We start from the raw sequence: 55,135 nt of genomic DNA on the forward strand, positions 1-55,135 counted from the left end.
GTAACAAAAAAGAGATCTGCCTTGAACTCTGAAAAATGTGAACAGGCTAGTTTGTTTAAGCAACTGACTGAAAGAGAAGGAGAAACAATAGAAATGGAGATATTGTGTGGCAAATGTGTTCGCTGTGCACTGTTGTTATGCACTGTTTGTTGTGCACTGTTGCACTGTTAACTTTTAGCCACATGTACGCAAGGGTATGTTCTTTTTTTTTTTTTTACCATTTGCACAACATCAAGAAGTCAATGTTCAGGAGTTAACAAGTAAAATGTTAAATGTTAATCTTAAAGTAAAATGGCACTTTAACTTTAGACTCTTCAGTTTTGGACACAGACCTTATCTTTGTCTACTGTTTTGAAATGAAATGCAATTTATTTTTTCTAGCCATTTTTCTAGACATTAAAAGAGCTATGTGTATTATTTGATGAAGTCGTCCACTAAAATTCATTTACATAAAATAAATGTTGCTTTTGTGGCAAATATTCTTTTGCAATTAATTAAAATTAATTAATTACAAAGCCTTAATTAATTAGATTAATTTTATTAATCCAGTCCCACCCCTATTATCTACATATCTGTTTTTATAAAGAAGCATTTTATGGAGCTACATGATTCTCTGATAAAGGGAAATTGGATTGTGCTTTAGTTTTTTGCTTTTCCTTGAGTGATGCAGAAAAGAGGGAGAATGTGTGAATGTTCTTATATGTTGGTTAGGGACATTTGTCCTCGGCCTCCTGGACACACACAGACACAGTTCTATCCCAGGAGTGCGGGTGACGATATGCCCGTACTCCTGATTGACTGTTGTTAAGGTGTTTGTTGGTCTTTTTTTATTTTTTATTATTAAAGACAGCAGAACATAACATTCAAAAAAACAAAACAAACATCAACGTTTAACAATTGCAATATTCAACATAAAAACAAAAACATAAAGCAACAACCACAACACCACAACAAATACAAAAAAGCCCCCCCATTTCCCCCCAACCACCCACACCAACACAAAATCAAAACAATATAAATGTGATTAAATGTGATAGTGCAACATAAATACACCGCTAGGCTCCCGAACATTGATACACTGCGGCCAATTTATAATTGAAGTTCCTTTTGTCTCTCTTCCTTCCCTTTTTTTTTTTTTTTTTTTTTCTTTTTAAATTATAATTTTTTAAATGTATTAGTCCCTATACTCAAACTAATATTTATTTTCACCATCATCAGTTCCCCTCATCATCTTTCACCATATGTCACAATCTCAAAAAACATAACCCTAAAGGCATTTCTTTTTATTAATTATTATTACTGTTATTATTATCACTATTATTCCTATTATTTCCACTACCTTTCATCACTATTACTATTTTTATTATTATTAATTATTATTACATCCATAATACCTATTATTATCTCTACTATTAATTACAATACTTACAACAATAATATTTCATTATTATTATTATCATTATCATTGGTAGTAGTAGCAGTAGTAGTGTCAGTAGTCCCAATAGTAGATATATGAATATTATATAGATCCCTACTTTAAATCTTTATGACCGACATCAGTTTTATAAGATATATTAGCATATATATCACATACTAATTTTCTCCCAGGTATTTAAGAACTTCCCATCTCTTTTTATACTTTTTTTTTTCTTTGTCTGTTTCAATTGTATAACCTTCCCAGGTTAAGTACTGATAAATATATTTTTTTTAAATAATTAATATTAAGTGAGAATTGGTTTTTTGCTTTAAAAATAAAACGTTTTCCTCGGGTTATAATTAAATTGACAGGATCACTTCTATTTTCAAAATCTCCTAGTAAGGTAGAGGCTAAGTCCAACTTGAAAACCAAACCCAACTCCAAACACATCTTCTCTGCCTCACTCCAAAAAGAAGATACAATGTGGCAGTACCAAAACAGATGTTCAGTCGACTCTACTTCCAAACAGCAAAAACGGCATTCATCAGTATCTATCATATTCCAAATTTTTACATTTTCCTTGTAGGCAGAAAATTGTATATTATTTTGATTTGAAAAAATCTATTTTGTACATCAATATTGGTATTGTAAATTAATTTAAAAATCCACTCCCATGGTAAAGGAGAGTCAATTATGTCCTCCCACTTTCTAAATGTATTGTAAGGGGTTGTCTTTAATGAGTTATATGATAAATAAAATTTATTTATTTGTTGGTTTATTTTTATTCCTTTCATCCAAATAGATTTTTTTGTTGATGGTTTACACACTGAAAGTTTATAAAACCCTTGATTTATTTGTTGCTTCCATTTCCTTCCCAGAGCTGTAATTATTTGATTATACGAGTAACGCGAACAAACATTACCATATACATTTGTAAATTGTATATGGTATCAGAATGTAGAAAAGAGTTAACACTCCAACAGGGTCAAGTTAAACCTGTGATATTCTTTCAAGTTGTTGACAAAAATTTTTAAAAACTCATGTCAGTAACAGAGGTAATGAAATATGCAGCACTTTTTGGGCAATAAATCCAAACAGTGATAACTCTTGGTTCTCACTTACATATCCTTAACAAACTGGTTTGAATATTTGCTTCATATAGTTTTCTACCATATGGTACAAGATTAGGTTTAAAAACCTCTGACTTTTTGAGTCATGAGATTTTTTATTAAGAAAGGTCATGGTAACGGAGGGAAAAGTAACGGAGGGAAAATTGTACAAACAAGTTTAAGGTGCATGATTTTACATCATTTGTCGCTTTTTTCTTCTGAATACTTTAATATTACTTCAAAATGAAAGGAAACTATTTCTATAAAATATGTCAGTCCTTCCAAGCAAATTTATATCATTTTAAATACATTTTTTTGAAAAATCATGTACCTTCATCAACAGTTCAAAGATGGAATAACACAAGATATGATGAAATACATCCATTTATTGACATGATTTGCAGGTCTTTGAAATTTGGGAAATAATTTTTGTTCCATGTTTCATACATGGTCTGTTTAAAATGTATGGAACTTTAGAACCAAAAATGGTACAGAAAAAAGGTCAACAGTTTCATAAACTAGAGTACATATGTATCTGTTGAATACATTTTGATATCAGATGCATTAACTTGAATTTTTGGCCTTGCTGTTTACTTCTGCTTGACCGGGCCCACATGTTGTACAGACAACAGTGCAAAAAGGTTAAGGTGGCTTCTACACCTCTGATACTTCATACCAGCCTTCATTATTCCTTGGCTTTATTCACACATTCCGTGCATATTCTGGTAAATTACCTGAGAAATGACCAGATCAAAAATGCTGGAAAAGCAGTTGTGACTTTGTTCATACATGACTTTGTTCTGGCAGAATGCAGGTCAAGTCCCAGATCAGGCTGTATGAATGAATGCAGTCCATGTGGCCAGCACATACTGTACCCACCCACACTCCCACTCCACTGCACCTCAGATTCGTGGTGTCATTCTGGACAGGGTGGACCAGATTTCTTCAAGTCTGTCCAGAACTGGAGCAGCTGCTGTGAGGAGTGCAGGATGTAGGTGATGACCCTGGAGAATTGGCAACGGTTATATTTTGAGTTATATGCCTGAAACTGCCAAGGCTGTGGGGGAGATGTTGGACTCAGACCCAGCTTTGTCATACACATTCCAATGTAAGCATCCTCAATGTTAAAAGGTTTGATTGTCTTGGAGACCTCCACAAATTTACTTGGGAGGTCACTGGAGAAGATGTAGCCCATGCCCAGGCAGTAGGTCGGATAGGTGTGCTCAGGGTACATCTCTTCTGACACATACCATTTTGAGTTTTTGGATCGTACCACTGGACGGTTCACCATCAGCATCCCAGTTAAATAGTTCACTCTGGGTATTTCAGGCTTTTTTAGCATGTCCACAAGATTGTCTATATTCAAAAACATGTCTGAGTCAATCTTCATGGCAAAGACGGCGTTGGTGCAGTGCATGGAGAGCCAGTGCATGATCACCATGGTCTTGATGGTGAGGTTGACATATGAGTCTACAAAATCGCTCTGGATGAGGTCATGGTGCTGGTCATTCTCCTGCTGGAGGCTCTGCTGGTCGGCCTGAGGACCCTTGGCCAGTCCCAGCATGAACAGAGTCAGCACCTGCTCCCCCTGCACCCTGGACTCCTTACCCCACGTCTGACGAATGGCATCTCGTGCATCTACATTTGTGGGTGCCACTGGAACCATTAGAACCAGGAAGGGATGGTTCTTGCACGCATCAGCGTTGTCCATGATGAAGTGATAGTTTGGGGCATAGGCAATGTGAAAGTGGAGAAGTGGGGGTTTTGTAGCTGGAGCAGATGCTTCTCCTTTGGGTTTGATGGCCAGAGCAGGTTCTTCTGGTTGGGGTTGGGAGGCTGAAGTGGGTGTCTCTGGTTTAGGTTTGGGTTGGGGTTTTGTTGCTGGAGCAGGTACTTCTGGTTTGGTTGCTGGAGAGGGTGCTTCTGGTTTGGGTTTGGTTGCCAGAGCGGGTGCTTCTGGTTTGGTGGTCAGCTCGTTGGGGGAAGCAGAGGTCTGTACCAGGAGCTGCACAGGTTGATGAGCATCACGGAAAGCAGGGGGCCTGAATCCTTTCCTGTTGTACCCATGCTGTTTGAGAAGTCGTTGGTAGTACTGATCCAGGGGGACCGTGTTCCACCATGACATGCTGCCCGACATGCCCAACAAAATGAAGCTGAAGAACAGGAGGCCCAGGCACAGCAGGAGGAGCTGGAAACAGGAGGCAAAACGGTGCAGCGACAGTCTAAAAAAAAAAAGAAAAAAAGAAAGAAATTAGTACAAAAACATTATTTACGAAAGAAATCCAGTGGGATCCAGGATACATTTGTCTTTGAGAGATCCATGAGATCTTATACTGGTTCTGATGAATCTCAAACAGACAATAAAACTTCAGGGAAGCTCAAAATTTGTCCTGTCAATGTGTTTTTTGCCTATCTAGTGTTGTTCAAATGTTCAAATGCCTATCTAATAACTGTTACCTGATTCAAGCATTTATTAGATTATTGACTGTGTCCGAGTATCCACATTGTTACTTACTGAGGGCACTATTTAGGAGACATGCCATTTTTAGGGGTTTCTGAGTGTCCAGTAAGTAAAAAAGTAGTGCACTCTTGACTTTGTGTTTTTAACTGATCAAAACACGGGTAATGCAGTGCGATTGGAATCAGCCCCTCCCAACTTCAAATTTAAATCTGAAACACGAGCAAGGTGGAGGTGTTTATGTATTTTTTACTTCTGGTTATGCATAGAATGACAATTTGAGTTGTTTTCATCATTTGAGTATGTTTCCTTCAAAATGGAGCTAAAACAATCACCCTGCAGACTCTACATAGTCATATACAAACTTCCTCAGCACTGTCAAGTTTTATTGGTGATTTTACAGAAATGCTTTCAGTTGTCTGCACAGACTTTGATGGTTTTATCATTACTGGTGATTTGAATGTACATGTGAATAATGTGTGTAACAAAAATACTGAAGAGTTCAGTGCTGTCAGTGAAACTTCTTGTCTGATATCAGTGAGCCCAAACACAATAGAGGGCACACTCTGGACCTGCTCATTACGAAGGGTGTAAATATTTCAATGTGGCTGATGTTGCCCTGATAACACAGATGCACTGTTCACAGAAATGATAAACTTTGAAATCGCCCTCATCTTCTAATGTTGATGATTTGTTTAACTCTGTGACTTAGATAAGCAAAAAGCTCCATGGAGGATTGATAGCTCAGTCAGGGCAGAAAAAAGGAATTGCTGGAGGGCTGAACGGAAATGGCTTAAATCAAACCTCCAGGTTCACTATGAAATTTACAGAGAAAAGATGCACATGTACAACCACAGTTTAGGTAGAACAAGAGAGAGGTACTTTTCTGACATTATTGGAAATTGCAGTAACAACTCTCGTGTCCACACTGCTCCTCCTGGATCTGGATGTGGATCTGGAGAAGGCATTCGACCATGTCTTTCGTGGTCTCCTGCAGGGGGGGTTCCGGGAGTATGGGGTTCGGGGCACTTTGCTAAGGGCTGTCCAGTCCCTGTATGACCGTAACAGGAGCTGTGTTCATTACCGACACTAAGTCAAACCTGTTCCCAGTGCATGGGCACCGCCAGGGCTGCCCTTTGTCACCAGTTCTGCTCATTGTATTTATGGACAGAATCTGGTTTGGGGACCACAGGATCTCATCTCTCCATCTCATGCTGTCCATGGATGATGTTGTCCTGATGGGTTCATCAAACCAGGACCTGCAAGGTGCACTGGGGCGGATTGCAGCCAAGTGTGAAGTGGTTGGGATAAGCATCAACTCCTCCAAATCTGAGGCCATGGTTCTCAACTGGAAAAAAGATGTCTTGCCCTCTCCAGGTGGGTGAGAGTTTTTGCCTCAAGTGGAGGAGTTCCAGTATTTCGGGGTCTTGTTCATGAGTGAAGGGAGGATGGAGCGTGAGATTGACAGGTGGATCGGTGCAGTGTCAGCAGTGATGCAGTCGCTGCATTGGACCGTTGTGGTGAAGAGGGAGCTGAGCCGAAAGCCGAATTTACTGCTGAATCTATGTTCCTCTCTTCACCTATGGTCATGAGCTTTGAGAAATGCTGAAAGAACTTGATCGCAGATACAAGCGGTCGAAATGAGTTTCTTCCGCAGGGTGGCTGGGTGCTCCCTTAGACATAGAGTGAGGATCTCAGTCACACCTAAAGAGCTCGGAGTAGAGCCGCTGCTCCTCCAAGTCGAGAGGAGCCAGTTGAGGTGGCATGGGTATCTGCTCTGGATGCCTCCTGGGCGCCTCCCTTGGGAGGTGTTCAGCGCATGTCCCGCTGGGAGGAGGCCCCGGGGAAGACCCAGGACACACTGGAGGGACTATGTCTCTGGACTGGCCTGGGAACACCGCGGGGTACACCCAGAGGAGCTGGAGGACGTGTCCAGGGTGAAGGAAGTCTGGGAGTCCCTGCTTAGACTGCTGTCCCCACAACCCGGCCCCGGATAAATGGAAAAAAAATGGATGGAACTCTCGTGTCCTGTTTGCAACAGTAAACAGATTAACAGACCCTCCAGCTCCACCAGTGGAGCTGTTAAGGACCAAAATAATTAGCTTTTATGGTACAAGCATGAAAGTAATGTAACACTGGAGCTGAGAACTGCACATGTCACTAAATGGACAACATGAATATGAGGCTGGCATAAAAAATACTGCACAAGCCATTTCTTATAATCTAATTTGTTTAGTTATCCACTTTGTAATGTTAAACAACCATTTATTTCTAAACTCCAAAGCATTAAAGAGGTCATGTGACCGTTTTCCTCGAGAATGTAAGGGTTGTGTGGGTTAATCAAATATGTTTTGATTAATATGTTATATTTATTGTTTTTTTGAGAACAAAAACAATTTAACCATCTCTAAAGATCTGTAAGTGCCATATCATATTTCACAATGGTAATTAAATGCTGCATGCAAGCGAGGCTTAACCCCAAACACAGAACACAGATCTACTGTAAATCATTAACCTTATTCAAAGTATTTCTCAGCGCAGCTGCCATCACATTTGCATGAACCTGTACATGCCAAATTTGCCTTTGCCCATTTGTATCTCCCAGCACAGGCTTCTGCATCCACACGTGATCCCGATCATAACCGGGATACTGATGTGCAAGTATACACACTCATTGTGCACCTTTAAAGAGGTTAAATTGCATTGTCCTTTTACATAATCTGTATATCTCACATTATAGGAAGAAAAAAACATTATTTCAGCAGTTTAAGCAAATATTTATTTAATTAGACTTTCATTTTAACATTTGACACTAAAACATAGTAAATTTGTGGTCTTAATAATAGGTTTATATCTTTATTACAATCCATATCTTACTGCAGTACTGGTGTGAACAGAGCCTCCTCTTTAGATGAGATTATAGTCTGAATATCTACAGCTCGTTCCAGACTGAGAGGTCACAATGAAAATATGACAAAACCTGTCACAAAACCTGGTCAAATCTTGTCTTAATTTGGTCATAATCTCAAATCACCATCTCCACAGTTTCACTGGTGTTCTCAGTCTGGTGTGGGATTACTGGAATGAACCATCCACCTCTGCTTAATTAATTTGGTGATGGTTGTGGTTTATTTGTGGCACATGCCAAATTTAAATCTGTCGCTGTGACAATAAAAGAAAACAGTGACAATGTAAGAGCAGATCCAAGGTCATTTACACACTGGCAATTTACATATTAATGCATAGAGATTTTTAGGCATAAAATTCTTAGTAGTATTAAAGATGTACTATGTAACTTTTCAGCTGGGAGCGAAAATGGCAGTGTTATATTGTTCCTCAGTATGGCATTAAACTTGTCTATATATATACTGTATATATATATATACATAGGTTTAATGCCTGCTGAATATTTCAGGCAATCTCCATGGTAACAAGCAGGCGTAATGTCCATATCATATCAAGACTGCATTAAAGAAACTTAAGTCAGCTTCAGGTTTTATTTGTGTAGTTAGTAGTTTTTATGTGTGTATTTTATACTTTTACTCATGCACAAGTTTCGCAGTAGTACTTGTAACTGAGTAAATGTTTTGCTGTGTAACTGTACTTTTACTCTCAGATTTTCAGTCGTCTTTTCACCATTTGAAGCAGGAAACTAAAAGGAAGACCGAAGAGCATTGAACCTACAGGCTAAAGAAAGACGAGGAGGAGAGAGAAATGAAGGTAGAAAATTTTAATTTTCATGAAGTTTTACTTTTGCCTTAAAATAGGACTAAACACCTAAACTCCGCCCACAAACACATTTCAAATCAAGCTGATAAACTCAGTGGTAGCCAGTCCCCCAGGTTCCAAAATGGCCGCCCATTCAAGTCAATGGTCCGAGCTCAATGGTGCATGATCCCAGATTAGCCTTTAGCCTGGCTAGGTACTTCTGGTGGCTGTGGACTGACTGAGCATGTGCAGTAGTGTCTTTTCTCCCTCTGGCACACGCGAATGCATGCGAACGCACACATGGAGCGCGGGCTCGTGTATCACGTATTCGCTTTGACCAATCAGAGCGAGAGGAGCTAGAGCGGAGCCAAAGCTAACGATTATAAAGCATTTTTTAAAACAACTGAAGGATTTTGAGCTGAAAAAAAGTTTATGATCTAAAAATAGGTAAAAATTGCCAACAATCTGATATTTTTGAAAGCTGTAGGTGATCTGTCAGACAAATCTGACAGACTCTATGAGAAAAATCTTGTCTCGGCCCATGGGATTTTTTCTGCTGAAGTTCCAGTGAGTGACATTACGTCAACTGGAGGCAGCTACAAGCAACAACACTGTATCCAGTTATTTTAATTAGGGGTGTCACATTATCGCGTTAATTGCGATTAATTAATTACAGTCATATTTAGCGCGTTATGTTTTTTAATCGCGTTAATCTCATTTTTAATCTCTAACTTTACTGTTTCTGTATGCGAGTTGCTTTATTATAAAATCTGTTTTTATGTGTTGTTGGGACAACAACACACACACAAAAAAACACATTTATAATTTTTTTTATTTCAGTAATTCCACTCATTGCCGAAAACCCACACGCGCGCAGTAAGAGCGATGTAAACATCATGTTCATGTTGGCGGCGTCAGTCACAATGGACGAGGTCAAAGAGCCAGTAGAACAGAGCCAGCAGTGCACAGGTAAAAACGCATTAGTGTCTTGGAAATTATTCTCCCGACGTGAAATATAAAAGAAAATAACAAACATAAAATCGCCTACAATTTAAATGTCACTGGTGAAAACAACCTGCATAGGCTCATGATGTCTGCACTACTGTCCTAGTGACCTGCCACATGAGGGGACACGCACACAAACACACACAAATACAAACACACACAAACAAACACACACCTTCATCATCGTCATTAACCTGAGAACGCGCGGACCACGTTTCTTTCCGTAGTTACTGCGCGGACACCGACGTGCTCCCGTGCGCCGCGTACGTTTTCTCGCATACGCTGCGTAAACCGCGCTTCCTCCTGTGCGCCTCTAAACCAGAACTAACACCAAGACTAAAACCAGGACTAACCCAGTCCAGGACTAAACCAGGTCTAAACCAGGTCTAAACCAGGACTAAACCAGAACTAAAACCAGAACTAAAACCAGGTCTAAACCAGGTCTAAACCAGAACTAACACCAGGACTAAACCAGGACTAATCCAGGACTAAACCAGAACTAACACCAGGACTAAACCAGGACTAAACCAGAACTAACACCAGGACTAAAACCAGGACAAACCCATTCCAGGACTAAACTAGGACTAAAGTAGGACTAAAGCAGGTCTAAACCAGGACTAAAACAAGGACTAAGACCAGTGATCTCATATATAAAGCATTTCTCTATCAATAATATTTTTAATATGGTTAAGGAAAGACTGGACTTTTTATTGTCTTTAAGTAGACAAAAGTTATTATGTTCAGATTTCCTCATCTTTGCTGCTTTACAGCAAACAGTTTCTTATTCATGGAGACTTGGGCTCAACAGCCAGAGATTTGTTAAACAATAAATGACTTTATAAAGTCACTTTTTTTGTTCTATATCAGTCTTTTGATCTGCCACAATAATATAATTATGAATTTAAATGAAAATACCTCAAATTGAAGGCTTTTCTCAGCATTTTTTAGGTGAGATTAAAAAGAGATTAATTAGATTAATTAATTACAGATCATAATTAATTAATCTCTCAATTTTTTTAATCGCATGACAGCACTAATTTTAATAGATCCATGGTGGTACCTGGAGGAGTAAAGAAGAGAGTGAAAGGAGAGAGGGGCGGGGCTAGGGGGTATAAGGAACAGTGTGATTGCTCTAACAGGTATCCACAAAACAAATTCTCCTACAGCCAGGGATTTGTAAACAGAAACAACTGGCTGTAATTAGGGCAGTCCTACGTGATGTCACATAGTACTTGATACCACAGAGGCCACTAGAGTTCACACACTCTCTTTTTACACATTTTTCTTCAGATTCTATTGCAGATTTACCTATTTTGCTCTAAAATGATCAAAACAGCACTAGAAACAGTAAATGACACTATTAAAGATGCACTGTGTGACTTTTTGATTCGGGGTTTGTCACCTGCTTGTTTCTATGGAGATGTCATGGCTCTGCCTGGAATGTTCCACAGTGTGACATTAAACAACTCTACTTTACATTTATTCAATTACAGGTGGTTTTATATCTCAAAAATACCTAGAAATACAGACATTCTGACTGTGAGCGAGGTCACCTCTCCACAGATCTGACCTGTAATTTGGTCTAGTTTAGTCTCCATGAAGATAGAAAGGTTTAAAACCATACTGTGAAACATTCCAGACAAAGCAATAACACTCTCCATGGAGACCAGAAAAGTTACAGAATGCACCTTTAAAAAAAACACCATTAGTTTAGTAGCAATTTTTTTTTAGTGATTTAATTTTTACTTTCACTTTTTGACTTCACCTTTTCAAAAAACAGCATTGAAAACCGCTTTGCAGTAGCTAGTACCTTCAGAATACATATTCTTCTTTATAATCTATGTGATATTTTAACATTATTTTCCAAAAAAGTCAGTTTAAGCAGTAATTGAGCTCCCAGCCTCGTTTCCATGACAGCCATTTTGTGAGATGCGCAGTACTCGGCTCCAGGGTTGACTTGGGCTTGGTTCCATATCCAGTTGATCCTAGGGATGTTAATAATCTGGCAAAGTTTCATGCTTGTATCATAAAAGTGAACAATTGGGCACTTTTTTGGTCCGTAACAGCTCCACTACACTGCCGTTAGAAATAATTTCACATCTAAGTGCAATAAGTTTGCAGAATTCTTTAATGACGAGGTTCAGTGGAGCAAAAATGCCATAAATTCTACAAGACAAATAACAACCATGCAGCCACACAGACACTTTAGAGTTGAGTTACTTTGCACCTGTAACTGATAAAACTGTATTAGAGATGTTTTATATGGTGTCTATTTTTAGAAACTCAAGCACTCCCAGTCTTTGTTTTAATGCAAGAAAAATTTGTTTGTGTCTGCCTTTGTTCTGTGTTCTTTTTGGATAAATTATGAACAGATGACATTGCTATTCGATAGTAAAATATGCTATTCCATACTAAAACTAGTAATCAAAACTAGATTCTCCTTTGAGCAGGCATCAGTACTAAAACAAAACAAGTATAAGACCACATGGACTAGTACGCCACTGTGACATACTTTCTTCCTTTTCCTATTTCATTTTCTTAATCAGTGATAGGAATCAGCAGTGTCTCGTAGTCATTTGGCACAAAACACAAGCTCAAGTTTTGTCCTGTTAATGTGATTTTTTCCAGTACTGATATTAGTTTTAGTATTGATTAGTATTAGATGTGCGATACATTTGACTTCTCTATTTTGTTGTGGTGATTTTTACTCCGATATACTGGAGCAGGTGGGAATCGACTCCTAAAACTTCATTGCTCTTTTGAAAAAAATAGTTTTTGGGCCGATTTGGTCTTTCAGCACACAAGCTTTCATGTGGAAACAACACAACTGTCCACTCTACACTGACGTTTTAATATTTAATTTAATCAACTGGCATCCATAGATTTATATGAGACAATAACTGACAACAAAAGCTGATAACTACAACAGCCTTTTTCTCAGAATCAGGTAAGGCTGAGACAAAGGGATGGTGATACTTAAGTATGTAAGTGATCACCGGACCAACCTGTTCTCCGGCTGTTTCCTTATTTTCTGCTCACAGCTGGAGAAAAACACTGCTCAGCCTAGTTCTTTGCATAATCATTTCAAAATGTAAATGTGCATATGACCAGCAGGGCTGGAAAGTAACTAATTACTAAATACTTATTTTACTGTAATCAAGTAGATTTTGGGGGTAACTGTTGTTTTAATAGTAGATTTTTAAACCTGCACTTGTAATTGTGTATAATTCTTGCCTTCTTTTTGTAAGTAGTTACATTTTAAATCATAGAAACTGCTGAGTACTGTACAAGTCCCAATTGTGCAATCCACTGCTGTCTCTGGTCCTTTCAAAACTGACAAACACTCATAAAAGCATCTCCTGGACCTGAGCTCAAAGAAGATGTGGATAGTTAAAACAACTAGATATCAATCAATCAATCAATCAATCAATCAATCAATCAAGCAAACCAATACTATTTACTATTCTGAGGCAGTTAAAGTGCATTGAGCAGTAATATATAATAATAATAATAATAATAATAATAATAATAATAATAATAATAATAATGAATATAGCCGCAAGTGGAGATAATCGGCCCTGGCATGCGCCTACGCCGCGCCCTGCAAAAGCCGCGTCCCGCAAACACCGCGCCCTGCAAGCACAGCACCCCGCAAACACAGCACCCCGCAAACACCACACCCCACACTAACCCTAATAACCCTAAGCTTAAACCTAAACCTGAGTTTTTTAATCGAGACCATGTCACAAATGTGGGTACCAAATTTTGTATATCTATGACAATTAAAATATTTTTCCAGACAAATTTTGTAGGGGGCGCTATTGCACCCATTTTTCTTAGATCAGTGTGTTCATAGTCAGGGTGTGGATCCACGATTAAAATTTGAGTAAAATCGGCCAAAGTTTGTCCGACTGGGTGATCTTACCATTGGAATAACATGAAGAGTTTATGTCATCGCTATGGCAACATCATAAAAAATATGGCAAGGGTGTCATTGACTTTTTGGATCAGGATGCCAAAACTGAAGTTTTCTGAAAATTTCAGAAATTAAAAAAAAAAATAAAAAATTTCTCCCATATTAAATTTAGTTTCAATCTATAGGGGGGGCTAATGTACCAAATTAATTTTTTTAACATTAAGAAGCTTTAAGGCAGAAAGTTTAACAATTGTTTCAAATTTTATTGAAATCGGAGTTTGCTGGAGCAAATGGGAGCAATTTGTAAATCTCCAGAAATCTCCAAAATTGTGTGCATTTTTTGTCGCTTCACTGCTCACAGACTGTAAAATTTTTATAACTTTTTATATTCCCCCCTTGAGATAATGTGGACCAAATTTGAGCTCGTTCGGGTGAACGCCCTCGGAGGAGTTTGTAAAAGCATACGAAACTGTAAGCAAATATTACTGCCCTCTAGTGGAGCGGATGGTGTTGGTGTAAAAATATTTTTTCCTTGTCTTTTTTTTTTGTGTCATTCGTATTCTCTAATGCATTTTTGAGTTGTTTGGGGGCGCTGACGAGCCATTTTATTTATGTTTTGAAAATGGAAATAGTCAAAACTTAGAGAAGCGCACGTTTTACCAGATGGCAAAATTTCTGGACTTTTCGTCATTGTTTAGTGGGTGAAAAATGGGTGAGTTGATTAGGAGAAAAAAAATAAGAAGAAAGAAAGAATAATATTCTGATACGAGAACAATGTTCCACTTTTTTTTGGCCAACAAACTATACATTTTCGGAAACCTCTGGTGCATTGCTACGTCATGGCGAGGGTTTATGGTCACTATGGAGGAGTCACGTCGCGCCATTTCATTTATAGGAGCATCGCTTTGCGATACTAATAGGCCCTTCGCCATCCTCTGGCGCTCGGGCCTAATAATAATAATAGAAAGCTCAAATAAAAATTAGCAGCTGAACAGGTAAAGTGATCAGATATCCAGTGTTAGGGCTGTTTGAGGGGAATAGCAGTCCTCAGGACAAAAGTGTCGCTCCTCTGTGTCCTGGGCTCCTGCAGCATCACAGCAGTCTCCAGGGGAGCCAAGTGAGCTCAGGATACACAACAGGAAAGCCTCTGCTTAAGCCTCTCACTCAGCTTTGTTGTTGTCCACCACTGAAGACAAGATGGACATTTCACAAACTGCAAGAATTATATGTTTTACATATTGTGTATTTTTTAGATATGCCTCCCCAGACCCACCACCAAACCTTCTCTCACCTGTGAGAAGTTGATAGCAAAGGTCTATTAAATACAATCAATCAATTAACCTGCCCAGGTAAATAAATAAACTAAAAGCACAGGGCACCAGTGGTGGACTTGCCAATTCTGGTGTCCTTTAGCAAATGCCAGTGGAGCTCCACATTGTTGGGAGTTGAGCACAGGACCCACTACAGGATGTAGCCAGCCTCATGAAGTCTGTTTCTGATTGTTTGGGCAGAGACATTGTGTCGGGCATTGGCAGTGCTCAACCTCTTCCTTCTGCACAAAGGAGCAGATATGGGTCTGGCTGATGGGATGAGGACCTTCTACGGCCCTATCCTGCTCTCCTAGAGTAACTGCCTGTCTCCTGAAATCTGCTCCATGTTCTGGAGATTGTGCTGGGAGATACATTAAATCACCATGCAACGGCACGTCTAGTGTGCCATCTGAAGAAGTTGGACAATCTGTGCAACTTCTGTAGGGTTAAGGAACGGCCTCATACTCCCAGTAGTGATGATCACTGTAGTCAAAGCAGCACTAGTAAAAAAAAAAACAGCCAAAATTTAAATCTTGAAATGACCTCCACATGCAAAACCAGTCCTGTTTTCTCATTGATGTTGCTCTAATGCACCTGTTGTTCATTTCTATTAAAAGAGGAGCATCCTTTTGTTCCTGAGACATTGCCTTGTCCAGATTTGTATAGATATCCAACATGTTTTTTTCACATTGAGATTTGATGTGTTTTCAAAGTGTAAATTTTTGGAACAGTGGATATCGATTTTGAAAAGTTGATATTTGTGATTAGAGCATAGATCGTTGGGTTTAGTTGAAAAAAGTATGAAAGAAATATTATCTTATCAAGGGTCCTTCCTCTTTGCTCACTTCCTTTTTCTAAATTCCTTTCCTCAATACTCAAATTTTCAGCTGTTACTCAAAGGTGCTATATTAAGTGGTGTCCTAAAGCTCTTGAGGAGGCAAGGGAAGGAGTTTGAATTGTCACAACTACACAAATACAGCGGCCTACATTAGGACAAGGACATTTGACATGTTACTTATTTCTGAACAACTCAACAACTTCTGGGCAACACAGTGTGAGAAGGGGTGTGGGTGTCATTTCATTGGCCCTCGCCCACTAACAAAGTTAGGGGCGAGGGGTGTTGTTCTTCGTCGGTTTCTTTATTTTTCTAACAAAGTTAGGGGCGAGGGGTGTTGTTCTTCGTCGGTTTCTTTATTTTTATTATTCATTATTCTTTTTCCCCACATTGAATCGCATTTTTGACCCCCTGAACATGGACGAAAAGTCCCCAAACTGGGGTCCAGATCGACCGGTCCGGCGAAAAATTCAATAAAACGGGCATCGCGACAATGCCCAAAGCCCCCCCACTCAACAGCGCCCCCTTGAAATTTCAAAATTTTGACATGACTGGGAGGCTGACACGCATATTTTGTCGTACGGTCACGAAATTCGGAGCAGGGATAGAACTCAAGGAGACAAACAAAAAAGCCAATCATTGTGCACCCCTATGACGAACAGGAAGTCGGCCATATTGGATCAAAAATTCGCCGCCGTTTTGACTTGGGGGTCTACAAAAAAATTAAACTCCCCGGGGTTTGGTCCAAATGAGCTCAGATTTGACATGTCACATCTACAGACATGAACTCACAGAAATTTTCAACTTTTTTTGGAATACTCCTTACGGTTCGCCCGTAGCACGTCGGCGAATAACGCCTTCATTTCCTGTTTTTTCGGTGACCTGTCACGGCCACAGGCATTGGCCTAGAGAACTCAAATTCAAATCACAATTGCGTGATCCAGACCTGAATGTAATGAAATATGAAATCTAATTAAAGTGAACTCTATAGCGCCCCCTAGCATAGACGTGAAACGTCAACATTATTGGATTAGTACCAAATTCGGGACATAAATTCTATGCTTGATTACAAGCAAAAAAGTTCATTACGGACATGATGCATTTTCCACCATTGGCCAGCAGGGGCGCAAAGACTCCCCCCAAAAATAGTAAAAAAATTATTACACCCACAGGCTTAGTCCCATCATGCTGAAATTTGAATCACTAATGCCTGATTTCGACCTGATTATAATACACTATAAAACATATGAACTGTGAACTCTATAGCGCCCCCTAGCATAGACATGAAACGTCAACATTATCGGATTTAGACCAAATTCGGAAATTAAATTCTATGCATGATGACAAGCAAAAAAGTCTATTACGGACATGATGCATTTTTCACGGTTTGCCAGTAGGGGCGCAAAGAATCCCCCCAAAAATATTGTTAAAATTATTACAGGGACATGCTTAGTTCGATTGTGCTGAAATTTGAATCACTAATGCGGGATATTGGTCTGAATATAATAAACTATAAAACATATGAAAAGTGAACAGTATAGCGCCCCCTACCTTAGACATGAAATGTCAACATTATCAAACTTGGACCAAAGTCGGGGGTTAAAGGTTGTATAGAGGATTTTCCAAGGAACGAGAAATCCAGCGACTGTTTGTCCTTTTTCAAATGTTGCGCATGCGTGAAACCACCCCCCTCCCCTACAGCTCCTACGTAGAAACACCTCCTCCCACCTCCTCTTTACGCCAGAAACAGGTTTGTTTACAGCCGGTGCGCTGCACATGACTTGTAAACAACTAACTACAGTGTTGGTTAGGCAAGGCGGAGAAGTGAGGAGCGGGGGGAGCGGGTGTGCGGACATTTCGTTCGCGGACGAGAAGTGAGGAGCAGGGAGAAGAACGGAGCAGGGAGAGAGGAGAGAGGAGAGAGGAGAGGGGAGCGGTGCGCGGAGAAGTGAGGAGCAGGGGGAAGAGCGGAACGGGCAGCGGGGACAGGAGCAGGAAAGGGGTGCAGAGAAGGTTGCGCGGAGATTCCGTGCGAATGAACTAGCTCCAACACGCAGCAGCAAGCGGACTCTTTCTTTGCCTTGAAAATTACGTTTTCAGACATAGGATATCGCCTTCGTGTCCTGAAAAACGTTTGTCTAGCTCTTGGAAATAAAGTACGTTTTCATAATAAGCAGAAGTGACCTGTCCAGGAGTAATTTGGCGACCAATGCGTCAGTCTTTAGACCTTGCGTCTACTTCAGTCGCGCCATCGCTGGAATGAATCTTCAAGAATCACCTTAGTTTGGCTTCGCTGCTTTTCCCCTTGTCTTCTTCTTTCAGCAATCTCAAAAACAGACTTTCTTTTGCGGCTAACTGCTCCTGGATTCTTGTCTGCCATTGCAACAAACTTTGTGTGAACTGCGAGGAAGATATAGGTAAAAAAAAGCCGCTAAGAACTGTTGCGTTGGTGGAGTAAACAGCGTCTGTGCGTCTTGTGTCTGTGGACTGCGTGACAGTCGTACGTAAACCATGTACCGGCAGCGCGCAGGCAAGTCAATTACGCTAGAAACGTAGGGAGATTGATTGACAGCCTGTCAGCTAACAGATAACGAGGCAGTGTCGTTATCTATTGGCAAATGTTTAGCCCCACCACGTCCAGAGTTGATGAATTTTTATTCTCTTTTTTTTGGTCATCATAATTACAAGGCGACTGCATCTCTATAATGCTATCATTGACAACTTGAAACAAAAAAAAAATCCTCCATACAACCTTTAAATTCTATGCATGATTATAAGCAAAAATGTCTATTACAGTCATGGTGTATTTTTCACGGTTTGCCAGCAGGGGCACAGAGAATCCCCCAAAAAATATTTATAAAATGATTACAGGGACATGCTTAGTTCGATTGTGCTGAAATTTGAATCACTAATGCGGGATATTGGTCTGAATATAATAAACTATAAAACATATGAAAAGTGAACAGTATAGCGCCCCCTACCTTAAGGCCCGTTCAGACCAAAGCGTCAAAGCGTCCACTTTCTATGTAAAGTCTATGTGGACGCGCGACTAGAGCGTCCTGCGTTTTTGCGGTGCGTTTTCGGCGTCAGCGCGGCGCGAATCTGGCGTCGACGCGGCGCGTCTTGAGCGTTTTGGCGTCAGTGGCCAAGACGCGCGTCCAAAGCGTCAGCGTCAAGAAGTTGAAAGTGCTGAACTTTTCGCGTCGAGATATATAATAAACTATAAAACATATGAAAAGTGAACAGTATAGTGACCCTACCTTAAGGCCTGTTCAAACCAAAGCGTCAAAGCGTCCACTTTCTATGTAAAGTCTATGTGGACGCGCGACTAGAGCGTCCTGCGTTTTTGCGGCGCGTTTTCGGCGTCAGCGCGGCGCGAATCTGGCGTCGACGCGGCGCGTCTTGAGCGTTTTGGCGTCAGCGGCCAAGACGCGCGTCCAAAGCGTCAGCATCAAGAAGTTGAAAATGCTGAACTTTTCACGTCAGACGCGCCGCGTCAACCAATCAGGGACGAGTATCCAGTGACGCAGCGACGTTATTATCAGGAAGCAAGACCCGAGAACCAGAACGAGAACCACCAACATGAGCGGAGCATAAATATATACGCCACAATCACCGAGCCGATAGCAAGGACTACACCAGGACCGGACCAGGACTAAACCAGGACTCGACCGGGACTAAACAAGGACTAGACCGGGACCAAACCAGGACTAGACCGGGACTGATTCAGTGTCATTAGCGGAGTATAAATATATATACGCCCCAGTCGTCGACCCGATCTCCTCCGCTGATGTTTTATGTCATAAAAACACTCTCTCAGTCTGGTCTGATATTGTTTCGGGAAAAGACCGGGACCGGGCTTTTGTTTCCAGGGCAACGGACGCGCGTCAAGTATTTTTCTCCCGTTTGTTCACGGCGTCAAAGACGCGCGTCGGGGGCGTCTAAACTCAAATGCAAAGGCTCCAAATAGAGGCGTCAAGGCGTTTTTTGACGCTTTGGTGTGAACGCCCCTTTAGACATGAAATGTCAACATTATCGGACTTGGACCAAAGTCGGGGAATAAATTCTTTGCATGATTATAAGCAAAAATGTCTATTACAGTCATGGTGTATTTTTCACGGTTGGCCAGCAGGGGCACAGAGAATCCCCCCAAAAATATTGTAAAAATTATTATATGCACATGTTTTGTCCGATTGTGATGACATTTCTATCAGTTATACACTGCATGACCCTTATTCCATTGATATGTCAAATACAGTTATCAGGGATACAGCGCCACCTATATGAATGCACACAATTTATTATTGTGTGACATAAAATTTGTTTTACATTCATTTGTAAAACTTTGCCAAAACATTCACAGACGTACTCCTCATCATAAAAGTCAGTAAGACCTATGCCCTAGTTTTACACTTTGGCCTCTAGAATAATTTCACTTCTGAGAAATTTAAAGGCACACTATGTAACTTTTCTGGTGGAGGATGTGTTTTCATGCACTTAGTCTTAGGGTGTTTTCACACCGACAGTATTTGGTGCGCACCAAACGGTCCATTCGAACCAAAAGTGGTTAGTTCGGTTCGTTTGCGTTGGTGCGTTGGTGTGAAAGCATCAATCGGACTCGGGCCCGAACCAAATCAAGCGGACCGAGACCGCAAAAAAGAGGTGGTCTCGGTTCGCTTGAATCCGCACCAAATGACCAACTTTGGTGCGGTTCCTCTGGTGTGAACGCGAACCCGGGTCCAAACCATAGACAGTATGGACAAACGGACTATTCCAAATGCACCATGGGAGGGACACGCGTCTCCTCTGCCTGAAATGACGCTGTACGACTCCAGCGCAGTAACAGATTGTTGTCCAGACGCAGCCGCGATTCATTTTCGAATTATTTTACCAACAATGGCCAATACAGAGAATGAAACACACGAAGATCAGAGCAAGTATCAGTGTGCGAACGTGTGGCTCCAGAGTGAGTCAAAATTGGGGGTGCGTACCCCTGTTCAGGACCTACACGCACAGAGACGACCCGGTGTTCCCCCGTGATCACACAGCAACCAACATTTGTTATTTTAGGCTTTAATTAACCAAATAATTTCATGGCAATAGGCAATCGCCCATTCAATTGATACAACTTAAAAAAGTCCCTGTTTTTAGCCTAGTGTGAGAAATACAGTCGGACTAGATCCAAACCAGAGTCCCGAACCAGCGGGGGCAGCTCCAGTTCAGGCCGGGCTCAGAGGAGCTGGAGCGGGGAGCCCCCTAGCATAGACGTGAAACGTCAACATTATCGGATTTAGACCAAATTCGGAAATTAAATTCTATGCATGATGACAAGCAAAAAAGTCCATTACGTACATGATGCATTTTCCACCACTGGCCAGCAGGGGCGCAAAGACTCCCCAAAAAAATAGTTAAAAAATAATTACACCCACAGGTTTAGTCCGATCGTGCTGAAATTTGAATCACTAATGCCTGATCACGGCCTGAATATAATACACTATAAAACATATGAAAAATGAACTCTATAGCGCCCCCTAGCATTGACAAACATCAACATTATCGGATTAGTACCAAATTCGAGGATTAAATTCTACACATGATTACAAGCAAAAAAGTCTATTACGGACATGATGCATTTTCCACCACTGGCCACCAGGGGCGCAAAGACTCCCCCCAAAAATAGTTAAAAAAATATTACATCCACAAGCTCAGTCCGATCGTGCTGAAATTTGAAACACTAATGCCTGATCACGGCCTAAACATAATACACTATAAAACATATGAAAAGTGAACTCTATAGCACCCCCTAGCATAGAGGTGAAATGTCAACATTATCGGATTTAGACCAAATTCAGAAATTAAATTCTATGCATGATTACAAGCAAAAAAGTGCATTACGGACATGGGGTATTTCTCACAGTTGGCCACCAGGGGCGCAAAGACTCCCCCCAAAAATAGTTTAAAAATGATTACAGGGACATGCTTAGTCTGATCGTGCTGAAATTTGAATCACTAATGCCTGATCACAGCCTGAATATAATACACTATAAAACATATGAAAAGTGAACACTATAGCGCCCCCTAGCATAGACGTGAAATGTCAACATTATCGGATTTGTACGAAATTTGGAAATTAAATTCTATGCATGATGACAAGCAAAAAGGTTTATTACGGACATGATGCATTTTCAACCATTGGCCAGCAGGGGCGCAAAGACTTCCCCAAAAAATAGTAAAATAATTATTACACCCACAGGCTTAGTCCCATCATGCTGAAATTTGAATCACTAATGCCTGATTTCGACCTGATTATAATACACTATAAAACATATGAACTGTGAACTCTATAGCGCCCCCTAGCATAGACGTGAAACGTCAACATTAACGGATTAGTACCAAATTCGGGACATAAATTCTATGTATGATTACAAGCAAAAAAGTCTATTACGGACATGATGCATTTTCCACTACTGGTCAGCAGGGGCGCAAAGACTCCCCCAAAAAATAGTAAAAAAATAATTACACACACAGGCTTAGTCCGATCGTGCTGAAATTTGAATCAGTAATGCCTGATCATGGCCTGAATATAATACACTATAAAACATATGAAAAATGAACTCTATAGCACCCCCTAGCATAGACATGAAATTTCAACATTATCGGATTTGTACCAAATTTGGGGATTAAATTCTATGTATGAATGCAAGCACAAAAGTCTATTACGGACATGATGCATTTTTCACGGTTTGCCAGTAGGGGCGCAAAGAATCCCCCAAAAAATATTTTTTAAATGATTACAGGGACATGCTTAGTTCGATTGTGCTGAAATTTGAATCACTAATGCGGGATATTGGTCTGAATATAATAAACTATAAAACATATAAAAAGTGAACAGTATAGCGCCCCCTACCTTAGACATGAAATGTCAACATTATCAGACTTGGACCAAAGTCGGTGAATAAATTCTTTGCATGATTATAAGCAAAAATGTCTATTACAGTCATGGTGCATTTTTCACGGTTGGCCAGCAGGGGCACAGAGACTCACCCAAAAAATATTTTAAAAATGATTACACACACAGACTTAGTCCGAACGTGCTTAACTTTGAATCGCTAATGCCTGATCACAGCCTAAATATAATACACTATAAAACATATGAAAAATTCACTCTATAGCGCCCCCTATCATAGACATGATATGTCAACGTTATCAGATTAGTACCAAAGATGGAGAGTAAATTCTATGCATGTCAACAAGCAAAAAAGTCTATTACGGACATGATGCATTTTACACCTACCATAGACATGAAACGTCAACATTATCGGATTAGTATCAAATTCGGGGATTAAATTGTATGCATGATTACATTTTCGTCCTGGCCGTGGAACACTGGACCAGCTCTACACTCTCCATCGGGTGCTCGAGGGTTCATGGGAGTTTGCCCAACCAGTCCACATGTGTTTTGTGGATCTGGAGAAGGCATTCGACCGTGTCCCTCGTGGTGTCCTGTGGGGGGGTGCTCTGGGAGTATGGGGTCCGGGGCCCTTTGCTAAGGGCTGTCCGGTCCCTGTATGACCGGAGCAGGAGCTGTGTTCGCATTGCCGGCAGTAAGTCAGACCTGTTCCCGGTGCACGTTGGACTCCGCCAGGGCTGCACCTGTCACCGGTTCTGTTCATTGTGTTTATGGACAGAATTTCTAGGCGCAGTCAGGGGCCGGAGGGGGTCCGGTTTGGGGACCACAGGATTTCATCTCTGCTGTTTGCGGACGATGTTGTTCTGTTGGCTTCATCGAGCCAGGACCTGCAGTGTGTGTTATATCTGTCTGCAGGGAGAAGCTAACTACACTGCAACTACTCTGAAACTAACACATCTACCTGTTTACAGTTTCTGTTAGTTAGCTAGGCCTGTTGAACTGCACTGAGTGTGAGGTGATATTAGCAGAATCATTCTGGTCCCTGATGGGAGCTTTCACACCTCTGGCCCTGACCTGGCTATCCCTGTTGTTCTCTTTGTTTTGATTTAGGTTGAGCTTGGAGTTGTAAATTGTGTTTTTTTTTCCCTCTGGGTGGACCAGTTTCTGTCTTAAAGTGTTAGTGGATTTGAAATAAACAGGGATTTCATGTGCACATGTAATGTCGAGAATAGTTACACCCTTTCTCCTGGGTTCTGATTCTCTGTTGTCCTGTTTTTACCTCTCTTTGTTCTATTGAAAGCCCATCTATTGGATAATGGAGAAATGGAGGCCTCAGACAAAACAAAGAGAACAATCGTGATGCCAGGTCAGGCCCAGAGTTGTGAAAGCACCCATTATGGGCCTGAATGATTAGGCTAATATGACCCCACACTATGACCCCACTTCTTAACTTAATTATCCACAATTTAGGGTACAGCATTAAAAAAGTTCTAAAATTCTAGTTAGTAATGTAATCATGCACAAACTGAAGTTGACTTGACTTTAAGCACATTACTATTGGACATAGGCAGCTTCAGAGAAAAAATGTTACCACCTTCCAAACCCTCCTCAGGAGTTGGGATACTTGGTTTAGTGAGATTGTGCTCTTGGCTCTAAGGGTCTGGCTCCACTACATGTGTGTATTTCACCCTACATGAGTGTAAAAACTGCAACTTTTCGATGTGTAACTTTTAGAATGCATGGAAAGTGAATGTGGGCTTCTACTCTCTGTTTTTAAAGTTTCATTCATATGTTAATTTGCCCTGTAATGAATCCATGTGTACAAGTTACATGCTGTGTATGTTTCTGGACTTTGGAGTGTCAATGGGGTTGGGATATGATGTCATATGGACTGTGAATGTATATGGGACAGATAAGGGGTGTGTCTCCAACCTTTAGCATATGCCAGTCTGTTATGGGACACGTGTTGGGACAAAAGTGCTGTGTATGTTTCCATGAAGATGTAACTCAACAGTTATGCTGGTATAAAAGGCACCCAGTTTTTCTGTGCATCAGTTGGGGAACGTCGACTGTGTTGTCGAGGGATGACTGACGCACAGAGAGACGCCGCGTAGGCAGAATCATGCTGAATCAACTTGAATCTTGAGACCTGTACCTGCCTGAACCAATAAAGAGACATGTCTGAGAACTGTTCTAACTCTCCAAGCCTCTTTCTTAAGATCCTCTGTTCAGGCTGCCTCCAGGAGAAGCTGACAATTTGGTGACCCGCGACGTGATCCTGATGTGGTTCCGAAGAGACTCCTGGAGGCCAAAGGTCAAGACGTTCCCCTTCACGGAAATCCTAATACGCACGTGACAGAGAGCGCTCGTTTCAAGGAAAAGGTCAGACTTTCTGTCTCTTGAATTGATGTGATGTGCTTATTGGGACTTTTGTGGTAATATTAATTTGAGTAAAATAATCCAAAATGACTCCCCCTTGAACTGCCACCTTATCGTGGTGGGGGAGTTTGTGTACCCGAATGATCCTAGGAGCTATGTTGCCCGGGGCATTATGCCCCTGGTAGGGTCTCCCATGGCAAACAGGTCCTAGGTGACGGGGCAGACTAAGAGCAGTTCACAGAACCTCTATGAATAGTTTAAAAACAAGGACCGTGACGTCGCCCGGTATGGCGCAGCCGGGGCCCCACCCTGGAGCCAGGCCTGGGGTTGGGGCTCGAAAGCGAGCGCCTGGTGGCCGGGCCTTTGCCCACGGGGCCCGGCCGGGCTCAGCCCGAAGGGACGACGTGGGCCCGCCCTCCTGTGGGCTCACCACCCCGCAGAGGGTTTCATAGGGGTCGGGTGCGCTGTGAACTAGGCAGAGGTCGGGGTCAGGGATCCCGGCAACCTAGTCCACGGACACAGAACCTGGCTGTAGGGACGTGGAACGTCACCTCACTGGGGGGGAAGGAGCCTGAGCTTGTGCGGGAGGTTGAGAGGTACCGGCTAGATATAGTCGGCCTCACCTCCACGCACAGCTTGGGCTCTGGTACCCAACCTCTCGAGAGGGGTTGGACCCTCCATTTTTCTGGTGTTGCCTGCGGGGAGCGGCGGCGAGCTGGTGTGGGCTTGCTTATAGCCCCACAGCTCAGCCGCCACGTGTTGGAGTTCACCCCAGTGAACGAGAGGGTCGCGTCCCTGCGCCTTCGGGTCAGGGACAGGTATCTCACTGTGGTGTCGGCCTACGGGCCGAACAGCAGTGCAGAGTACCCGGCCTTCTTGGAGTCCCTGGGAGGGGTACTAGACAGTGCACCAACTGGGGACTCCGTTGTTCTACTGGGGGACTTCAACGCCCACGTGGGCAACGCCAGTGACACCTGGAGAGGGGTGATTGGGAGGAACGGCCTCCCTGATCTGAACCCGAGTGGTGTTTTGTTATTGGACTTCTGTGCTAGTCACAGTTTGTCCATAACAAACACCATGTTCGAGCACAAGGGTGTCCATAAGTGCACGTGGCACCAGGACACCCTAGGCCGGAGGTCGATGATCGACTTTGTCGTCGTGTCATCTGACCTCCGGCCACGTGTCTTGGACACTCGGGTGAAGAGAGGGGCTGAGCTGTCAACCGATCACCACCTGGTGGTGAGTTGGGTTCGCTGGCGGTGGAGGAAGCCGGAAAGACCTGGCAGACCCAAGCGTGTCGCGAGGGTCTGTTGGGAACGTCTGGCGGAGCCCTCTGTCAGAGGGATCTTCAACTCACACCTCCGGGAGAGCTTCTCCCAGATCCCGGGGGAGGTTGGAGATATGGAGTCCGAGTGGGCTCTGTTCTCCACCTCCATTGTCAATGCAGCTGCTCGGAGCTGTGGGCGTAAGGTCTGTGGTGCCTGTCGCGGCGGCAATCCCCGAACCCGGTGGTGAACACCGGAAGTAAGGGATGCCGTCAAGCTGAAGAAGGAGTCCTATCGGGTCTTGTTGGCTCGTGGGACTCCTGAGGCAGCTGATGGGTACCGACGGGCCAAGCGTGAGGCAGCTCGTGCGGTCACAGAGGCAAAACTCGGAGCTGGGAGGAGTTCGGAGAGGCCATGGAGGAGGGTACTGGAGAGGAGAATCCGCCCGATAGTCGAACCTCGGATTCAGGAGGAGCAGTGTGGTTTTCGTCCTGGCCGTGGAACACTGGACCAGCTCTACACTCTCCATCGGGTGCTCGAGGGTTCATGGGAGTTTGCCCAACCAGTCCACATGTGTTTTGTGGACTTGGAGAAGGCATTCGACCGTGTCCCTCATGGTGTCCTGTGGGGGGTGCTCCGGGAGTATGGGGTTCGGGGCCCTTTGCTAAGGGCTGTCCGGTCCCTGTATGACCGGAGCAGGAGCTGTGTTCGCATTGCCGGCAGTAAGTCAGACCTGTTCCCGGTGCATGTTGGACTCCGCCAGGGCTGCCCTTTGTCACCGGTTCTGTTCATTGTTTTTATGGACAGAATTTCTAGGTGCAGTCAGGGGCCGGAGGGGGTCCGGTTCGGGGACCACAGGATCTCATCTCTGCTGTTTGCAGATGATGTTGTCCTGTTGGCTTCATCGAACCAGGACCTGCAATGTGCACTGGGGCGGTTTGCAGCCGAGTGTGAAGCGGCTGGGATGAAGATCAGCTCCTCCAAATCCGAGGCCATGGTTCTCGACCGGAAAAAGGTGGCTTGCCCTCTCCGGGTGGGTGGAGAGTCCCTGCCTCAAGTGGAGGAGTTCAAGTATCTCGGGGTCTTGTTCACGAGTGAGGGGAGGATGGAGCGTGAGATTGACAGGCGGATCGGTGCAGCTTCAGCAGTGATGCGGTCGCTGTATCGGACCGTTGTGGTGAAGAGAGAGCTGAGCCGAAAGGCGAAACTCTTGATTTACCGGTCAGTCTTCGTTCCCACCCTCACCTATGGTCATGAGCTCTGGGTAGTGACCGAAAGGACAAGATCGCGGATACAAGCGGCCAAAATGAGTTTCCTCCGCAGGGTGGCTGGGCGCTCCCTTAGAGATAGGGTGAGGAGCTCAGTCACACGGGAGGAGCTCGGAGTAGAGCCGCTGCTCCTTCATGTTGAGAGGAGCCAGTTGAGGTGGCTCGGGCATCTTTTCCGGATGCCTCCTGGACGCCTCCCTCGGGAGGTGTTCTGGGCATGTCCCACTGGGAGGAGGCCCCGGGGAAGACCCAGGACACGCTGGAGGGACTATGTTTCTCGGCTGGCCTGGGAACGCCTTGGGGTCCCCCCAGAAGAGCTGGAGGAAGTGTGTGTGGAAAGGGAGGTCTGGGAGTCCCTGCTTAGACTGCTGCCTCCGCGACCCGGCTCCGGATAAGCGGAAGAAAATGGAATGGAATGGAATGGAATCCAAAATGATTAAAGCATGTTAGGCTTCACGGACCAAAAAAAGATGGACTCCGTGTTAAAAGGCTTCACGTAGAAAATAAGCCAGAAGTATGTTAATTGAGATTGAAAACAAAATTAATAGTATGTTTAGGCTTTAATAAGATAAAGCGTAATTAATAAAGTTAATTATAAGGCCGTGTTTATAGCTTTCACGAGAGATAGAAAAAGCTGGTTTTATAAGAAAATATATGTCTGTGGTTAAACTTTTTCGCAGAAGAAAAACAAAGCTTTTAATGGAGTTTATATTAAAAAAACAATAAAAAACGTAAGTTGTGCACAAAAAGTAGAACACGAAGAAAGGAGTCAGATTTAATATAAAGACAAAAGAGTAGAACCGATTAAAAAACAGTAGGCAGTAAAAAAAACTGTAAAATAAAATCTAAATTGTTACGACAAAAAGTATTAGTGGTTTTATTTACATTATGAGCTCTAAAAAGAAACCGAACCTGTTCAAGTAAAATATAACATGAACATGAAATTATAAATGACCGAAGGTCTAAAAGAAACGAGCCTGTTCAAATGAACATGAAATTATGACAATTGACCGAAGGTCAATAAAACAAGTGAACCCTGCGAAGCAGAGAGTGTGTCGCCCTCCCCATGGCAACACATGAGCAACTAAGAAATAAGTAACCTTAAAAATTGTAACTGTCTTAACTTAAAAATTTGTAGCACTAAAAGCCACGTTTGCAAGAAACAAGTCAAATAAGTTTAATAAATTTAATAAATATTATTAGTGAATCTGATATAACCATGAAATAGTTAAAGAAGTAACCAGTTCGGGAGTAACAGATTACAAGTACCAGCATTATGTAATCAGAGTACAAATTATGAGTAACTGTGCTCAGTTACAGTTACTGTCTCAATGAGTGGTAACTGGATTACAGTTACTTTGTTAAAATGAAATAAATGACTTGCAGTATTTTCCTGTTTTTACATTTGGGACTGAACTGGGTCTAAGTCGGGACTAAACCAGGTCTAAACAAAGATAAGATACTAACAGTACAATAACAGTAAAATGGCAGTAAACTCACATAGGAAGCATTTTTCTATCAATAATTTCAATAGGCTTAATCAGCTGATCAGTTTCTCATTAAAGAACACTAGAATAAACTTATAAACTTATACATACAACTAGGAAGACTGATGCTTCTGTAGTTCATGGGGACTCGAGGATCTGCAGTTGAAAACTTTAGAATTGGTTTGATAATACATTTTTGCCAGTCAGAGAAACAAAACCTAAAACAAGTAAATAAAAAACTTTAGATTACTGGGATCATACCAGGCTGTTTCAGCAGTTTATTAGACAATTATTAAAATCCAGTGGCTTTTTAAACTTTTGATTTATCATTGGCTTTTTTAACTTTATCCTCTGTGATATTAAAATTTAAATAAGGATTAGGGAAAGTCAACTGTGTACACATCTCTATTTGATTTCTTTGAATTACTGTCATTTATAAATGAGAATTATTCCACTAAGAGGAGACGAAAACATCCTGCAAATAAGTTTCAAAAATCAGTTTCCCACTTTTTTAGATCACTTTCGATATAAAAAAACAACAACCAAGGAGCTATTATCTGAGATCACCTGTACAGGATATACGTTTATGAATTGTTTAAAAACTGCTATACCTAATAAATTGCCTACTTTTTAAATGTATTCTCAATCCGCAGACTTAGCACCAATCCTGCTCTGTGTATTCTTACTTTGTACATACGTTTTAGGAGTTTTCAGTTAACATGGTTCATAACAGAAGTTTATTTGACTGAATGTAGTCTCTTAATGTTTACCGCCTGGTACAGGTTTTGGGTGGGGCCTTGTCAATCAGTATGGGTTTATGTGTCTTGGAGTGGGCAGGCTTTTCTGGTCCTGTGACTGAAAACTGTTTTCTTTTACAAAGCACTAGATTTCAACTCAGCCTGTCACACTACAATGTACTGCAATACGGGCAAACACACACAGTGCGCTATATTTTTAAAATAAAATGAAATAAAATAGTTGCAATCCCAAATATAAAGAAAAATGTGCACAAAGTAAAGACCCTGCACCCCATTTTTATTCCATTCATTTGAGCAAAATTTGTCTTGCTCCAGTAAAGATAGATTATATAAACATGCAGTAAAACTGGTGTCAGAGCTGTGACACAGGCCTATGAACTCATCTCTGAGAATAACTATAGGATGCTCTGAATGCATCACTAACTCTGGACCACTGCAAACTGTTTAAAGAAAGACACAAAAAATCTGTTACTTTTTATCAGGTTTTTTTTTCCAATGGTTTTTGCTAATTTTTGAAACTTGATTTTGTCTGATCATTTGATTCATACATTTATTTTACAAACATAATGAAATACTGACAAATTTTAGACATATCCATCTGTGTAAAGTGTGAACCCAGTGTCAAACTGCTCTAAACTTGTGATTCTGAGCAGCAGAAGTTTTGATGGTAACGTCTGCTCCTGGATGATGACTGATCTGTTGTGAGTGACTTTTACTGAGATACAAATGTATTTAGGAAAACTGTAGTCCTCTTTGGCATTCTGTGTAAGGGTCAGTCTAACTCCAGTTCATCAATTAATTAAACCCATCAAATTTTGATGAAACTTGGTATATAGGTAAATCATAGCCAGAAAAGCCAAAATTAAAATTTTAGTTTTTAGCATGATCGGACCAACAGTTTCAAAGATTTAGCTATTTAATTTTTTCACTTTTTTGCATGGTTGCTGAATTTCAAATTGTATTTTCGCAGTAACTACTGGTCTGATATTAAAAGCACAGGTACCTCTGGTAAGAGGAAATCATAAGAAATCTGGCATTTATTTTTACATTTGAGTACTTTTGAAATGAATGACCTTTTGACCTTGAAATTGACAATAACGGGCACGCCTGACCTCAGTGAGACCAACAGAAAAAATGTAGCCCTATATGTCTACTACGACATACAAAAAATATTTTTTTATTTTATTTATTTTCACACAAATTTACCTAGAAGTTGACTTTGCCTCCTCGTGCCAAATATCAATTCAGTGTATACAGCCATACATTTATACACACAGAGTCCAAGTTGATATACTCTAGTGATCATAGTAACTCATGGTCACCACTTTCAAAGATTTATTTTTGATTTTGTCTGTATGTAATGTATTTGTCTGTATGTATGTAAGTTCACAAGGATCACGCCATTTTCGTTTCAGAGTTCAAAAGAAGAACTTGCTCATGATGTAGGTGTATCGTTTGAATACTCTTGTGCTTTATCCTACTACGTAACCACTTTTTACCACATACGCCACTTATGCTCCTCATGTTGCTTTTTGACTTCCAGAATTCAGATTTTCTTTCTATATGTTGTTAAGCAAGCAGTTTGGTGACAGGGTCATCATCAGAATGGAAGCTACAGTTCTGTATTTCTGCGACAGTGGCACATAATGAGAGTGTAGTGTACTTACGTTGCTCTGAAGTATTACATGTGGTAAGTGGTAAAGTATGTACACATCAATGGTATAGAAAGTATGACTATGTTCTTCCTCTGTTTTAAAGAACTAAGAACTTTAAATGGATTTTTGTGGACAAGCTGCTAACAGGATTTGAACAGCACAGCCTTGTGTACACAACAGTCTGTGCTCTGGATTATTTCCGTGAAACCAGGACTCTGCTATCACAAGATACAAACAGAAACAAGGAACTAACACAGGTGACCATAAATAAGAAGCTAGATAAGAACAAACATTTGTAACTGCAGTGCAAACATGTGGGCACTCTATGTTCTACATTTTACACATTATTTGCCAGGGACTGAGGGGCAGGTCTTATTTCTATCCCATTTTCCTGAAATATGGAAAAGAAAACCGCTCCAGATTTTTTATATGTTGTAGTAGACATATAGGGCTACATATTTTTTCTGTTGGTGTCACTGAGGTCAGGTGTGTCCCTTATTGTCAATTTTAAGGTCAAAATCTCATTCATCTCAAAAGTGCTCAAATGGAAAAATAAATGCCAGATTTGGATTCCTCATGATTTCCCCTTTCCAGGGATCCTTCATTTTTAATATCACAACAGTAGTTGCTGAGTGAATAGGTGGGTTTCACGTGACGTCACAGGGCTACGTTTGTCAGCACGCAAAATCAGATATGGGGCAGGAAGTGAACTGACTGGAGGAAAATACTGATGTGTTGTGTAGTTTACAGCTGTGCCAATCGTTCTAACTGAGAGAAGGAAAAGCGATTTTTTTTTAGAGTACCGAAGATAGTCGTCTACAAAGGTCAGAAATGGGAAAAGCTGACAGAACAACGCCCTAAAAAGTGGATTATAAACCTGTTTGCGGTCGGGAGGAGCAGAATTCGCTAATGCTCATGTCTGCAGTGACCACTTCATCAAAGGTTTGTTACAAAGCTAAATACGTTTTGTGGTTTACCTAAACACAAACGAATCATTAACGACTAACGGCTAACGAGATTTGTTGACATTAAATAGTTCAGATAGAGGTCACTGCCGATACACTGCAGTTCTTTCCCATAACGTCTATACACATAAAATAAGAGAAACACTCACCCCGGCGAAGACCAAACCATAATCATCATTTAGGCATTTTGCACCAAGGTTGAGGACCCATCCACTGATAAAAAAAAGTTCTATGCCTCCAAACTTTTGTACGTCTTCATCTGTTGTCTGGTGTAGAACGATGTCTGAAGAGCTAAATAGTTCGTGCTCTTCTCTGCCTCGATTGTCGGCAAATCTTTTACTTCGGTTGAAAATTCTCTCATTTTGCTGCTTATACTTTTGCCTCCCTACTGGCTCTAAATCCTGACAATAAGAACTCTTCTCCATGTCTGTGTTCTCCAGAGCCATGTTTGTTTGTCATGTTTGTCTTCACTTCCTGCCCTCCACCTGAAATTCATGCATCATCGTGATCACATGACTGAAACCATGACTGACCTCCTATGCAATTTAAAGATCTGCGGCCACGCCCATTTTCGCAAAAAAGTGAAAAAATGAAATTTCGGTATCTCAGCAACCATTACTCCGATCATGCTAAAATCTGAGATTTGTCTTTCTTGGCTATGACTTACCCATACACCAGTTTTCTCTGCATTTGGACAATGAGAGGGTTCAAACTGCAGTTTTTTGGGGGGTGAGTTGAGGTGGAATGACCCATAAGTGGTGTTGCATATATCGTTTATCAACTAGAGAAGGGTGTCAAAACTGTAATACTAAGGACCAGAATGGATTTGTCACTAAGGTAAAAATGCTCAGAAACTAAAGGCTCTCAGCAGCTTTCCATGAACTCCATTTGACAGGTTAGACCAGGGGCCTCATTTATAAAAACTGTGTAGGAGTTGTGGTAAGTTAGTGTGTACGCCTGTAGCCACGAGAGGCGTGCGCCACGCAAACTCCATATTTAGAAAACCCACTGCACAAACTAAACCACGCAATCTGTGCTTTATAAATCCCACCTGCAACTGACTAGACCCACATCACATCCCACCCTCTCCACACCTCCACCTCACCAGAAAAGGAGCATGTAAAGTGACTTCCCTAAACATGAGCCGATAATCAGTGGGTTTGACCGAGACACACGGGACAGTGGGAGGAGGACGCTCCACGCAGCACCATGTGATCACGACAAACACTTAAACAAGGTTTAATAAATAAACACAAAACTAAAAGTGTTCATTTAATAATATTTCATAATATTTAGGCAGCACATCTTTGCAGTAAAGCCGATGTGTTTTCTCACTGTTTCGAGAGTTTTATCACTATATTTTTAAGTTTATCTGTGATGTGTGTGTGGACTGGCTGTGTGTGTATATATATATATATATATATATATATATATATATATATATATATATATATATATATATATATATATATATATATATATATATATATACGTGCATGCGCTGATCTGAATGGTCAAATTATGAACGCGTGCGAGAGATTGAGATGCCCTCCCCTGGAGAGCGAATGGCGAGGGAGAGATACAAGGATACGTGGACAAAGATTTAGCATGAAACACATCAGATACAGATGTTATTCTGCCAATTAAAGTCCACACGAAACATCCAAACTGCTGAACCTGTGAGTGTGGGTCTGGGTCTGACGTCTGTGAGTGCGCGGACTGAGTCGGGACGGGCACGGGCATTATTCTGTTCTTCATACAGTCAGAGAGCAGCTCTCATGTGCAAGAGTTCCCCATTACACAAAAATGTAGGGAAGATTTAAAATTGGGGTCAGGTTCGGGCAGTGGGCTTCGTGTTGTGCGCAGACTCGGGTCACTCTGCCGCTCGGTGCGTTAAGACTAAAGTAAAAGTGTTAAAGTTGCGTTCATTAAATCAAAGTCTGGCTCCTACAGTGTCCAAGGGAAGAGTTTTGTCTCAGGTCGGGTCATTATTTCGTCCTCTGTGTTGGTCACAGTCTGTGTTCTGTAGGAGTCTGTGGTCTCGGTGTGGACTGTGGGACCCTGCACTACACCGGGAACGTGGCTGCGCTCGTGCATTAGTTTCACATGTATAATACTGTGGAGAATACTGAGTGGAATAAACAGCCCTTCTCCCTGTTTTGGTGAACCAAACATTTAAATGCACAAATCTGAAGGTCATTCTTCTATACATGGATTTTCTGATCAAACACTTCCTCAAACTGTGTTCACTTCTGCTTCTCTCCACGAGTGTCGCTTTTCCCCCGTGTCTCCAGACTTTGCATAGAGCTTACAGGAGGTCCCGAGTTGGTGTAGAGTTAAACAACGTGGCGTTCTTTAGTCGAGTTTCATAATTACCGCGGTTGACGTAGAGAGCGCGTACGCAAGGCTTTGTGCGTAAGCGAGATTTATAAATGAGGCCCCAGATCTAATACGTAGTTGATATGATCTCAAGAGCCACATATAATTATATCGTGGGCCAAATTTGGCCCCCGGGCCTGAGTTTGACATGTCTTGGTTAGACTGCTCATTTTCTTCAGAACTTCCTTTGAACTATTCCTCAGTATTGAAAGGACCCACATTACACTATTTCCTGATTTATGTTACAATCTTGTTCCTCATCACAAACATTTCTGGAGTTGTTCTCTTAAACTGAAAACAGCTGGCAACTGACACTGTGGTAAACAGAAAGAATGTGCGTCATGCTGTGTGCTCCTCCTATTGATAGCTGCACATCTCACTAGCGAGTATTTTCTTTTTTTATTTGTACAAAAACGACTTTGCAGCGCTGTCGAATCCTATGGATGTCACTGTTTAATAAAATAAAACTGAAGAACAAAGTAAGTACGTCACAGTGGCCATGGACTGGTGATGATGAAAACGCAAGAAGATCCGTGGCCTCATTTATTTAAAAAAAAAAAAACTGTGTAGGAGTTGTGGTAAGTTAGTGTGTACGCCTGTAGCCACGAGAGGCGTGCGCCACGCAAACTCCATATTTAGAAAACCCACTGCACAAACTAAACCACGCAATCTGTGCTTTATAAATCCCACCTGCAACTGACTAGACCCACGTCACATCCCACCCTCTCCACACCTCCACCTCACCAGAAAAGGAGCATGTAAAGTGACTGGTGAATGAGATTTCCCTAATCATGAGCTGATAATGAGTCCATTTGACCGAAACACACGGGACAGAGGAGGACGCTCCACGCAGCACCACGTGATCACGACAAAGACTTCAGCAAGGTTTAATAAATAAACACAAAACAAAAAAGTGACAACAACAACTCATCTGTTCATTTAATCATATTTCATCTTATTTAGGCAGCACATCTTTGCACTAAAGACCACATGTTCTCTCACTGTTTCAAGAGTTTTATTGTTATATTTTTAAGTCTGTCTGTGATGTGTGTGTGGACTGGTCCTATATTCTTATATATATATATATATATATATATATATATATATATATATATATATATATATATATATATATATATATATATATATATTTATATAGCAAAGAGTGAGACAAGTCCTAAGAAGCAGCTCAATGGCAAGAACAAGGCGCAGACAATCAACAGCTACGCCCTGCCAGTGGTCAGATACCTTGCAGGAATCATACACTGGCCAAAGGAGGAGATAAAGACCACAGATATTAGGACATGAAAGCTCCTGACCATGCATGGAGGGTTCCATCCCAAATCCAGCACCCTGAGACTGTACACAAGCTGGAAGGAAGGAGGCCAAGGACTCGTGAGTGTGGGAACCACTGTCCAGGATGAAACATCCAAGCTCCTTGAGTACATCAAGGACAAGGCCCAGATGAGGTGCTCAGAGAATGTCTCAGACAGTGGGGTCCAGAGGAAGAGGTGCTGGAGGGACCATCATGGCAGGACAAACCCTTACATGGGGCGAACCACCGGAACAGAACTGAAGAGGCTGATATCAAGAAATCCTACCAATGTCTTGAGAGGGCTGGTCTGAAGGACACACAGAGGCTCATCCTGGCTGCTCAGGAGCAGGCCCTGGGCACTCGAGCAACAGAGGCCCAGATCTACCACACCAGATGAGACCCACGGTGTAGACTGTGCAAAGAGGCTCCTGAGATAGTCCAGCACAGAACTGCAGGTGTAAGATACTGCAGGGAAACAAACATGGAGCGACATAACCAAGTGGAGCCATAGTGTACAGAAACATCTGTGCAGAGTACGAGCTGGAGACTCCAGGATCAAGGTGGGAAACACCTCCAAAGGTTGTGGAGAATGACCGAGCCAAGATCCTGTGGGACTTCAGATACAGACTGACAGGATGGTGATGAACCAACCAGACATAGTGGTGGTGGATAAGAAACAGAGCAGAGCCGTGGTGGTGGACATCAAACTAGAGAAATACCAGGGGCTCAAGGAGGAGCTGTAGAAGGTCTGGAAAGTGAAGGCATCAGTGGTGTCTGTAGTGATTGGAGCACTCGGGGCTATAACCCCCAAACTGGAAGAGACTACAACAGATACCAGGAAAAACAACAGAACATCTCAGTCCAGAAAAGTGCAGAACAGGAACAGCAAAGATACTGAAGAACTCTCAGGCTCCCAGGCCTCTGGTAGAGGAGCTGAGCTGAATGAGGGTGAGAGACCAACCACCGTGGAAGGTGAGAAACACATAAAAAAAAAAAAAAAAAAAAATATATATATATATATATATATATATATATATATATATATATATATATATATATATATACACACACACACACACACACATACACGTAGATACATTCACGCGCTGCTCTGAATGGTCAAATTATGCGCATGCGAGAGATTCAGATGCCCTCCCCTGATACGAGGACACAGATTTAGCATGAAACACATCAAATACACATTGTTATTCTTCCAATGAAAGTCCACACGAAACATCCAAACTGCTGACCTGTGTGAGTGTGGGTCTGACCTATGTGAGTGTGGGTCTGACCTGTGTGAGTGTGGGTCTGACCTCTGTGAGTGTGGGTCTGGCCTCTGTGAGTGTGGGTCTGACCTGTGTGAGTGTGGGTCTGACCTGTGTGAGTGTGGGTCTGACCTCTGTGAGTGTGGGTCTGACCTGTGTGAGTGTGGGTCTGACCTCTGTGAGAGTGGGTCTGACCTGTGTGAGTGTGGGTCTGACCTCTGTGAGTGTGGGTCTGACCTGTGTGAGTGTGGGTCTGACCTGTGTGAGTGTGGGTCTGACCTCTGTGAGAGTGGGTCTGACCTGTGTGAGTGTGGGTCTGACCTATGTGAGTGTGGGTCTGACCTGTGTGAGTGTGGGTCTGACCTCTGTGAGTGTGGGTCTGGCCTCTGTGAGTGTGGGTCTGACCTGTGTGAGTGTGGGTCTGACCTGTGTGAGTGTGGGTCTGACCTGTGTGAGTGTGGGTCTGACCTCTGTGACTGTGGGTCTGACCTGTGTGACTGTGGGTCTGACCTCTGTGAGTGTGGGTCTTACCTCTGTGAGTGTGGGTCTGACCTCTGTGAGTGTGGGGCTGTGTCGGGGCAGGCACGGACATTATTGTGTTTTGTTAAAGAGCAACTCTCATTTGCAAGAGTTCCCCATTACACAAAAATGTAGGGAAGATTTAAAATTGGGGTCAGGTTCGGGCAGTGGGCTTCGTGTCGTGCGCAGACTCGGGTCACTCTGCCGCTCGGTGCATTAAGACTAAAGTAAAAGTGTTACAGTTGCGTTCATTAAATCAAAGTCTGGCTCCTACAGTGTCCAAGGGAAGAGTTTTGTCTCAGGTCGGGTCATTATTTCGTCCTCTGTGTTGGTCACAGTCTGTGTTCTGTAGGAGTCTGTGGTCTCGGTGTGGACTGTGGGACCCTGCACTACACCAGGAACGTGGCTGCGCTCGTGCATTAGTTTCACATGTATAATACTGTGGAGAATACTGAGTGGAATAAACAGCCCTTCTCCCTGTTTTGGTGAACCAAACATTTAAATGCACAAATCTGAAGGTCATTCTTTCATATACGTGGATTTTCTGATCAAACACTTCCTCAAACTGTGTTCACTTCTGCTTCTCTCCACGAGTGTCGCTTTTTTCCCCGTGTCTCCAGACTTTGCGTAGATGTTACAGGAGGTCCCGAGTTGGTGTAGAGTTAAACAAAGTTCCATTCTTTAGTCGAGTTTCATAAATAGTGCGCTTGGCGCATACGCAAGGATTCGCTTTGACCTAACGAACTACAAGTTCATCTATATTATAATTTAAATTTTTTTAATGCATTCATTTTATAGGCCTATTTATTTTACTTTTATTAAGTGTTGCACACAATTATTATTATTACAACTGTTATGAATTGTTATTTCTTCCGCTTATCCCGCGACCCGACCTTGGATAAGCGGAAGAAAATGGATGGATGGACAATTGTTATGAATATTATTATTGTTAATATCAACTACCTACAATTTGTAATTTTTCAGTCTCCTTTGCCAGTGTCAATCACCAGATGTTTCTTACCTTGACAGTTTCTGACCTTGTCATTAGAAAATAAATAAATGGAATATCTGTGGTATTTCAAATTAAAAGAAAGTGTGAAGTGTTTACTACTTTTGCAAACCATTAATGATGACAAACAAAATAAATCTGTGGCAGGATTGATGTGTTGTGTAGTAGAGGGGAGGCCTGTGCCAGGCTGCTCTTTTCTACTCCACAGTGAGGCTCGCTGTGCCCATGCTGGTTTGGGTCATACAGTTCTGTTATACGGCCCCTGGCCCCCATCAAAGTCAGGAGCGATAATGTGGCCCCCAGAGAAAAAAAGTTCGGTGACCCCTGATCAAAACAGTGAACATGTCCAATGTGTCGCACAAACGAGTTTCCGTCCACTAAACGAGCAACAAAACTGTAGCTAACAAAATGTAGCAGAAAATCCTGTTGGAGATCTAAGGACAAAGCAGCCCCGGATATCGATACTGTCATCACATTCAACTATATGACATATCAATATATTTGGATATTTTTGCACACCCCTAGTGACAACACTAATTCAAAGTATAAGTATAAGTAGTATTTAGTATCTCAGGTCTTTGTGAATATAATAGGATGGTGCTACTTTCTGCTTTTACTCCAGCATGAAGGTTCTTACAATACCATCATTTAAAACTTGATTTCAGTTATAATTCATATTGATATTTGTTCAACTTATACTAGTCAATACAAGTTTTACTATTGATTAGTATCTGATTTTTGGAACTGTTCACACCCCCATGGCCTATACATCTTCTAAAATGCTGCTTTTGGACATTATTGGAACTACTAGAGGCTAAGTGGCGGAGAACATTTGTGGCTACTCTGCTTGACGGATTTTTGGTCAGTCTGTCACAACAAGAAGTTTAGAAATGTCACATATTGCTGAAGAAAATATAGGCAATAAACGAAAGTATTGCACCTCATTTATCACACTGACACAAGAAACAGGAGAATCCTCCAAAACTATAGACATGCACACAACTGTCAAGTTATTTTTCATCTTCTATAGCTCAAGTATGATTGTATGAGAGAAAAGAAAACGTGCCCATAATGTTTCCCAAAAATATATACAGGCCAACAGGCCATCACAGAGAAGTGTCCAACTGTCCCTGCGCGGGTCTGGAGCGGGGACAGTTGGACGCGCAGCCCCGTGGTCACGCAGAGGAGCGAAAGTAAAACGTCACGATTTTCGGAGTGTGTTGTGTTAAAACTACAAGAGTCTTACAGACATGCTGTTTTCCATTCATTGTCCATTAAACGTATGACAGTGACTATTGCAAAAACACAAACCGCAGTGTGGAATGCATTTGAAACAGTTACTGCTGACGCCACATGAACTATGGCACTGTAAAGCGCGTGCACGGCGCAGTGACACTGACGCGGATTGGTCATATTTTTGTAAGAATACTGGCAAAAAGATTCCACACTGCAACTTGTGGTTTTTAAAATAATAATTGTCTTAATACTGACATATGAGATTACTTTATTAATTCAAATGACTTGAAAATAGCAGATTGGGACTGTATTATTTGTACTATTACATTAAATAAAAGATAAATAAAGTGCTGCGTTTAGATGACATAAGTAACATCACAACGTTCTATAGACCAAAAATATGTAATACAGACGGGGGCAGCTACAGTTGTTATTGTTTAAATGCAGAGTCTGTTGTAATACAGTGAGTTCTTGAGTCGAATCACTCATGGAAATTAACAGATTGAAAAACTGTGCATTCACCTTTTGGATATTTTATGGTAATGTACAATTTAATCAAATGGAAACTCTGCCCCTCGCCCCCCATTTAAGAGGATGACATCATCACATTCTAGAATCTAAAAAACACCAATAAAAACAAATAATCCGCGCAAAAATGGCATTACACTTGGCCAAGTGTTTACAGAAGCCAGTTGTGTTGTTCTAATGTACCTCGGTCGACTGAAGCTCCACAGACAGGGGAGGTGTAACCTTCGAAGGCAGTCCGGGCCGGTCTGCGCGCACATGGCCCTCACAAGTGGTGCGCCCTCCTCCGCTCCGCGTGTCCGGTGTACCTGCGCAGGTGAGCGCTGCACTGATGCCTATATGCAGAGAGAGAGGAGGAGGAGGCGGGGCTTGTGTGAGGGCTGTGCGGATGTCTCATGTTTACCACCGCAGTGACATTTCTGAGCGGTTTCAGTGATGAGCCCAGGGCGGGGTGTGGTGCTGGGAAAAGTCTTTTGCATATTGGCTGTGGTCTGTCCCATAGAAATGAAAGTTTTGCTGCTGCAAACTCTTGCAGTTAATGTTACCGCAGTCTCAATGTCCTCTGTGTCTCAGTCACAGGTGTGAGTGCAGTTTAACAGGAGGACCGGTCAGGGAGGGCCAGCAGGTTCTGTGAAGGTTCTGTCCCTCCTGTGGGGTGGAGGGTGGGGGGATGAAATGGTCCATTCCCTGTATTTCCTCTGAAGATCTTCTGCCATATCTGCTGTCACATATGGTGTCAAAAATCTGTCCAATCTCAAATGTCCTTAGCTCTCCATGGACACGGAAAAACAAACGGCTCATTAAACACCATCCAACTGTTCCTTACTTGTGTCCTTTGAACTGCTGCACTTCTAAGTGCTTAAAAATATGATTATTATATAATGATATAAGAGATTTCTTTAGTGACATGACTTAATAGCAGATTCCCTCTGTAGGTGTGTTTAAGATGGTCGGAGAGAGCAGGCGGCTGCAGCTCAGACACTCAGAGCAGCCAGTGCCTCACATCACACAGAGTAACACTGATTTGAAGTGGATAAAACTACTTCAAACTTTGCGACTGTATTCTTTGGTTTCTCCACACAGCACAGACACGGGGCCTACAGCAACACATACACGGACAAACTACATTTTAAATGGCAGTTGTTTGTGAAAACAAGTTTTGAACTGGCAACTGACACAAGCAGAGGACAGCAGAGAAACAATTCTAGTTCATTTCTAGAAGTGAAATTGACCTGTGATTAAATTCTTTGCTCTGAACAATTTGAAATGAGCCTTTAATGGTCTTTAACAGACAATGAACTAAAGCAACAAGTGATCCAAAGTGTAAAATGTTGTTTATAACACTTTAAACCAGTGAGTAATGGTGAGGGACTCTCCTTTGCATAGGACCGGACAGCCCTTAGCAAAGGGCCCCAGACCCCATACTCCCAGAGCACCCCCCACAGGACACAACGAGGGACACGGTCAAATGCCTTCTCCAGATCCACAAGGCACATGTGGACTGGTTGGGCAAACTCCCATATGAACCCTCAAGCACCCTATGGAGAGTGTAGAGCTGGTCCAGTGTTCCACGGCCAGAACCAAAACCACACTGCTCCTCCTGAATCCGAGGTTCGACTATCAGCCGGATTCTCCTCTCCAGTACCCTGGCATAGACCTTACCGGGAAGGCTGAGGAGTGTGAATCCCCTGTAATTGGAACACACCCTCTGGTCCCTCTTCTTATACAGAGGGACCACCACCCCGGTTTGCCAGTCCAGAGGTACTGTCCCCGACCGCCACGCGATGTTGAAGAGGCGTGTCAGCCAAGTCAGCCCCACAACATCCAGAGACTTAAGGTACTCAGGACGGATTTCATCCACCCCCGGAGCCTTGCCACCAAGTAGCTTGCCAACCACCTCAGTGACTGCAGCCAGGGTGAAGGATGAGTCTCCAGCCTCGGCTTCCTCCTCGGAAGACGTGACGGTGGGAGTGAGGAGATCCTCAAAGTATTCCTTCCACCGCCCGACAACTTCCCCAGTTGAGGTCAACAGCTCTCCCCCCGCACTGTAAACAGTGTTGGTGAAGAACTGCTTCCCCCTCCTGAGGCATCAGAAGGTTTGCCAGAATTTCTTTGAGGCCGTCTGATAGTCCTCCTCCATGGCCTCCCCGAACTCCTCCCAGCTCTGCGACCGCACGGGTTGCAGCACGCTTGGTCCGCCGGTACCCGTCAGAACCACCGGGTTCGGGGATTGCCCCCGCGACAGGCACCACAGACCTTACGCCCACAGCTACGAGCGGCCACTTTGACAATAGAGGCTGAGAACATAGCCCACTCAGATTCCATGTCCCCAGCCTCCCCCGGAATCTGTGAGAAGCTCTCCCGGAGGTGTGAGTTGAAAGTCCCTCTGACAGAGGGCTCTGCCAGACGTTCCCAACAGACCCTCACTACACGCTTGGACCTGCCAGGTCCCTCCGACTTCCTCCTCTGCCAGCGGATTCAACTCACCACCAGGTGGTGATCGGTTGACAGCTCAGCCCCTCTCTTCACCCGAGTGTCCAAGACACGTGACCGGAGATCAGATGACACGACTACAAAGTCGATCATCGACCTCCGGCCTAGGGTGTCCTGGTGCCACGTGCACTTATGGACACCCTTGTGCTCAAACATGGTGTTTGTTATGGACAAACTGTGACTAGCACAGAAGTCCAATAACAAAACACCGCTCGGGTTCAGATCGGGGAGGCCGTTCCTCCCGATCACCCCTCTCCAGGTGTCACTGGCGTTGCCCACGTGGGCGTTGAAGTCCCCCAGTAGAACAACAGAGTCCCCAGTCGGTGCACTGTCCAGTACCCCTCCCAAGGACTCCAATAAGGCCGGGTACTCTGCACTGCTGTTTGGCCCGTAGGCCGACACCACAGTGAGAGACCTGTCCCCGACCCGAAGGCGCAGGGACGCAACCCTCTCGTTTACCGGGGTGAACTCAAACACATGGCGGCTGAGCTGTGGGGCTATAAGCAAGCCCATATCAGCTCGTTGCCGCTCCCCGTGGGCAACGCCAGAGAAATGGAGGGTCCAACCCCCTTCAAGGAGTTGGGCACCAGAGCCCAAGCTGTGCGTAGAAGTGAGCCCGACTATATTTATCTCTCAACCTCCCACACAAGCTCGGGCTTCTTCCCCGCCAGTGAGGTGACGTTCCACGTCGCCACAGCCAGATGCTGTGTGTGCGGAGCAGGCTGTTGAGACACCCGTCAACGACCCCCGCCCAGTATTCTATGCACCCGACCTCTATAAACCCCTCTGCGAGTGGTGAACCCACAGGAGGGTGGACCCACTTCATCCTTTCGGGCTGAGCCTGGCCGGACCCCGTGGGCAAAGGCCCGGCCACCAGGCGCTCACATTCGAGCCCCAACCCCAGGCCTGGCTCCAGGGTGGGGCCCCGGATGCACCATACCGGGCGACGTAACGGTCCTCGATATTAAACTGTTCATTTGGTTTCTGTGAACTGCTCTTAGTCTGCCCCATCACCTAGGACCTGTATGCCATGGGAGACCCTACCAGGGGCGTAATGCCCCGGGCAACATAGCTCCTAGGATCATTCGGGTACGCAAACTCCCCCACCACGGTAAGGTGGCAGTTCGGGGGGGGAGATGTTAAAACTAATTCTATTATTAAACATTTATTTTAATAAGCAAAGGTTTAACATTACATACCTCGAACAAAGGTCATTTTCAATAAATATTTACTTTGGCCTGTCCGAGTTTTTATGACCGCCCTGATATTCTCCCCCTGTGTGTATAAAAGTCATCGTCGCCACAGACTCTTTGTACAAATATTGCTTTCTAATATTTGAGTAATTAAATTCTCTGGACTTTATTTCTGTTTCAACTGTATTCTTCATCTAAGCAGAAACTAATGAACACAAAAGGTAAAACACTTACTGTTAGGAACCTGTGGATGAGATACAGAAAAGACAGTTGACCTAAAAGTCCAGACCACAGAACAAAACTGAACCTAAACCTGTACTAACCCATCTCCAACTGTAGCTCAGTGTCAGAGCTCAGGGTCAGAGCTCAGGGTCAGAGCTCAATGTCAGAGCTCAGGGTCAGAGCTGAGGGTCTTACTGTGGTGGGACCCTCATACGAGGACCAGAGCTGCAGTCTGCAGTGAGCTCGGGATTAATGTAGTTTCAGTTCTGGTTTTCTGAATGCCGTAACATCATGTTTGGTTAACATGGAAGTGAGACCTCCTTGTGAGTGAATAAATATCATAAAACTTATGGAGCTCAAAATTGACCTTTGATCTTATTTGTCAGTTCTTGTTCTCTACCTTTGTATCATGAGCCAAAAATAGTTGTGCAAAGGCAAAAGACAGAAACAGTGTATGTTTTGTTTGTGATTTAATTCATAAATACATTTTATTTTAAAATCCAACCTCTCACCTCCTTTTTGTCTTGCAGCCTTGGCACAGGGTTTTAACACATTCAGTAAATAAACCTTTGTATTCAATGATACTTCAATCTGAAAGTATTGTGTGTATTTCTTCATTACTGTACACACTGTACTGCAAAGTCACTTGTGTTAAACTATTTCACTCTGTAAGTGTCACGATCCTGATCAGCACTAAACAGGAAATCCAAAGCTCTTCTACATCAGTTCCACAAACACATGATGATTCAACCTTGGTGAGGTGTTTTTCTTATAATGGATGGAAGTCTGGAGAAAATCTAATAATCATCATGTCAGTTTCTGTCTTTGGCCTTTGCATGACTCCTTATTTTTGAATCATCATACAAAGGCAAAGAACAGGAAATGACAAATAAGGTCAAATGTCCATTTTGAGATCAATATTTTTCACATACAAATATTTCTTCATTACAGTAACTAGCTGTCAGATTTTGAAAGCCCTGCCTATTCTACTTTTGTCTGGACAAATCAGAAAACTTTGAAGTTATTTTTCTGTTTCACACTGTGGAGAGTTAAGCTCTTTTACTTTTGTATGACAGTTTAGTTCTGGTATATTTTGGTTATATTCTGGTTTAGTCTAGTTTCAATCCTCGTTCAATTCTGTTTCAGTCTTGGTTTAGTCCTGTTGAAGACCAGGCGTGTTGCATGTTTATAAGTGAATTTCATGCTGCATTAAAACGCCAAAAAGACGCTTCATGGGTAAAGGTCACATGTACATCATGTGATCTGAAGAACAACCAAAGAAAGTCCACAGTACATGCTGTCTCAGTACTTTTATAGTAGCATACATTTACTCCTCCTTGAGTAAAATTTTTATTGAAGTAAGATTACCATCTAACCACACTCAGTTATGTGTGTGTGTGTGTGTGTGTTATTTTATTTACTTGAGCATTTGTGTCACAACATTTTTCAGAAGTTCTGAAAAATGTTGATGACTCTGTTCTGTGAACTTTAGGTCCATCATGTGTGGACACGAAGGCTTCTCTACCAAAGCAGCAGGGGCCTGGAACTCCTCCGATGTGTCTGTGAGGGAGTGTAGTACTCTGGGGCATTTTTAATTCAATGTTAAGTGGCTTAAAGAGAGTCAGGGCTGTAACCATTCATGACCTGCTGTCTATAAGACCAATGTATATGTGTACATATTTCAATTTATGCATTTGTATTTGTAGTGCTGATGAGCTACTCCCTCTGCTGCTACTGATTTGTTGGCGTTTGTTTTTTGTTTTAGCTTTGTTTTAAATGTTCCAAGTTTTTTATTTATTAATTTTTTTTATGAAGTACATGCACACTGTGATGTGCTGCCACTGCTGCAACACATGAATATGAGCTTGTATACTACATCTGATGTGCGCAATACTTGTATTGTTCTATTATTGCAATGTCCCTGTCAAATAAATAAAGACATAAATAAAACTCAAACATAAGAGCACCCAAGATCTAACAGCAAAGAGTCCCAGAGGAAGAAGGGCCTGAGACAGAGACGGGGTGGATTTATAGACACATGCTTCATACAGTACACAGACATGTGTCCACAGTGTACGGACAGAGACATGTATACAAGAAAGAGACACACCAATACATCAGGGGACGCCAGTGGCAAAAATTGTGTCCTTAGGCAAGGCACTTCACCCACATTGCGTGAAAATGGTGTGTGGAGTGAATGAATAATAAAGTGTAAAGTGCTTTGGGTGTCTTGAAAGGCACTATATAAATGCAAAGATTCATTAATTAACTAACATTAAGGCAAGATTTAAGGCAAGATTGGTCTAAATGTGCTCCACAGATGCTGGAAAGTCATTTGCAGCCATAAAGACCTAATAGCTTATAACTTTGGCATAGAACCTGATAGAACCAAGATTCCAAATATGTTGTACAGGTTCACACGCCCTACTTGCACAGGAAAAATTTATTTTTCCCTTGATTTCACTTTTGAAGGTTAGGCACAATGCAATGAAATGATACAAAAGCCATGGGGCTGTCCTGGTCACAGCACCGTGGAGTCCACGGTGCTGTGACCACAGCGTGGACTACAGCAACTTCTGCCTAGAATCATATCATTTTGACATGAGAAGATGACAAGTTGGAATCAGTCCATTTTGGGTGTAAAACTGCACTCTGCTGAGCTACCATTTTTTGGTTTTTTTGTAGGTATGTATGTACCCTGTATGGTATGTATGGTATGTATGCATGTATTGTATGTATGTGCTGTATGTATGTACTGTATGTATGTATTGTTTGCCAGTGAAAGAGTGGTGTCATGTGCTCACACCTCCTTGTACTAGTCCAAAGCCTGTAGCAGCAGTCTTTGTATAAGTGGGGCCGGTATACAACACATTACAACAGTCCAAACATGAAGAAATAAAAGCATACATACATAACTCTCTCAAGATCAGCATGAGTTAAGAATGGTTTACAGTTTTTCTGAATAATTTGAGTACATTTTTGGAAACTTGGTTTAGTTTGACTATTTGATTCAAACCTGTATCTGAACAGGAGCTCAGATCAGTCCAAAATTCATGTGTGTAAAGTGTGAACCCCAGTGTGAGACGGCACTAAACCGCTGCTTATCTGTGGTCCCTGAGACGAGGACTAAAGTGTCTGAGCTGAACTGTCAAATGAATGAAAGAGCACAGAAATACATGACCAGAGTTTGACCATCTTGAAACTTGCTTTTGGGAGATGATCGATCAGTTTTTAATGTATAGCTACAATTTACTGAAATCCAGTATTGTTTGGGAAAATATAAATTCAGTTTGATAATTTGTGTGAGCTGTTTTGCAACTGTATGCAAATTTATTTATTGACTTTTTTTTTTTTTTTTTTTCTTTTAAAGGATTGTCCTAGTGAGATTAAGAATTTCATTTTCAGGGGAGTCCCAGCTCCACAAGGGAAACCTATGCAGGCAAATTCCACACAGAAAGTCTCTGCACCTCTCCAGAATTGAACCAGGGACCTTCTTGCTTCTTGCTGTGTGCTTTGGCACCGTGCCATCCCAGTGTTTAAGTGTCAAAGAGAGTGAAGAAAGCAATAATCTTATGAATGTATTTGATCAGATAAAATCAGGACTGCACCACACTTGGTCTTTTAAAATTCAAACTCACTGAGTGACATTATTATTCCAATAAGGATTACTTTAGTTTGGGAGTCACTAAACATGATAATATTAGGATTTTTCTCAATTGCTTTGGTGCAGTTCTCTGAATTTCTCTGACTTTTCAAAGATAGAAATGCATTCCTCAAAACTATTCATACAAACATCAAAATTGTATTATATTGATTGCAAAATAACCCACTCAAAATTCTTTTCACAGTGAACATGTCCATCCCTCAGAATGCACAGACCTGCACAGGTTATGGGATCAGAGAGAGAGAGAACTTCTCTGAAGGTCTTCTGCCACATTTGGTGTAAAAAGCCTGTAGCATCTTACATTCCCCATGGATATAGGAAAAAACAAACATCTCATTTCACACAATCCAACAGTCCCTTATTTGTGTCCTTTGAACAGGGGAAGTGCCGGGGAGGGGGTGTTCAAAGTGAGCTACAATAAAACAAGAATTTCTTAGTAGGTTTTATTGATCACTACAGGGGTTAATTACAGTTAAGTTTGTTTAAAACAGAGCAAAGCAAACATGGTGGAGGTTAGTGTTCACATCCATAAAAGGCTCTAAATGATGATGTTCAATGTGAACCCTCAGTGAAGAACTCAGCACCCCCATAGTTCCTCCAGCCAAAACTGTTGTGTGTAAAGTGCAGTGCTCAAGGACCCTTCTCCACTCACTGGTCAGGAAACAATGCACCAGAGCATTCTCTGTGTAAAAACAAACATGAAAATGGGCTCATGATTTACAAAAGTCACTGATTTGCAAGTGCAAGTGCTCTGAACAGATGATGTGCCAAAGCAGCGAAGGAAAACTGTATTATTACCTTTGCTTTAGAAAGTTGAAGTTCTGTGTAGTTTTGAAAATGTCAGTTTTCAGTTGAGGAGTTGATTTTGTAACATGAAACCACCAGTAATGTGTCTATGGACACTGAGTGAACAGACGCAAACAAACAAAGGCTTTTTTTTTTTTTTTTTTTTTTTTAATCTCTTTGGCACATTCTCTGAAACTCTGGGCATAAATGTAACAGTCTTTTGGTAAACTTTACCAAATTATACAAGATACAAAAGATTACTGAAAAGTTTACTTTGTAAAACAAAAGTTAGACTAGTCCTGTAAAAACGACACATAGTAATTTAGAGTGTGTGTCAGACTTTGTGTGACTTCCTCCCTTTAGAGGGAGTCAGACTGGTGGGACCAGTCTAACTGTTTCTTTTTTTTTTTTCCCTATAGGGAAATTCTCTGTGTTTGATGGGGGAAACCGGAGTGCTCAGACAAAACCCACCCAGACACAGAGAACATGTAAACTTCACACAGAAAGGCCCAGGCAGCAGGATCGAACCCAGAATCTCGTAGCTGTGAGGCATGAGTGCTAGCCACTCAGCCACTCATTTCTCATGGTGTGAGAGACATGTGCTGTAAATCTGTGCTTTAACACATTACACAATCACTGGCACCAAAAAGTTTCCTTTCATTATTTCTCTCTGATACATTTGAAAGGAATCACACCTCTGGGGCTGAATAATGGAACAGCTTTATGAAGAGACTGAGATATCATTACTTCACTTGAGACTTGTGAAGTAATGAGTAATATGGTGTTATGTATTACAAATCTGAATCTGTCAGCAGGCCAAATCTGACACAGTTTGTAACAATAAAACAGATAAACAACAACAGAGTGTGTTCTCCTCTTTGCCACTGGGTTTATCTTCTGTCAGGTGAATAAAGATTTGGCTAACACCTTTAAAGGTTCAAAATCAGAGCTGTTTCTTAAATATATTAACAGAACAAAGGCAGCCCTGTTTAACTCTCTATTCAAGCTTAAAACTCTATTTATACAAATCTGTTAGTTGTGCACTGAGGAAGAGACACTGAGCTGTCTACTTTAGGCGTGTGTGACACATATGTGACTCAAAGTGTGTTGTCCAGTGTTTACATACTGGTTTATGGGATGTGACTTTTTACTTTTTTTTTTTTTTTTTACTAATTTCAAACTAAACTGTCAGATTTAGATTTGTTGACCTGATTATTGTTTATGATTCATATCTCTGCTATTACTGGGCCTATCCACATGAAACAAAAACAAGCATAAAGTTCAAAACAATAAAAGATAACATGGTGATTTAAAAAAAACAACTTATTTTTGGGACTATAAGGTGCACTGGATCATAAAGCGCAATATCAATAATGTTGAATTCTCTCGTCTATTTTCATACATATGTTGCACCAGATTTAAAAAACACATTAAATGAAACAAACAAAACGACACTTGAGACAGTTCCCTTAGTCCAGGCGTCCATGATCCATTGGCAGATCGTGGTGTAAATCGCCTGGCATTGCCTCTCTGTCTTGATGAATGTGGATTATGAATGTGAAAGTGGCTGGATCATTTAAGGTTTTTTTTTTTTTATTTCTTATGAGGACGTCTCAAATATACATGTGTTTAATGCAGCTTTGTGCACATTTGTTTATGTTTTACAGAAACTAAACTTAAAAACACATGGCTCATTTGCATGAACTATAAGCACTATAAAAACAGCTCTCTCCTTGTGCTGCTGCTGCTGTTCAGCTTCTGTCGGACTAAAGACACGATTCAGTGGAATATGTGTGTTCTCTCTGTGACAGAGGATGTGCTGCTAATGGTGAGTGTTCTGTGCATGTATCGTGTTGGAGATGGTTCATGTGAAACTTTTCAGAGATTATATGTCTGCAGGTCATACGCATAAACCATACCTGTAGCATTTCACTGATGTCATAAATGTCGACTCAGAACTATACTTCACGCTTTAATCCATAAGGTTACTGACTACGGTAGCTGTAATGTAATCCAACAATTCATCATTCAGCTTCGTAGTTTACCAAAGTCATACAAAAACATTTTGACAGATTTTGAGCACCATGTACCACATACAATGGGTTCGAGGTCAGTAAGCATAACCAGAATCAGTACATAAAGTGCACCAGATTATAAAGCACACTGTTGATTTTTGAGAAAATTAACGGATTTTAAGTGTGTCTTGTAGTCTGAAAAATACGGTATGTTATTTGGTAGGAGTTAATACCCCATAGTAAATTACACCCTCTTTAAAGCCTCTTAATTAATATGTCTTGTGAAGCCATTTTTTGGAGTTTGTAGAATAAAGAATAAATAAAAAATAAAAGTTGTCTTAAATCAAAGAGTCTGATAGGGCACATGGATGATGTCGAGCCACATAGCAATAGGTAAAAGACATAACACACCATCTTACAAGGACAGGTCAACACAATGCTGGGTCATGGGCAATAAAACATGTGAAAAACAAGTGATCCCAGACAGACACAAATATTTGGGCATGAGACCAGGAGTGAGAGGCCCGTATGAGACCTCTAGCTAAGGACAAAGTACAAGTCTGATTAACAATGATTAGTCAACTTACTCATTTATATAAAGTGATTAAAGATGATTATGTAAAGATTCCCATAACAATTCCCCCATTCATAATAATAAAGTCACATTTTATTCTTAATCAACTAAACCAATAGACTTTACATAAACATAGTTGGAAATAGACGTGGCTGTTTTTGTGGGTGATAGGACCCAAGGACAGGAAACAAAGTAACCAACCATATCAATCGAAAGGATACATAGGCTAAAAATGAAAGTAAATGATTAAACACTTGTTATAAGAGCGTACCATCCAGTTTATCTGCATTTATCTTCATCTGCAGTGACAGGTAACGCCCCGTAATCTCTTCAGTCATAAAAGTTCCAAATTCTTACGCATCTGTCCTTTGTAACCACGCTGCTCGGCTGCACTCGCAGTACCAGGACCTTTACGCACACTCGCGCTTTGCTCAAGGCGCAATGATACGGCCAAGCAGAGAAACTACGAAAAACTAGATTGTGTGACAATTTGGACATTTTTGTGAATGGAGAGGAGCAGTAGACATTCATTACCTGTCGACAAAGACTAGGGCGCACAAGAATGCGCTGTGAAGCTCAGTGTGTTAAAAGAGTGAAGCTGTGCTGAATGAAGTGGTGATGACGAGCCCATTATTATATAGCACGGTGATAAGAGCCACATCTTGTAAGACTGTCGCACGGGCCGCGTAAGAGGCTTGTACTTGCCTCACAAACGACTAGAGTGCGTTGCAAGTGGCCCATATGAGATTTTGACTTGTATGTGACCCTTGTGTGGCACTTAAGTACGGCGTACTATTGCCTCACGACAGTCTTAAGACCCGCGCGACACTCGCATGCCCCAAATTTCTCCCAGGGGGAGCAAGCCACACTTGCACCACATTTACGAAACACGTAGAAAACTGTCTCTCCTCTTCAGAACCCCACGGGCCTTCACGGGCCAAGAAATGTCAGCACCTGTACAGGTGAATCGCCCTTGCGGGTTATTGTGACTTAACCCCCAATTCACACGGCTGTTATCCGAGACATACCCAGTTCCACTAAGAGCTCTGGGGACAATGCGATGCCTGTATCTCGAAACTACAGAGAAGGCTGCAGGTAGTTTCATGGCCTGTTGAATCAATCACCAACGACTCAAAAAAAAAAGAAAAAGAAAAAAACATGGACAAATCTCACCCTGCTGCAGTCAAATGTTTGAATATTGCTCAGTTTCAAACTGGTTTTTTTTTTTTTCTTCGGTGATCTATCTGAGTAAGAGGAGAAGGCCCTGCCCTGAGTGGACTGTACGCTTCAGAACACTCCAACAAGCACCGCAAAAAAGGAAAAAATGTCCTATTCAAATGACTTGAATTCAACATCTAACTTTTCTGGGTGATGGTCTGACATCTCCTGGTCTGTATAGAGAAGCCATTGCTTTTTCTGGAATGTTCAATAATATGGCATGACGTGTATCTATCTCCATGGTAAAAAGCAGGTGATATCAACAATAAGTATGCAAGATATTATGTTTATCGTCATATTGCGGAACATTTCAGGCAAAGCAAGAAAACAAAATAAGTTACACAATGCACCAGCTAAATGAGTTGATTTTCCACATACATTCTTGAGTGTTGACTGAAAAAGATGTCGAATATATGTGATTCAAATGAGTTTCCTGCTCAGGGTGACCGGCTGGGAGCTTCCTAGTTCAGTTACCTGGGACGAACTTGGAGTAGAGCTGCTGCTCCTCTATGTCAAAGGACTCAGGACATGTTAGACATCTCTGCTTAGACTGCACTCCCCATAGACTGGACATAGAGACATAGAGTGGACATAATTAAGCCACTAGCCACCGGATTCTAAACAGAAAGTGAACACGGGCATTTAGCTCATTCGGCTCTGGCTCCAGTTCATTTTCTGTTGAAAAACTGTGGCCCCTCTCTCTGCAACTGCTGCTGTCAGGCTCATTATTTTGACCTTAAACTGTTCACATCAAACACGTTTGATCAACAACTATTGTGCCTTGTTACTAAGTGCCCACCCCCTGCCAGAACCAGCAGTGTGGGCAAAACATCAACAACTTCGCTTCTGATTGGATTTCCAAATACGGAACTCAAAATTAGCCTCTAAAACTGTTAGCCTTGGCTGGAGCCGAAGAATATGGCGTCCCTCAGTCCACTTCTATATACAGTCTATGCCCTTTGACCTGGTCTCAGAAACCACTGAAATACAAAAACATTCAAGTCATTTGGATAGTTGTAGAAGTTCCTTTTTTGCTGTACTTTATTGTGTAAAAAAATGACAGAACTTCCCATCGCTGTACTGCGTCATTGAAGTCTGTCCCTGTGTCTGACCCGCCCTCAGCATGGACAACGGAGACACTGCAGACAGGAGCTCCAGGACATTGGCAGTGAGTGTGTGCGTGTGTGCGTGTGTGCGTGTGTGCGTGTGTGTGTGGGCGGTTGGACATGACAGGAAGACGTCCAGGAGGGCATCAGGGCTAGAACAAGACAGGTCTGTATCCAGTGCATGTCAAAGGGAGGAGGATCAGGGTGGACGTAATGTGAGAGGTGGATCTACAGGAGTCTCTTGTATTTTTTGAGTAGTTCTGACTAGATTTCCTACTTACTATTTTTTAAAATACTGCCAGTACCCATATTAAAGGCCCTTTACCTAATTTTTCCCATGTATTTGAGGAAAAGGTAAAAGGTACCTAGCCCCAGAGCAGATTTTCAAAATAAGTCTGTTATGTGCTCTCAAACAAACAATGCTCTGGTTTAAGAGAGGAATAACTTTGGACCACTGCAAACAGTTCAAATGAACTAGTTCTGTTTGTCATGTTTTTGGGACAGTAAAAATCTGGCACAGTGCCTTTAAGATTTTAAAATTCAAGTGTTCCACAATCCGGCATTAAATGTACCTATAAGGAGATAAAGCAAGGTCATATCTGTGGAGAGGCGACCCCACTAACCGTAAGAATGCAACTTTTTTTAATATATTTTTGAGCAATAAAACAACTATAATTAAACTAATGCTAGACAGAAATGTAGCAAAAAATGTAATTCTGTCAACTGGTCACAAGTTTTCGAGTGAAGAGTGGCTTCTTCAGTTCTGGTCAGATTGCTGTTGGGACACGGTGTTAAATCTGCCTGAAGCTAGTAACACAGTTAGACAGACTTCTAGAGAGAAATGGCTAATGCTTTACTGGGGAACACTCCTCGCAGAGCAATAAGATCTCCATGGAAACTAGGCATACCTCCAATAGAAAAGTTACACTGTGCAGCTTTAAGTATTGTAGACCTGAAGTGTAACTGAAACCAAACTAGTCAAAACTACTCAAACAAGCCTCTTAATGCAGCTCACATCACCTCATGTTTGTGCAGGCTTCACTCTCCTCCGTTCTGTGACACTTGGCTGTAAGGGTTCTCCAGGAGGTAGCGGTACTGTTTGTAATTGTCCAGCATGTACCTGGGGGCGTACATGTGCTCCTTGGGGTCGGCGGGTGGGTACTCCTGCAGG

At 42.1% G+C, this 55,135-nt stretch overlaps 2 protein-coding genes across 2 annotated transcripts in view; both read right to left on the reverse strand.

Annotated features, from left to right (window-relative positions):
• Positions 1–2,674: 2,674 nt before the first annotated feature.
• Positions 2,675–41,014, reverse strand: LOC129410325 (beta-1,3-galactosyltransferase 1-like). Its single transcript, XM_055158124.1, has 2 exons — positions 40,880–41,014; positions 2,675–4,748 (listed from the first exon to the last, which is right to left on the reverse strand). Exons 1-2 carry the CDS (start codon positions 40,951–40,953, stop codon positions 3,443–3,445), a joined length of 1,380 nt encoding a protein of 459 aa, XP_055014099.1. The 5' UTR covers positions 40,954–41,014; the 3' UTR covers positions 2,675–3,442.
• A 13,333-nt stretch (positions 41,015–54,347) lies between these two features.
• LOC110156010 (beta-1,4-mannosyl-glycoprotein 4-beta-N-acetylglucosaminyltransferase-like) overlaps positions 54,348–55,135 on the reverse strand; it is a 17,600-nt gene continuing 16,812 nt past the window's right edge. The window contains 1 exon segment of the mRNA XM_055158123.1: positions 54,348–55,135. This exon segment is cut by the window's right edge and continues 365 nt beyond it. Coding sequence (XP_055014098.1) covers positions 55,003–55,135 — 133 coding nt within the window. The 3' untranslated portion in view covers positions 54,348–55,002.

This window comes from Boleophthalmus pectinirostris, unplaced genomic scaffold (genome assembly GCF_026225935.1).
Source record: "Boleophthalmus pectinirostris isolate CB_2022bp ecotype Guang Dong unplaced genomic scaffold, ASM2622593v1 HiC_scaffold_22, whole genome shotgun sequence".
Classification (NCBI taxonomy): domain Eukaryota; kingdom Metazoa; phylum Chordata; class Actinopteri; order Gobiiformes; family Gobiidae; genus Boleophthalmus; species Boleophthalmus pectinirostris.

What these genes read in the sequence shown, in the direction of transcription:
- LOC129410325 (XM_055158124.1), bottom strand. Translation starts at nt 40,953, where the DNA reads ATGTGCGCGCAGACCGGCCCGGACTGCCTTCGAAGGTTACACCTCCCC. An exon ending in TGGAGCTTCAGTCGACCGAG is followed by an intron (nt 4,749 to 40,879) that starts GTACATTAGAAC and finishes TTTTTTTTTTAG; the next exon opens with ACTGTCGCTGCACCGTTTTG.